Raw genomic sequence first — 72,089 nt, forward strand, 5'->3', positions numbered from 1 at the left:
GCTTGAGCACAGAGAAGGAAGGCATGAGAGCCCAGCCCTGACAGATGGATGCTGGAATCCCCCAAACATTTGAGGGCGCAAAAGTGAAAGTAAAATATATGAGGTTTTAAAATCAAGTATGTAAGCCAAGATGCTTGGATGTAGGGCTTGGAAATTTAAAGATTAATTCCTCGATTAATCGTTAATTTTTTTGATCGATCAAATTTTTTTTGATTGATCAAAATTCTGTACTCACCTCTCCGCTGGCTTCCGGGTCTTCAGGGAGTTCTGTCAGAGATCCGGTGACGTCACAGACATCAACGTCACCGGCCTCCTCCCCCCTTCCCCAAGTGCCTCTGTAACGACATATTCAGCGACCCATCGCAGTTTGCTACGGAAGTGACATTCCGTCGCCGCCATCTTGCTACACCCCACACTCGTCCACAGTAAGGATACACAAAGAAGGGGGAAAGCGGACATGTTGTTACACCCACCAGAGTTTTGCATTTTAGACGTATTTATAACAGTAAAGTCAGTTTTTATAGTGAAATACAGGACTTAGAACTCCGTCTGACTGCTTAGATGTTGAAATTTAAAAGCAGCGAACTTCTGTCAGATTAGCAAACCTGTGAGATGAGAAGGGTTGCCGCTGCTTTTAAAATTCAAGATCTAAGTAGTCAGATGTAGTTTTAAGTCCTGTATTTCACTATATAAACTGACTTTACTGTGCATTATAATTAATCGAAATTAGTCCATTAATCGATTTAGAAAAAAACAATTAATCGAACACGAAAATTTTAATCAGTAACAGCCCTACTTGGGTGCATAAGCAGAAAAAAAATGTAGTCAAAATAATACAGTGGGGGGATTGAGAAGAAGAGAGAAAGGAGCAGGGATCAGAAAGGGCACAGGGTGAAGGGAAGGGGCAAGAAGGGTGGTATGGGAGAGTTGAGGAATATGAGGACAATGCAGGAAGAGGCCCGTCACAGATGGTGTAAATGAGTCAAACACAGAAGGCAGGGAATTCTCAATGCAGGACTGACAGGTAATCAGATATTTAGTTATGGTATCAGAGAGTCTGGCCTCAGTCTTGGTAATCCTGGATCTGGTCTCCGCCAAGCTGTGAGAAGTGCTCTTCCAGGTCCTGGCTATTGTCTGTTTAGCAGCTGTATGAGTATAGCCCATTAGTCAAAACTGTGTTTGAGTGAAATGAGAGGTCTCACATTAAGAAGAGCATGTTTTGCTTGTGGGGATAGGGTCTGCTAATTTTGTAAACCCTTCAAACATAACCTGCAACTAGAACTGTAGCAAGCAGAAAGACCATCCCATTCAGCAGCACTCAGGAAATAAGTAAAATTCAGTCGTCAAGACAGTTTTCCTTTACTATATCAGGCCCTTGTTTGTGATCATCAGCCTTGTAGTATATTGATTGTAGCAGCTAGTTCCGGACAGTGGCACGGAATGCAAGGGCCCGATCGCAAGTGAGACCTTTGTGAACATGATAGCTCTGCCACTGTCGGGACCCCAGCGGGGTTTCTAGCCACAGGGCCCTGAGCTGAGAGCATCTCATGCAGCTCAGAACCTGCACCGAAAGTTCCCCTTCCTCCTCCCTTGCATGGATGGGAGGAGATAGTTGATCCGCTTGTTCTCCTCCTGTCCCTCCCCTCTCCTCGCGTGCAGCTGAGTGTGCTCTAAGCAGCTGAATTTGATCATTCAGCTCCTGTCTTTAACACTTCCCACCATGTACACACAGGAGGAGAAGGAGCAGATTGGTTCTCTCCTCTCCCATCCGTGCGAGGGAGGAGGTAGGGGGAACTGTCAGTGCAGGCTCTGAGCTCTGAGGCAGAGGTTCTCAATTCAGTGTCCTGCTGAGGAGGCACTGATAGGCAGCACTAATGGGCACTTATAGCTGGCATTAATGAGCACTGATAGGTGACACTGATACGCAGCACTGATAGGCGGCACTGATAGGCAGCATTAATGAGCACTGATAAGCATCACAGATAGGCATTGATGGGCACTGATAAGCGGCACTGATAAGCTGCATTAATGAGCACTGATAGGTGGCACTGATGAGCGCCATGGATGAGCACTGATAGGTGGCACTGATAGGCAGAATTCATGGGCTCTGATAGGCGGCATTGATGAGCACTGATATACAGCATTGATAGGTGGCACTAATAGGCAGCTTTGATGGGCACTGGTAGGCATCCATACCAGGAGCAGAGAATATAAGACAAGTATTCTAATGTTTTAATAGTTTAATTGCAGCCGCCCATAGCTTTCTAGTACATATCTAAATCCTTGTGGCAGACATATCTTTGTCTTATTGTTATTATCTCATATGCACAGAGCCAGATAGCTAGGTATCTGCCACTGTATGTGTGTAGTGACTAGATTCCAGTATTAGTAGGTACACCAGGTTTATTGCAATAGAGTTTATATGCAGCTCTTGTTATTTTAGATAACCCTGTTTTTTCTGGTCTGGGATTCTATAGCTAGTTTTAGCTCAGGGCTCAATAAGCAGCATAGGCTAGAGCAGTGATGGCGAACTTTGGCACCCCTGATGTTTTGGAACTACATTTCCCATGATGCTCATGCATTCTGCAGTGCAGTTGAGCATCATGGGAAATGTAGTTCCAAAACATCTGGAGCGCCAAGGTTCGCCACCACTGGGCTAGAGCCAGGTTAGGCATCTGGCATTCACTTCTGGTAGTTAGAAGTCAGGTTGCATGACATTAGAAGCTACTAGGGACTAAGACGCAGAGTAGATAGGCTGACTCTAAAGCCCCGTACACACGATGGGACTTTCCGCCAACGAAACTGGGGAATTTTGTCCAAAGGATGTTGGCTCAAACTTGTCTTGTCACACAAATGTTGGCCAACAATTACGAACATAGCGGCGTACTAGACATTCTACATGTTTTTTCAGCTCTTTAGGGCCACCCTTTGGGCTCCTTCTGCTAATTTTGTGTTAGTAGAATTTGTTGAGCGTTGATACGCGCTTTTCTTTTCAAGTTTTTCAATTAGTGCTTTTCAGTTCTTTTCCAAACGGCCGTTCGTCAACCAGACATGTTGTGGAATTGGAGGAGATAACGTGTTATTTATTGTTGGCCTTGGAGTTATTGCTTCGGCATTATTTTTTTGGTTGAATAATCCTTTGATTTGGTATATTTTTGGATGCATGGAATGCACTTTTTGGTTAAGTTCTATTGGCAGATAGCATGTCTATTTTTTTATTTTTTTATTTAATGCACAATAAAAACGGTGTTCAAACCACACGTGAGGTATTGATGCGATCGTTAGAGCGAGAGCAATAATTCTAGCCCTAGACTTCCTCTGTAACTCAAAACATGCAACCTGTAGAATTTTTTAAATATGGCCTATGGAGATTTTTAAGGGTAAAAGTTTGTCGCCATTCCACAAGCGGGCACAACTTTTAACCGTGACATGTTGGGTATCAATCAACTGTAACATTATCTTCCACAATATAAAAAAAATAAAAAAAATGGGCTAAATTTACTGTTGTCTTATTTTGTAATTCAAAAACAGTTTTTTTTTCAAAAAAAGTGCGCTTGTAAGACTGCTGTGCAAATACGGTGTGACAAAGTATTGCAACGGTCGCCATTTTAGTCTCTAGGGTGTTAGAACCCCAAAACATTATATATTTTTTTTCTAAGTAATTTTCTAGCAAAAAAAAAAACAGTTTTTATCTTGTAAACGCCAACTCTCAGAAAGAGGCTCGGTCCTTAATTGGTTAAACTGCATAATGTAACTTAGTGAAGGTTCTGGTTCTCTTGATTATATATATATATATATATATATATATATATATATATATATATATATATATATATATATATATATATATATATACACACACACATACATTTTATATATATATATATATATATATATATATATATATATATATATATATATATATGTGTGTGTGTGTGTGTGTGTGTGTGTGTGTGTATAGCACAATATCCTGTATGGGGCGGGACATTTCTCATAACTCCCTCCCCCACCAAAAGAGGGCTACACAGGATATATAATAGTGTGTTCAACAAGTTTGGTGCGTCAGAAGTGCACAAAGTAGAACGATCGAATAAAATACGTATGTCGTCACCAACACGTCACCCTTGGACTGACAAATAAAGACGTATTCATATTAGATAACTGTCAGCCAATAGACAGCCCCGTCCAATGTCCTTCTACTAATTGTCACATTTATGTGAATGATATAACTAAATAATGTGACTTTTCTTTACAGAAGTAAATATCCTTTTACATCCGAAAGTGTTTTTATTGGAAATGTCTGTCAAACTGCCTCCATATCTCACGCTGCTTTGTTATTGCTGCGCAGTCCTAATAACAAAAGCAAAACAACGCCTATGAAAGCCCGTCTCCTTCACTTTACATTACAACTGCTGTGTGCAAACACAGGCACGTCAGGAAACCAACCCCCCACCCCTTCTCCCTCCACTCCAACCCCGCCCCCGCCGCTACCTCACGCCCCCCCCCCCCAACTCCCCTCCCACTCCGCCGCAACCACACCAATCAGCCACGCCCAGCCCGATGAGGTCTCCGTGGTGCCACACTCCCCCTCTCCTCCCTCAGCCCATCTGTTGGCCGCGGCCCTGCCTCTGACCACGCCCACGTGCCCGCCCTCCGCTGTCCCCCTCTCTTCTTTCTTTCTCTATTTTTTCCTCCTCAGCTCTGCCTACCCACAATGCCCCGCGAAAACCCTACAATGAAATTTAAGAAGTTTTTTAGGTTTCGGCGCCATTTTCGATTGGACTGAGGTAAGGAGGGATTTTTTTTTCCCAGGGAATAACTCGGCGAGCGGTTCGTCGCTTCTCCTCCAGTTTCGCCTGCTCGGCGGCTCGTCTTCTCCGCTCGGAAAAATCGGGAAAAAATTCAGAAAAATCCCAGCCGGTGCCCGGTGTGTGTGGGCGGCCTCCGCCCGGCTCGGAGCGACCGTTACCCGCCGGGGGGAGAGGCCGGAGCCCGCCACACACTTCCCGCAGTGTTATGGTGTGTGCGCGCCGAGCTCATTCTCCGGAGCGACTCTCTCCACCCTGCCGGTTCCTGCGCCCCTCTCCTCGGCGCCGCCACAACGCCCGCCGGCCCGGGGAGGGGCGACACCTCCACATTTATTTGTCCTCTCTTCCAGGACATGAGGCGCCATAAAGTGGTGCTGAAGTGGGTCTGTTGCCCTTAGCAACCAGTCAGGCTTTAAGGGAGGGGCTGACAATACAGCGCAGCAGTGTTCCGGGGGGATCTGTTGCCTCTAGCAACCTTTAGGCACCCACTAAAAGGGGGACGGGCCGCTTTATAAAGTGTGGCTGTTGCCTCTGGCAACCGGGAACAAGAAAATGTCTGTGGCAACAGAGCTGTTGCCAGTAGCAACCAATCAGATGCTGCTTTTCAAATGCAACAAAGGCTCCTGTTGGCTGCTGTGCTTTTTAGCCCTCTTTTTCAGGCTGATTGCCTTTATTGGCAAACTTTAAGATTTGTAATTTTGTTCTTTCAGATGTTACACAATTTTGTACAAAGCTACAATGTCCGTACGCCAGTAATATCACTTACACTGCAGATTATCTGCGCTGATCGATGGCAGACACACAAAAAAAAAGATGCTGCTACTGCTGGCGTACGGTGTTCATAAACTCAGCCCAATCACGCTGCGTTTTGGAGGATAACCCCCCCCCCCCCTTCTATCTCTGGCAGTTATAGTGAAACAGCTACCACTTGAATCCTTTTTGTGTTGCTATGGGCAGCGACTGTACTTTCTCCTCCTTTAATAGGACATCAAATGGTTGGGTGAACCACAAGTCCCACACTGCACTATTGGGGAAACTGGTAGACTTACACAGGGGATGAGTTTACAGATCATTAAAATCTGTTTTGGTGTTTGTTTATTTTTTTTTTCAGCATTTCAAAAACAAAAAGCGCTCTAAATGCTTATTTGTGTCCTTTAATTTTTTTCTTTAATGCTTTCTGATAACCAAAGAATACGAAGGGCTCAACTATGGTGTCCCTAGGAAGAAATTTTAATACAAATGTATGTGGTTGACGGTTACCCCCCGTCCCCGTTTCATGCTCAACTGGTGAATTGCATTAAAAATATAGTTGCTCGTTTTGCAGGAACTGACAATCCAACCGTTGCCCACAGAGTTTTTCTAGTGCTTAGTTGTACCTAGAATGGCTCCTGTACTATATCTATTGCCTTTAAAGATATGTACTGACGCAAAAAAATAAAGACTTGCCAATGTCTATTATCTTTCCTGGTGGATTACAAAGTCGGTAGTTTTAGAACATGCTGGAATTTATAATGCATCAGCAGCTGTACAAGTTGCTGGTTCCTGAACCATTGAATTGCTTGTGGAAAAAAAAAAAAACTTTTTTTATTTATTGTCATCAAACTTGTGAAAAGCTAATAAAACCTTTTTTTTTTTCTTTCCCTTTTTTTTTATTTTTTTCATAGGGCTGAGTCTTGTGTATTTTAGCTGTCCTCAGGCTGTTGTTTTACTCAGAGGTTAAGAAGAGTCAACCGCAGATGGGGCAGGATGGGGGAGGGGGCAGGATGAGTGGGGGGGCAGCATTGGGTGGGGGTATTACTATACCGTGTAGATGTGTTTTAGGAAGGGGGATGCCAGGCTTTGCATTAAGGGGAGCAGCTTCAGGGCTCTGCACTTGAGAGAAAGGGGCTTGGTCTGGAGGGCGCTGCCTGCTACAGAGGGTCAAACAAAGGGGCTGTTTTTTTTTTTTTTTTTTTTTTCTCCGTATGTTTGTCAGTAAAGCATTGTAGCTTTTGTCCGACAAGCACGTCTTCAGAGTGGTCTGTACAATTTAGGGGATCTAAGATGCAGTGCTTTATTGTATGTTCAAGGTATTCTTTAAAGATTTAAGCACTCTGCTCAGGATGGACAGAGTTGTACATAGTACTCATTTAATAAATAAGTGTCTGGTAAGTATTTATGTAGTGGAGTAGCAATTGTACTTTTGTAGTCTTGCATATAGCAGGAAAGTTATTGAAGGGACTTAAGTGTTTATGAAGCAGGGTAAATTGTGGGGGAGATTATACTGTCAAATGCTTTAAAAAAATATCATCTACACATTGATTTTCACATCTTACTGCTTTATACCTGAGTAAAGTGTCCTTATCACATTAATGTCTTTGTAAATGGCCTTTCTTCCAATACCATATATTTCGAAGCTGTTAGTTCTCACAATGTGTTTTAATATATATTTTGTTTTTTTTACTACTGAAAACCTGTTTTCAGCACACTTATGTCTTAAATGTGTAGTAACAAACATAAGATATGTTGCAAGCTCCATGACCACAAAGCTACGTTTATTGATCAGTGTTTTGACACCATGAAAACAAGTTAAAGCACCTTCGCTGATTTAAAAAAAAAAAAAAACAGCCATTGCAAAATACAAACTGCTCTGCTTATTTTATAGTGTGCTACTTACACATTTGTTCAAGAAACCTTTTCAAAAATGTAAGTAATGTAGGCAAATAGGTTGGCTGCCCATTTTGTGCCATAGAAAAGCTCAGGTTCTTAAAAGCAGCTGGTCTGAGGTGTGGCATGTAAGTAAGAATTTATTCAGGCTGCAGATTTATAAGAATTTAAGTGCTAGTTCACACAAGATGCAGTTCTGTGCACTTATTTTCTGCACTAAAAATGCTTGCAGTGTTTTCCATGTATTCCAATGGCTCTAGTTCACACCAGTGCAGTAAAAAAAAATAGTGTGCTGCATTTGTTCTGCACAGAACTGTACTGGAACGTATGAGTACATTTTTGTTGTGTGAACTGGCCCTAAAGATGCATGCCCAGTGTTTTCCATGTATTCCAATGGCTCTAGTTCACACCAGTGCAGTCACTTCCAGTCAAGATTCAGGTGGAGAAACTGACTGCATTGGTGTGAACTAGAGCCACTGGAATACATGGAAAAACTGCATGCATTTATAGTGCAGAAAAAAAATGCACGGAAACTGCATCTGGCGAGTACTGGCCCTAAAAATATCTGAAGTACAATTCTATGTTTCATTTCACTCTGGCCTAAATGAACCATTTTCTTTACTAAACAATGCGGCTGCTGGGTGTGTGCTTTTGTGGACTGTAGTAGCATTAGCTACATAACAGTAAGTGGAGCTGTGTTCCGGTAGCAGTATGGGTGACTTGTTTGCTGCTGGAATTAGAGTTGGGGCTGATTGCTTCTCTGCCATTCAGGAGAAGCCTTTTTTTTTTTTTTTTTTTCTCAAGTCATCTTCCAGGACGGCACACCTGAGAGATGAGAGGCTCCTCCCTACAGGAAACACAATCAATCGACAGCTGTTTTAAGTCCCCACCCTTCCCCTTGATCCTCAGTTTTTGATTGTGTTTCTCCCTACACAGCGAAACTGTTTGTTTTTTTCCAAATGACCCGAAGCCTGGGGCTGGTGGTCTCCCCCTGGGAGCCAGACCACAAGCCTGGGAAGCCTCTGGGTCTGGTAGGATATTCTTGTCCTTCCTGGGGGGTTCCCCTATCTTTTCCTCAGGGCGGGCAGCAGAAATTGGAAGAGCCCCCCTGAGAGCTGAAGGACCCTGGGTACAGTGGTGTACCCAGAACTTCAGGGGCCATTATCCTGTCTCCCCCCTCCTTACCTGTACAGGTGGCTGTTCAGACGGGGGTGCTGGCCATCGGTTCTTTCCAGGGGGCTTGTCCCCGACTCCTGGGTCCCCGGTAGCTCGCGTGGGCTGCCGGAGAGGGCGTGGCAACAAGCACCCGCGTCATTTTCAAACTTCGGGAAAATGGCAGCGGCGTTCTTACCCAGGAGGGAAGGCTGAGAGTCAGTAGGAGCAGGCGCCCACATCCTCCTTTCTCTAGAGCGAGGAGGCACCAGTTTACTACGGTGGATGTCTGCCTTAACCACCTCAGATATGAAGATGGGAATGAGGAATGGAAGGCATTGCCCCCCCCCCCCCCCATGTATATAGACTTCCCTATGGGGACAGCAGTTGGGGGGGGGAGCACTTTGGCGGCTATCCTCCTTGCGTGTGGACCATAAGGATGGAAAAGCAAGCCCGCTGGCTGTGGCAAAAAGAGGAAGACGACAACGGTGAGTACTTTACTTTCCTTTTGCCGTGGGAATTTAGCTGCAAAATCCCCAATTCCAGCCAGAGGGTTCCTGGGCATTTGAGATCTCACCTGGGGTCTGGATTCAAATAGCCCTTAAGCTTCTGCTAAAAACACCAGCCGCAGCTCCCTCTTACATCAGAGAAGCTGTATGGTGGACAGGTGGTGCAGAGGAACGAGTGTGCCTAAACCACCTCAGATGAGAAAGAGGTAGGTAGGCCATTGCTCCCCCTTCCCCGTGTATATACTGACTGGTGCAGTGCAGAAACTGGGGTCGGGATACAAATAGCGCAGACGCCACTGCTAAAACCACCAGCCACAGCTCCCTCTTACAGCAGAGACACTGTGGTTATCGCAGCAGTAGGTTGCCAGCCTCTCCCTACATGCCCAGTTGTGGTACATTTAGTAGGGATGAATATAGCGTACAGAGGGGACCTGGTAGATACAAAGTTACTTACAGGCCAGGTATACCACTGAACAGGTTATTAATTGGGCAGTGGTTGGTGGATTCAGAAGCTCCCCTGGTCAGCAGGTGCACTAGGTTACCGGCCCTATTAGCCCAGCTGCTAGGAATCTGAAGTTGCTTCACAATGTTCAAAAGCTGACCTAACATTCAAGGATGGGCAGAGACCAAGCTACTGTGTGGCACAGTAGGGGTTCCCTTGTCACAGATCCTCCTTTTGGGGGTTGCCTGCTATAGTTAACTTTCATAAGCTCCAACCTCCCACTCCACCTTTACACTGTGTTTATATTATAGTGTAGGAGGTAAGAAGAAACTTTTTTTATTGGTTTGGGCTACAATCCACGCAGTGGCAGATCTAAAGGCGATTCACCATAGATCGCTCCCTACATCCTTTTAATTGAGGATTTTCTGTGCAAACCTATGCAAGAGCTACATAATTAATTATTTGAAGCCTGCAAATAGCTATTTACCTCCCAGGCTAAACTGGTAACCACCTCTTATAGAGAGGTCTTAAATTGGTCTCTAGGGCTGGGCTGATTGAGACTTTAGTTGCTAATCAGCACCACCTGGATATGTGCTGGCTAGCGTTTGCTCAGTCTATGGAGGTAAGGTAGGACAACAACTACTACTAATAGTAGGGTGTCCAACCATTTTAGGATCTGTTCCTTCTCTGGTGGTGAAGGTTTAGTATCTACAGCCCAGGCTATGCCTATGAAATAAATTGCCTGTTGGTTATTTCATAAAGGGATAGACCATGACTCCTCATTGGCTGCACACCAGTAGACCTCAGTAGTGAAGGTTTGTGCTTGCTGGGATGTTTTTGTGGCACAGCAGAAATACACATTGAGATTTGTGACATCTCTGCTTATAAGGTCTATATTGCTGTACATCAGAAGTGCACTGCACTGAAGCTTGTTTGCTGTCCTTTATATACTAAAGGTACTGCTTTGTTTGGCTACAGATCAGAAAAATACAACAGTGAAGGTGGTCTGTACTTTCTGGTTTTGTGTTGCACAGCAGAAATGCACATCATTGTGTCTGGTGACATCTCTGCTCATAATGGTTATATTGTTGCACATCAGACATACACAAGATTGAGGTCTGTCTGTGGGGCTTTGTGTCCTGTTTTACTGCCTTGTTGGTTACTTATCAGAAAGGCAGCAGTGAAGTCTGATGGTCCTGATTTGCGTGGCGCTGTGCTGATTCAGACAGTGCTATTAACAGCAATGGCTGCCGAGTTTAAACATGCGATTTGACATGTTGAGTCGCATGACAAATCATTTCAATATGGATGTGCTATCTCTATTCATAGTGTTTTATTGTTGCACATCAGATTTATACAGCATTAAGGTCTGTGAGGTTTTGTGTCCTGTATTACTGCCTTATCAGAAAGGCAGCAGTGAAAATTGATGGTTCGAATTTGTTGGGCTACATAGTAGAAATACAAATTGAACCCCTGCCAGGTGTAGTACATATACTGCCTTTGGTAATCCATGTAGCACCACAAAGTGGTGTTGTGCTGATTTTAGCCATGCGATTTGACATGTTGAGTCGCAAGGCCAAATCGCTTCAATATGCATGTGCTATCTCTATTCATAATTGTTATATTGTTGCACATCAGACATACACAGGATTGAAGGTTGTCTGTCCTCTATGCCTTGCATATACTGCCTTATTGGCTGCATATCAGAAAGGACACAGCAGTGAAGATTGCTTGTCTTTTTCTGATTTTGTTTTTGCTGCTCAGCTGAGAGACACATTGAGGATGGTGGCCTCTCTGCTCAGTATTGGTATATTGCTACACATCAGACATACACAAAGATTGAATGTTTGTGTCCTGTATGTCCTATATTTACTGCCTTATCGTTTGTATATCAGGCTAAGCAGTGTTTCTCATGGATCTACCTTTCTGCATCTTAGGGATACACAGCAGGGGTTTGTTGGCTGCAATCCTCCAGGGAGTCACAGCATTGGGGACCCCTTACTTGTTCGACCTGAAAATTGCTATTTGTTTTTTTTTTTTTTCCCTGCGACCTGTGTAATCTTGAGGTCTGTGGATCCAGCAATCAGGGACTGCTGGTGTCGCACAGACACAAATGGTACCCATTGGAAGCCATAGTATATGACTTCTCATGCGTCTTGCAGTCCCAAGTCGCAGGTTGGGTCGCACGGGTGTGGGAACCCTAAACTTATCTGTCCCTTCTGATTGAGGTTTTGCTACACAGCAGGAATACTCATCATGGCGTTATTGTTTTATTTTGCAGCAGACCAGAAAGATTGCAGCTGTAAAGGCTGTCTGTCTTTTTCCTCAGTGTCTGCTTTTATGTTGTTGCACAGCAGAAATACTCAAGATTGAAGCTTGTTGGTGCTTTCTGTTTCAGAAAAACACAATGCTGCAGGTTGCTTGTGTCCTTTCTCAGTGTTGGTTCTATCTGAACTACACTACAGAAGTGCATGACAGAAAGGATTGTCTTGTGTTCCATATTTTTCCCTGTGGCATAGCAGAAATGCACAACACGGGAGTTGGTGTTCATATTAAAATTATAACTGTGGTGGTTTGTCAGAAATACACAACATAGAAGTTTGGGTCTTTCTGTCTTTATAGCCTTGTTTTGCTGTACATAGGTAAAGCACAACAGTAAAGGGGGTTCCTGTCCTTTCCGTATTTATATATCAGTTATGACCTAGCTAGCTGCACTAAAGAAATACGCAGCATTTAGGGTTTGCTTGAGTCTTAATGTTTTTACGTCTTGGCAGCACATCAGAAAACCAGACTATGAGGACTGTTTGTCTACGTTGAGGTTCAGATTTGGGTCTCTTCCCATATTTGATATATTGGTTTAGCTAGTCACACTCAGGCACACAACATTGTTGTCTATGCTTGTGTCCTTTCTGTCTAAATCTATTGTGCCGTGCCCACAATCTATGATCATTTTATTTGTGATATTATTAATGCATGTATCACCTTTTTGTATTTCAGCCTTCTTTTCCATGGAGGGGCCAGGAGTTCGGGCTGCAGCTGCCACATGTCAGAAAACCTTGACCACTTGCATTCAGGGATGCCAGAACCATTTCCTAGGGTTGAAGCCCTGTAGGGTTATGGGACACTGGAGGAAGGGGATAATGAATCGCCCTGTTTAGTAAGAACTTGGAGAGCTCTGTTCAGAGGAGTATTAGGGCCTGAGGATGAAGTATAAAGATGTATACCCGATCGAATAGGTTTCGGCTCGGTGCATGGCCTTCATTTTGCCCTTTTAGCAAAACTAGACATAGCAATATGGGTAGTCTACTCCTGCTAGGGACTTTAATCTCCTGAAGAAGGCTCTCAGGCGTAAGTAAGGACATAGATTGGGCGTGCCTTAAACCCAGGGTTCAAGCTTCTGTTAATCTATTTCCCTTAAGTAGGCTTCCCTTTAGTCTTTTGCTGACATAAAGATAAAAAGGAAGCAGTTTTATTTCCCTCAACAGGATAGTGTTAAGACAGGCCCTCTTATTGATTAATGTAGTGTCCTTGTCTTACACAGGTCTCTTATTTATCTTTTTAGTGGTTCTAAGTAGCACCTACAGGCATAATAGGCCATGGTTGTTAGATGTGGAGATAGGCAACATTGCTAACCTACAAGTTTAACATGTTTTCTGATTCCATTTTTAAGAGCCCATTTCACCTAGATACTGCATCTGAAGCGGAAAAGGCAGGAACATCTGTGGAGCAGACCTGCAGATCAGCCGCATGATCCAGCTAAGATGCCTTCATCAAGCATATGAGCGTATGGAGTGGAGGTAAAGCTCACTGCAGAGCCAAGGTTCGCCAAGAGGGTTTTGCAGTGGCCCCACCCTAAGGTAGGCCTGAGGTACTTGTTTATCCTCTCAGGTGTGCCGTCCTGGAAGATGACTTGAGAAAAGTACCAGTTACTTACCGGTAACTGTCTTTCTGGGAAATCTTCCAGGACGGCAGGCCTACTTCCCGCCCGTTGGAGGAGGGAAAATTCTAGAACACTAGAAGGTGAGTACCTATGAGGAATGATTTCCCTTGTGAACCTGGTTCAGGAGTTACTTCTCTACAAACTGAGGATCAAGGGGAAGGGTGGGGACTTAAAACAGCTGTCGATTGATTGTGTTTCCTGTAGGGAGGAGCCTCTCATCTCTCAGGTGTGCCGTCCTGGAAGATTTCCCAGAAAGACAGTTACCGGTAAGTAACTGGTACTTTTTTTTTTTTTTATTGTATATCTGAGTGCAAGGCTTCCTCTGATTGGCTTAAGTGGAAGTCTTGACATCATCGGCCCAACTCTTCACTTCAGAAAATTGGAGGACACATTGTACTTTTTGATAAGATACAAGGCTTCTGTTAAATAGAGGAGAAGCAGTCAGCCCTGTACAGACTATCTGATTATCGGACGAATTGTCGTTTTCTTTTTCTTTTTTTTCATGCTAATCTCACGTTGAATCTGAGTTTACTAAATTCACGAAAATTCTTGTATGACAGAATAAAAATTCAGAAGTGATGTCATGTGTTGTAATGCATTTGTCTTGCATTTTCGAACGACCGCTGTACTGCTTAACCACTTGGGATCCGCGCTATTGCAAAATGACGGCAATAGCGCGGACCCACATTTTCGGGACTACGTCTATTGACGTAGTCCCGGTTACGAGCGGCCTGCGCGCCCCCTGAGGGGCGCGCGCGGCGCGCTCTGTGATCGGCGAGTCCGTGAGACTCGCCTGATCACCGATCCGTGTAAGGGGTCGATCCCGACCCCTTATCACGTGATCAGCTGTCAGCCAATGACAGCTGATCATGTGATAAAACGGAGCCGGTAATCGGCTAGTATTCCTCCTCGCGCTGACAGCGCGAGGAGAAAAAAAAAAAGCCGATCGCCGGCGGCCGTGTTCGGGACATCAGTCCCGATCACGGCCAGCAATTTAAAAGGACACCTGCCCCCTGCCAGTGCCCACCTGCCACCCGCAGTGCCATCCTGAAATAAAGTAAGTGCCCCCCTGTCAGTGCCACCCAGCAGTGCCCATAGTGCCCACAGTGCCACCCAGCAGTGCCCACAGTGCCACCCAACAGTGCCCACAGTGCCACCCACAGTGCCACCCAGCAGTGCCACCCACAGTGCCACCCAAAATCTGCCTCAGGTGCTGCACCCCAGTGCCGCCCATCAGTGCCCAGCAGTGCCGCCCATCAGTGCCCAGCAGTGCCACCTATCAGAGCCACCTATCAGTGCCACCTATCAGTGCCCATCAGTCCCATCTATCTGTGGTACCTATCAGTGCCCATCCGTGCCACCCATCCGTGCCACTTATCCGTGCCACCCATCCGTGCCATCTTATCTGTGCCCATCTTTGCCCATCAGTGCCGCCTTATCTGTGCCTATTAGTGCCGCCTTAACTATGCCTATCAGTGCCCACCAGTGCAGCCCATCAGTGCCCACCAGTGCAGCCCATCAGTGCCCACCAGTGCAGCCCATCAGTGCCCACCAGTGCAGCCCATCAGTGCCCACCAGTGCAGCCCATCAGTGCCCACCAGTGCAGCCCATCAGTGCCCACCAGTGCAGCCCATCAGTGCCCACCAGTGCAGCCCATCAGTGCCCACCAGTGCAGCCCATCAGTGCCCACCAATGCAGCCCATCAGTGCCGCCTAATCAGCGCACTTCAATGAAGGAGAAAAATGACCCGTTTGCAAAATTTTATAACAAACTATTAAAACATGATTTTTTTTTTTTTTGCATCTTTTTTTGTTTGTTTAGCAAAAAATAAAACTCCGAGCTGTAACTAAATACCACCAAAAGAAAGCTCTATTTGTGGGAAAAAAATGATAAAAAATTCATTTGGGTACAGTGTTGTATGCCCGCGCAATTGTCATTCAAAGTGCATCAGCGCTGAAAGCTGAAAATTGGTCTGGGACTGAGGGGGGTTTAAGTGCCCAGTAAGCAAGTGGTTAAACGAAAATTGTACAATCTGGCATTGTACGAAAAAAAAAATTCCGTGCATGTCCGATAGAATAATATCGGAAGAACTGTCCTGATCAGCTCTCGAAAGCTCTGTACTGATTGATTTAAATGCGGCATTTTTCATACGATTTTCGGATCGTGTGTACGGGGCATAACTCCTTTTATTCTGGTGGCAGATAAGTTGCCTGTAATGCTGTCAAAACACAGCACCACTGTATGTCGCTAATGCTATGACAATATATTACAGCACACCCAGCGGCCACGTCATTTAGCAATGGAAATAGTTTTTTGGACCAGCTTGGCGGAATTTTTTATTTATTTTTAAAGTGGTTGTATATCCACCCATTTATAAAAAAGGGGAAAAACCCCTGTAAGGCAGAACTAGCTAGTATGCAATTGCACCACATACTAACTCATGCAATACCTTAGGACCAGGTCCCTGTATCGCATCCCAGTCCACGCCAAGGAAGCTGACATTTTGCCCTCAGCGTTTCGTCCAGGTTTGTGGCTCACTCGTGCGCATGCGTGCGGGAGTCTTCTGGCAAGGTCCGGCAACGTCAGCCGGGCATTCACAGCGCATGAGCCGCTGATGTCAGCGGCTGCATGCAAAGTGAATGTCTCCTAAACCATACAGATTTAGGAGATAGTTGTGTTGCCTACAGGTAAGCCTTATTATAGGCTTACCTGTAGGTAAAAATAAGGTTATACAACTACTTTGAAATTAAACCTGAATTCTACTCTAAAGGTAGGCATACACATTGATTTGTGGTTGCTCTATAAATGGGCAAATGCCAACAAGCAACTTGTTGATGACAGTATTGGACAGTGCGACACAGAATATTGACTGACAATATGATCAATCGGACTAGTGAACACCATAATTTAGTCAATAAGTCGTGCCACATATGCAGATATTTGATTAGTCAGAAATGATTGATAAAATGCCACCCACCATGGCCAATTGACTTGCCAATGTCAAAATCAATTGAAAGCTTACTAAAACATTTTGACGGAGGCTCTGTGAATTACAATTCTGTTTGCTTTGAATATTAATACATCTGTGGCCACCTTTAGGACACAAGTCGGATTGAGAACAGTAATTTATAAAATGTCATCCCAACTAATTTTAAGATCAAATATAAAAAGCATAAGCAAATCTGCTTAGGCATTAACAAAATTCTTTTTGTTTACTTGTAGGCTTTTCACACCTGCACATTTTTACTCTGATTTCGCTGTTTTTGCTGCAATTTTTGTTTAGGTCACCAACGTAAAAGGCAGAATCTGCCGCAAAGAAGCTCATGTTTTTTTGAGCTTGGGGTCTTTCAGGCGTTTTGCTTCAGGTGACAAAACGTTCAGATGTGAACAGTTGCCACTGAAATGAATGGGGTTTTGCTTGTTAGGTGTTTTTCAGGCATTTTATTCGTGTTTTATGAGCTGAAAACACTTGGATGTGAATGCAGCCAGTCCAAACAGGTCTTGCACCAGCAGGAATATTAACAATGTTCTGGCTTTCACATATGAAACCAATTAGTTTTGTTACTTTAGCCTTGTACTGTCCTATATTAACCCATTAAAACACTTAACAAAAACAAAAAAGGTGTGTGTGTATGTGTGTATATATATATATATATATATATATATCTATATATATATATATATATATATATATCTCTCATTTTCACATGAATTTGGGAATTTTTTTCTTCTCAACTCCCCCCCCCCCCCCCCAGCCTACTGATTACATTAAAAAAATGCTTACGGACTGATTTCAAACAAGCATGCTGCCAGTGAAGACAGAACATGATATCTGCATGCTGTGGGTGAAGCCAGAATTTTTGTGATCTGCATGCTTCTTCCAGGTCACAGAATCAAATTATTGAAGCAACTTTTACAGTGTGATATTCATGCAAAATCACTTAGAATTAGGTCAGCATTAGCAACCAATACATTTTCTACACAGGTTTTAATGCTTCTCTTCCCCTCTCCAACTGTTTTTGAGTTTTATTAAACAACTTTTTAATTTTTGTCTCTATTTAATTTGAAGTGTGCACCTATTTACCTTTTTTTTTTTTTTTTTTTTTTTTTTTTTTTTTTTTTTTTTTTTGCCCCCTGCTGATGTTATGACCTCAGACTAACCTTACATTACTAATTTTTTTGCAGAGTCTAAACAGAAGCTGAAGCAAATGTGACATTACAGGCTCTTATGATTTCAGTAAGTCTATTTCATAATCCTGCATGGTTTACAATGTAGTTCGACTGCAGTGTAAATTTCTCCTGTCAATAAAAGTTCAGCTCTGAATAATAGTCATAAATAAACCATTTTAGAGCTACCGTTATTGGATTGTCAAAGCAACCAAGTGGAGCAAGCAGCATGACTCTGAAGGGCATATTTATAGAGCAGTGAATGTGACACTCCCCAAACACTTACAGATAATGTGAATGTCCCATTCACTGCTTTGTAAACATGGCCCTGTATGATTGCACTCATTGTTACCCCAATTGAGGTTTGTCACGGTTTTATGCATTAAAGATTATACCTAATGCTTAACTCTGGGCAAAGAAGGACCATCCTTCCTCCCACCCCTTCTTGCTGAAACAAAGTGCCCCACTTGCTTACCTAAAGCGCCTGTCAGGACAATTTGGGTACACGGCCTCCACTCCTCTTATAGAAGAAAGACCCACCAGATGTAAATGTGTCCACATCACTGCTTGCATAATGTGGACTTTTCCCATTGGTGGAGGGGTCAGTTGCAAAGGCTTTGGAGGTAGCAATGTACAAGGGGTGGCGAGGGGCCTAGGAGAATGAGCTGTCAAAACAATCCAGTGCCTGGGGCAGGAAGCAAGATTTTTAGAGCAAGAAAGAGCTAAGTACTAAAGAATCAATCTTGTTCTTTCCAGGATGAGGTGTTTGCAGAATCCTCATATGAGGAAAAGTACAAATTCTTAACTTTTTTGCTTCCTCAGCGGCCATCGCTTTCCTTTGCTGTCTGAAGCTCAAAAATGTAGACAGACCCTTGCCGTTTACCTATACAATGCAGGACCAGCTAGGCACAGAGATAAAGCGCCTTTGGGGGAAACAGTCACACGAAGAGGAGGAAGCCTGCGGGAGCAACAAATAAGGAAAGTATTTCACAATATTCAAATACCACCCAGTCAAACAATCATTTAAGATTGGGTGGTTGGAGGCCATGCTGCATGTATAGATTTAATATCTGCCCAGAGTAGGGCTTCCAAGTGACCCCTGTGTGTTAAGAGGCCTGCTTGGTACCTTTCTAGTGGCTCGCTTATTGAAAAGCCACTGCTCTCCCAGCCTTTGCATCTATTCACAAACTTCAGGGGCGTGAGAACCTACTCCCCACTGTTTGTTGTGCTTTCTCCCATTGCCTTGTACTTCAGGAAGGAGGAACCCCAGCAGGAGAAACAGGAATTTGACAAACTGTCCCACACTTGAAGCAGGCAATGAGCAGTGAAGTATCAGATTTTCTAGAATCTGACTCTTGTAGGTATATGCAGGCTTCATCAGGTATATTTTGCCTACCAGTGACTGCGGGCAGGACCAATTGCCAGTCCAAAACTGTAGCTGAGTAGTACTTTAAAGGTGTCAAAGCTTGCCAAAGGCTCTTAAAACAAACTGAATCCAGTGTAAACAGGGCCTAAAAGATACCAGTTGCCTACAAAAGAGTACTTGAACATATCATTCTACTTTAAGATCAAATATTTCTAAGCATGCTAGTTATTTTATTATTGTAATGCTTTGACTACCTGTTCTCTCTGCAGTGATTGATATCCGATTTAAAGAAAAGTCAAGGGTTACATTTTCCAGTGTTAAATACTCTAAATGGCAGTATAAATGTGAAATTAAAGATTCCTGCAGTGTCTACCTGCCCTACAGTATGTTGAGAACACATGTAATGAGTTTGCATCTTTTAGCATGCCTATTTAAACAGGTATCGAGTTCGGGGAATCCAACAAACAAATCCTGCCAGGCTGTAAAATGCTGTTGTAATCATAACTAAATGTGAATATACACAACCTGTTGTAGTGAAAACTTTGATTTTTTTTTTTTATCAATTCGTGGAGGGGTATAGGTGTAGTTTTACACAAACCTCAAAGGATTGAAATGAAATGAGAAGGTGGTGATGAAACTTATAATTGGTAGGGTTGAATAAAGACACCAGTCCATCCAATCCAATTCAACGTTTGTAGTAGGATCGTTTTATAAAATCTTAATACATTGGCCTTCCTTTTTATTTTTTTTTATTTTTTTCTTCAGGGAAATGTGCTGCTTAGACTTTGGGAATCCTGCGTTTCCAGTTAATACCTACATAATAAAATCGCAGGAATGGGAAATGCCAGTTAGTGGTTAAGGCCCCTTTCAGACCTGTGGATCCATATTTAGCCATCCACTTGCTCAACGGGGAACGTTCTGTTGACCCCCCTCTGAGCTGGTGGATGACAAGTCCATCTCTGCACACTGTAGAGGGGCGGACCTGTCAGAGACCGCTCTCCTCTATTTGGGGGGGGGGGGGCGCGATCAGATGATTATGGGCCGCATGTCTGGTTTCCACCAGACGGATAGAAAATAGGACATCCATATGGATTTTGCGGATCGGATGTCAGTGGACGTCACCGCTGACATCCATCGATCCATAGAGCTGTATGGAGCGATTGTTCAGATCCACCTGAAAAAACTGACAGGCGGATCTGAACGGTCCGCACATGTGAAAGGGGCCTAAGAGTGAAGGTTTTTTTTTTTATTTATTTATTTTATCCCCCCCCCCCCCTTCATGCATTCTAAAACTCCTGTCCTGTTTAATAATTTGTGTTCCATTGGGGAGATTTCCCCACCCTTCCTGTCCCATAGCCATAACAAGAAGTGAGAAAATTCCTCCAAATTGAGGGAATCCTAGGGAGTCGCCAGATTTGTGTCCCCATTAGAAGCGTTCTCCTTCTATTACGGTTTCAGTGTCAACCCAAAATTTGGTGTTTTTCTCTTACGTTAACTTTTGAAATCTCCTAATGGGCACAGACGGCAATAACAATTGGTGTGCTTTATGTTCTCTGCTCTATCCAAAACAAAAAGTTTTTCCCTTTTAGTTGCACTTTAAGATCCTAGCGCAATAGCCAAAAAAAAGCAGGTTTTCACGCCTTCTCCAGCAGAGGCACCATGGGAATTCCCACTGAAGGTTGACTTGGTGAACAGTTACTTGATGATCAGTCTCCTATCTGCTGCCCACTCTATGGCAGCAAATGGGGAGAACTAGGTTTGACTACCATTGGCCAAATGTCTGCAGGCAATGCTGCTTGGTGGCAGTGGATCAGTGTTTAGTATAGGAATAGTCATTGGGGGTGTGGTCTGTTGAAAGCATACATGCTTGTTTTGCAGACACAAACAGCATATGGGGAAAACTGTGTCTCTAGGACACAGTGTTGCGAGGAGTCTTTAATACCATGTGATTTTTGGTCGACAGCTTTTAAATTTTTTTATTTAATTTTTCTTACTGCAGAAGTTGAATTAAGGTAAAAAAATTGCCTTTATAACCACTTTAAGGAAGCCTGTGGGAATGAGGTCTAATGCTAGTGGACTGGCTGTCTCCTACTTCAGTGCTTTTTCAGTCCTGCAAAATGCATATAGATTAGAAAGTTGTAGTAAGCCCAGGTTCACATTGGTACGATTCGACATGATTTGAAGTTGGCGGCAATGACACTGTCCTAATTGGTGCTGCACCAGTTAAAAATAAAATAAAAAATCTACTACTTTTTTGCACAGATGTTTCTGAAATCGTGGCCAAAATCGGGACTGACATGCGGGAGTGAAATCAGGCAAGTTCAGGTGAACTTGCACAGTTTCATTCCTGCAGCTCAGTGTGAACCTGGGCTAAAGGCAAGCAAAAAATCCTGATATTTTTCCAGCTCTGTGACAGAGTAAGTAAACCTTTGGATCCAAATGGCACCTAGCAAGACATGGAAATACTAAACATTGCTATTTCTTTATAATGACAGTTTGTCTGATTCATTCTTGGATTATACCCTGGATACAGCTGCAGATGAGAATATTTTGAAAAGGAAATACAAATTAGGTTTATTACCAACAAAATCATGATTACAGTCCTAAAATGATGGCAGGCATCTTGTGATGGTTTCCTTTCCAATTTGTTGAAAAAGATATCCAGAAGGATTGAGTATTAAGTTTATTGTGAATGAAACTTATCTACTAATTCAGCTATCTTCTCCACAATTTGCTGCCTAGCAAAAAAAAAAAAAAAAAACAGTTCAAAAGAGCAATGAGGCAAGCTTTTCTGAAAATTTTAATTTAACCCTTTTATGACTAAGCCTATTCTGACATTTTGTTGCTTACAAGTAAAATCAGTTTTTGTTTTTTTCTTTTTGCTAGAAAGTTACTTAGAACCCCCTAATGTGTATAGCAGAGAATCTATAGAATAAAATTGCAATATTTTATGTTACACTGTATTTGCGCATCAGACTTTCAAATGCTTTTTTGTCTTTTTTTCCAAAAAAAACAAAACTTTCATGAACTAAATACTAAACAATAAAGTCGGCCCAATTATTATTTTTTTTATAATGTGAAAGATGTTACACTGAGTAACTGCATACCTAACATGTCATGCTTTGAAATTGCGCACACTCGTGGAATGGTGACAAACTACGGTACCTAAAAATCTCTAGGTGGAGCTTTAAAAGGAAGAAAAATAACGGTTACCAGGTTAGTTGCAAAGGAGTTCTAGAATTATTATATAATAATTATATTATAATTTATTCCTTGTTTGTTTTACATGGTCACTTTAAAAAATAAAAAAAAATAAAATTACTTTTATTGCTGTCACAAGGGATGTATTCGGCTTCCTTCCAATCTCGCTCTAGACAGTGGAAGTGGCATGGGAGGCGTGGGAAGAGTGGCGGGACATCCAGTCAGCAGGAAGGGGTTAAAATGTCCTTTTTCCACTTCTATAACATGTGACTGGCAATGTTTCTGTAAAACCAAATCCCACTGTAAAACTGGGCTATTCAGAATGGCCATAGAGCACTTGATCAACAATGGCTTTTGTTGAGTTATCAAAAAGCAATCCGAATTTTTCTTTCTCCCTTTAATTTTTAGTGGGAGGGGGGGGGGGGGGAAGTTGTGTTGAAGGTAGTTGCTACTGTCAGAAGATTTAATAAGTTATCACTTGGACAGTTTACTTATTGCCAAAGTTTCTTTCTCCAACCTAAGTTTAGAGCCTGATTTAGGAAACACTCGGGTCCCTATTAACACTAGATGGGTCCATTGTGCTTTGCGTGTGTAACATTAAGCAAACGCATTCATTTGACTTTGGCTATCTCATTTAAGGTGACCATACATCTCGTCTAGAGCTACCATTAACTATGTACTGCAGGAGCCTCCCTAAATTTTAATACATTGCAGTAAATTGTTTAGGTTTTTTTCCTCCTATTGCATAGCTTTGGTAAGTCTAAAAGATTGTACAATCAGATTGTAAACATCTGAAGGCAGGGATTGATATGAAAGTACAATATGTAAAATCCTACATAAATGAAGGTTTGCCGTATATATGCCTGTACTAATACTTTTTAAAATGCTTCATTGCTATTGTTTTTACAGCAACTACTGGCATCCACAATTTGATTTCTTTTCAGCTGGTATTCTGGCAGCGAGTTGAATAGAAGCTAACTCAAGGTGTCTGCAAGATTTTGTCTTCCGTGTTTGATGCCGAAAAAAATCCTCAGGTAGTTGTCATACCTAGAACAACAACGGTATGGTAGATTGAAGGTGGCGTAAAACATAAATACTGAATTCTGTTGATCCTAGTAAGATTGAAAGTAATATTACAGAGATCAGTTTATCGAGGGCAGGTGGCCAGAATGGATGCCCATTTGCTCCTATATTGAGTATTAGGGCAGGTAGAGGAATCTACAATATTTGGCAGCTCGTGGTTCATAGACATAAAACACCCTACAGGGTATACAAGCTGGCAGGAGGAACCACTGCGTGTGGCAGGAAGCAGGTATCCCATCCACCCAAAAGCATCTAATGCCTCCAGCAGCCAGAGGGCAGTAAAATGTTAGTATTTCAAGAAACGGGCAGCTGGAAAAGCAGCTTTTGGATCCTGTGCGTAGGGGAAACCTTTAGTCCAGCAACATATCTCCCGTAGTTGCTTTTGGGTATTGTGGGCTCAGGCGCTGTGATTGGCCAGAACCGCAATGACGTCGCTCCCACGCAAGGGATCCGCTGGTAACGTCACGAACGAGCCGTTGCTTCAGTGTGCATATGCCGATGACGTTGGCACATGCTGATACAGGGGATATCTCCTAAACCGTGTAGGTGTAGGAGATGTCCATGGTAGTACAGGTAAGCCTTTATTATAGGCTTACCTGTAGTAAAAAGGGTTTACAACCACTTTAATGCATTGCAATGCCATTCGTTCGTTCTTTAATGGTACTCCAACTTAAATGAATGGTAAGCTACTGCTCACACATTAAATCTGGGGTATGTAAATATTGTCTCATCACAACAGGTGTGTACATTCTTGTTTGAATTTTGGTGTGCTTTGTGCATTTCTTGCATATCTGTGCAGTAAGCCAGTGTGAAACCTTGCCTTTGTGTAGGACCTTCCTACCGTAAAGACCAGTCATTGCCGTGCCCCCTCTTTGGCAAGGGGGACTGGCCTTGTCACTGACCCTTCCTGTAATTTTCTGCAGGCAGCCTGTAGTGGGTTGGGCCTCCTGCAGCTGTTTTGTTTGTTTTGTTTTTTTGCACAGGCTGTGTACAGCACTACTTTTACAAGGTATTATCTGGTATTGCGAAGGCATTTGGTGCACATGAAGTGGATTTATCGCCTCTTGCTGTTGGACTATTGAGGTTTTTTTCTTTTTCTTTTTTTTGCCATAGCTTTTCTAGCATAGATGTGCAATAGAACGATTGTAGGCGCCCTGTCCTCAGGGCCCACTAACAGACCAGGTTTTATGTATTACCTTTGGTAGATGCAGACTAGAATACTGCAATCACTGAGCAGCAAATGATATCACCTGTGATGTATTTCAGTTATCTTGCAAACCTGGCCTGTCAGGGGGCCCCGAGGACAGGGTTGGTTACCACTGCTCTACTAGACCCAATAAGCAGGCTTTTTGTGTAAGGTTTAAGTGTGCTATTGTGACAAATTTTGTGCACTCCACTGCAGGGATAATTTATGACAGGTCCCAGAATACAAGAAACTATTTCTGCTAAGCTATTCACATCAACAGGCTGGAATTAATCTCTGTAGCCTATAGGGTGTGTAATGTGCTCTCTGAGCATTTTTAATTGTACCAGCCTGTCTCTGACAGATACCAACGGTCCCTTACCTCAATTCAATGTTTATCCAAATCTGATAAATTAGTCTGCAAGGGAGAGTAAATGTTTAATGTCTGTTCTACACGGTTGGACATCAAAGCAATTGATTCTATGAACAGGTCACCTCTGATAGTGTTGGGAAGAGGAAGAGGGTGAGGGCAACATTGTGTGCTGGCCCTTAAATCAGATTGAGTTTTGGTTTAAATGTCTTTTTCCTTTGCAGTTTGTGATGCCTTTGGACTGTCGTGGTTGAGAATACTTTAAGGTGAAGTAGCAGCACATCATGGTTTGTAGAAACAAGGAGATACAGACCATTCTGAGCTGCCTCTTTGTCTTGAAGAGTAACCCAAATTTTCTTGAAATTCTGATCTTCATGGCCTAACTATAGACCCTATCACTATATGGTTCAAATTTAGTTGACGCTTTTTATATCCATTTGTTTTTGGTCAGTTTTCTTTATTTTTCACTTTGTCTTTCTTTTTACTTTCTGGAGAAACAAGGCAAGTAATTTCATTTTTAAAGCAGTTTTGAAACTCTTTTTTTTAACAAAATAACACTACTAATCAGCAATATCTTTGGAAGCCAAAAGCCTCTCAAGGCCACTGCAATGTTGGAAGTTGCACAGCCATTGTTGGCACAGTGAGTATTGTGAAATCTGCTGATTTTAGGACTCTTGCTCATGGATGTAAGTCTATGGATGTTTATATCTTGCTGACAGAAAGATCCTGTGTAAAGAAAATACAATTGTGGCTCTGAACGCATAGCTGGGGGGGGGGGGTGTGTAATAGTGTGGTCACTATGGAGATTCATCCTCTGTTCTTGGTGACCATCTTCTTCATTACAGAAAGAAATGGGATATACCAAATTTAAAGTTGCCACCGGAGCAGGAAGTGAGGAGCAATCTTTCAGTGAAGACACCCATTCTAGTGACAATTTACCCTAAGATTTGTTTACCAGCAATGAAATATGTTCCAGCAGCTGCTGTTTACAGTAGAAATTCCGTTCTTCCAGATACTCCCACTGCAGTGCTTTTCCATTGCTGCAGGCATTACTATCGGTGTCTGCACCTGTGACGGGCATTTGTCAAAAGTGCAGGCTATGGACTCCATTTCTGCACCTGTACTATAAGTTCCCACAATGCAGAGCGTTGCATAATTTGGCAGTTGAATGAAAGGTTTGCCTCCAATTGTGGAATTCTTTGCACTGTGGCATCCTATGGTACAAATGTTATGAATGGAGCACAGGGTAGAAAAGGTGGTCATAGTTGGCACTTTTGATGAGTGCCTTTCACATGTCCCGTGGTACTTTAAAAAAATAAAATAAAAAAATCTCTATAGAAGATGGCTGGTGATGTGCTTTTAGACAAAGGTTAATTTAAAACAACCTGAACCTCCATATAAAATGTTGGAAGCAATAATGCTAAAGGTAATGGTATAAGCACAAAACTAATATTAGTCTCAGATGTATAAAAACACCTAATAGTGTGTATGCTCTTCAAATGAGTGTAATGATGTAGTGACTTGTCCTTAAAGTGCAAAATAATGCAACATTAAAAAGTACCAAAGTGATAATCCTCTTCCATAAAAGGAACAACGTGCAAAATGCCAAAAAATTGTCCAAAAGAAATGGTAATATCTCTTCTTCTGTGCAACAACTCAGTGCCAGAGTAGAGTAACCTAAATTTGCTGGAAAGCCTGATCTTCATGGAGGTTTTTTTTTTCTGTGTAAAAACACTAGTGGACATGGCCTCTTACCTTGCGGTTATGAAGCAACCACTTGTGTATAAAATAGGAATCAGTGTTCACATTGCTTGATTCTCCATAGTATACTCCCCAGCCAATGGTGTGGATCTATTAATAAAAATTTATAGAAATTATTGATGTGTCAAAAACTACCCACATTCAAAAACAGATTTCCCAGCAGCAGGTGCAGCTGCTGCTTCCTTCTTTTTCTCTTTTTCAAGTCTTCCTGCTCTCCCCGGATCGCACACAACTTCCCGTGTTGCCTTACGACAGTCACGTGATGCTGAAACGTCAAGAAGATCTACAATGACATGTCCAGGACAGTCTTCCTCAATGGTTGAGGGGGAATGTCCCAGACGTGTCTCCATAGATCTTGACGTTTCAGCGTCATGTGACCGGCGTAGGGCAACACGGGAAGTTGTGTGCGATTTGGGGAGAGCAGGAAGAAGCTGCACCTGCTTCTGGGAAATCTGTTTTTGAATGTGGATTGTTTTTGACGCATAATAAAGATTGATAGAAATTGATAACAATAGATCCACGCCATTGGCCGGAGAGTATACTCTGGAGAAGCAAGCAATGTGAACACTGATTCATATTTTATACACAAGTGGTTGCCTCATAACTGCATCTCTGGCACATTGCAGTTGTACAGAAGAAGAGATATTACCATTTCTTTTTCACATAGTCCTCTTCCATATAAAAATAAAAAATCACTTTTACATAATGTTGTATTATTGCACATCTACTTTTGCACTTTAACCGGTTCCCGACTGGCTCCTGTATTTGTCGGCAGAATGGCACGGCTGGACAAAGTAATGTACCCATACGTTACTGTGAATTTCCCGCTGTGCCCGTGGCGCTTGCTGCGAGCTCCGTGACCGTGCACGCAGGTCCCGGGGATACCTGCGATCATTTCACGGAGATCAAGAACGGGGGAGATGCTGATGTAAACAGCATCTCCCCGTTCTGCCTAATGACAGCACACTGATTGCTCCCTGTCATCGGGAGCAGCGATCAGTGTGATGTCACACACAGCCATGCCCTCAGACAGTTGGAAACACACCCCTAGGATACACTTAACCCCCCCCCCCCCTTCACTGCCAGTGACATTTTTACAGTAATCAATGCAATTTTATAGCATCGATCGCTGTATTAATGCCAATGGTCCCAAAAATGTGTCAAAATTGTCCGATGTGTCTACCATAATGTCACAGTCACAATAAAAATTGCTTATCGACACCATTACTAGTAAAAAAAATAAATAAAAAAAAAAAATAATTTTGCAGACGCTATAACTTCTGTGCAAACCAATCAAAGGCTTATTGCGTGTTTTGGTAAAAAAAAAAAAAAAAGTGTAGAAGAATATGTATCGGCCTAAACCGAGGGAAAAAATGTTTTTATATCTTTTTGGCGGATATTTATTATAGCAAAAAGTTAAAAAAAAAAAAATTTTTCCCCCAAATTGTTGCGCATTTTTTCTTTATAGCACAAAAAATAAAAAACGCAGAGGTGATCAAATACCACCAAAAGAACGCTCTATTTGTGGGGAAAAAAGGATGTCAATTTTGTTTGTGACCCACGTTGTTCAATTGGCAGTTAAAGCCATGCAGTGCGGAATCGCAAAAAACACTCTTGTCAGGAAGGCGGTAAATACTTCAGGGGCTGAAGTGGTTAAGGACAAGTCCCTACATTACACACTCATTTGGAGAGTGTACACACTATTATGTGTTGTATACATCTATGAGACTAATTATTTGTTTTGCACTTATACTATTCCCTTTAGCCATATTGCATCCAAACTTTTTTTGAGGTATAGGTTGTTTTAATTAAACCTTTATCTAACAGCGCAGCACCAGCCATCTTCTATATCATTTTTTTATGTATGGGTATGGATTGACCCAAATTTGGTGTTTGCAGCAGTTAAATTATCTACATAATAGCGTGGACATATACACATTTTATTCCCTACTTCTGTCTAAAACAAAGTTTCTTTATCGTTTTGAGGAATACAGGAATTCTGAAACGGTTGCTATACTGCCATCTTTAGGGAGTCGGAACACAAAAGTTGTAAGGCCCCTTTCACACAAGGTGAGCAGGCGGGTGGCTAGTCCATGTCTGATTTTGGGGGGGGGGGCTTAAAAATAAATAAATTAATATACATAAAAGGTAAATTTTGTTCTTTAAAAAGGGAAAAGTATAGACTGTTTACTATGAGCACATTAAGTGCTTAAAGTGAGGTAATTTTATTGTGACTTTCACATGCCTGTTCTTCCATATTTTATTACAGTAAAGATTTGCAAATAAACTACAGTGGTGCCTTGGATTACAAGCATAATTAATTCCAGGAATGCTTGTAATCCAAAGCACTCATATCAAAGCGAGTTTCCCCATAGGAGTCAATGGAAACTCACATTATTCCTTCCATAGTGACTGCTATTGTATGCAGTACTGCATGTGGCCAAAAGTGTGTGTGTGTGTGTGTGTGTGTGTGTGTGTGTGTGTGGGGGACACGCGTATTGTGAAACGCTTGTAAACTGCATTACTTGCAATCTGAGGTATTATTGTATTTTACTTTAGAGAGCACTGACCAGCTGTGGAGTTAAAATATTGACCCACAGGATAAGTTGTTTCCATATGTCAACTGACAGGCTTACATCATGAGAAGACAGCAAATCACAGCCATTATTTATGGCAGTGCTTTAAAATGTGCAAAAATAGTATTTTAAACTATTTAAGCATGTTTTGCTAAGATAACCTTTTACATTTTTTGAAAAGAATAAATCATACCTTGCTGTTAGTGGAGGTAAGACAGGTGAAAGGCTTTTGGTTTCTAGGGGTTATTGTACAGTATGTCTGGCTTAGAAGCTAATGTATACCTTGTGTAAATGTTTTAGAACCCAATATATAAATGCATGTTCTAGTAAACCCAAGTACAACCAGACTATTCTGTTTAATTTTTTCTACCTACTAGTAAATGTGAAATTGTTCAGGATGTGGACAACTTGAAGTGGTGTTTTAGCAGCACGTAAATACTGGAGTATAACTATTCATGTACTCTCCAGTATTACTCTGCTGCTCTAGCAATGCTGCTGCTCTCGCCTAAATATGTTTATTTTGCGCATAAACTCGAGTTTCCTGCACAGTATTGATTGTGAGCAGGGATAAGAATTACAAAAAAAAAACTATCGGAAAAACAACTGTCTTGTGTCGAATACAATTACCTATGCAATACAGTGAGCATCACGTCAACCTACATTTTGGGCTGATGGAATTGAAACTGTAAATAAAGGCTTTGCCCTGCTTTACAATTTTTTCGTGTATGTTTGTTTTTTTTTTTTTTTTTCTTTTTTTCTACAACATATAAAGAAGGGTACTTTTCAACCATTTTAGCGCTAAACATACCGCCTCTTGTGCCTCACCAGTGTGAAAGCTTGAGTGCTTTCAACTGGGAAAAGACCTGCAAACAGCATCTTTGGGGCACTGTATACACCACTCCTAAAACGCCCTGCCCATTGAAATGAATGGGCAGCGCTGCAACACTGGCACATTTAACAGTTTCTTTGGCTGCTGGCGGGGTGAAAAGCGCCACTAAAACTAGCAGCACTTTACTGCTAATGCCGGCACCGCCCCAGGGTGAAAGTACCCTAAAATTACAATGAGCAATTTATCTAATAGTTTAGTCTGTCAGATTCTAAAAAAAAATTCTAAATATCAGTATTGACCTTTTTACAGTCACTGTTTTTTCTTTTCAGATCTCGCCAACTTCGGAAAGGTGTGTGTTGTGCCCCCCCCCCCCCCCTTTCTTCCTGTACCAGAACAAAACTCAATCCTTTTTAGACAGTTCTCACTGGAATAATGTACCCATTAAAATATTTTAGCACCCCCCCACCTATTTCTGTGGCCACTTTTAAATTATGTATTTTCCATCACTTTCTGTACTGAGACAGTACTCACCAAAACAAAGAGCATGAACATTTTACGGGGATACCATAATCAAGATCTGACAGGCTTTCTTTACTTAATCCAAAGTTAAGAGTTTCTTAATTGCCCTTCCTTATACATTTGCGTTACACTGCTACTTTTGGGGGTTTGGCAACCAAAAAAAAATTAGGCTAGCTTTAATTTAACACATTCAACTATTCCTCGGTTGTTGTTAGTATTCTAGGAGGAAGAAGTAGCATAACTAAACAAAACGTATCTAAAATTAAGAATGTTTATTCATATCTATTGAAATATCTCAGTACAGCACAAAGGTTATGCTGTTATTAAATCTCCTTAAGGCCCCTTTAACACTGCCCTGACTTGAAAGTCACTCAATTTCAGGCTATGCCTGGTGTAAACTTGAGGTCTATGGGACTCAACTCACATCAAAGTTGAACCAAAGTAGTACAGAGACTACTTTTGAAGTTACACAGATATGAATGGTTATCATGGGGTACAACTTGCCCTGTGACTCTGATTTTCAAAGTCTCACAAGTGTGAAAGGGGCCTTAAGCATTTGATAGTTTACCATGGGACTATCTTCAATATATTGCAGACTATGGGGTTTGGTACTTTTTTTTTGTCCTTTATCATACCCTTTCTGCACAAATATCTAAAGGCTGAAGCTTTTTCTTTTGTATTCATGCATTCTATTCATAAAGGGGAAAAAACCTTGAGTGTACAACCACCTAATACTCACCTGATCCAGCGATGTGCAGAAGCTCTCCTGCCTGTATATCTGCCTCCACATTGGCTAAAGCCCTGTACAAATGGGCCAAATTTTGGGTGACCTTGACTGGTTCAATGGAAACCGACCAACATTTGGCTAGTGTGCATGGTGGGTCATCTGCTGACCGGAGTGTTCTGGTGGGGAGTCGCGCCCCCCCCCCCCCGGTCAGAATGCTAGCACAGTAGGGGAGATCACTGTACTAATTTTTGTTAGTATAGCACTATATAAATTTTTTATCTTTCAGCTGCCTGGGTTGAATGAAAAAATAAAATGTATAGTGTGTACTAGGCTTTAGAGAATAACTAAGAGTCTTTTGTCTGTTCAAGGCAGTGGATTCTATTGCAGATACATCAGATTCAGTGAAGATGTCACGCAGCTCTTATAAATTCTGCCTACTAAGCTCTGTGGCTGAAAACCTGGGCAGGAGCCTTGGCTTCTAAATTATGTGAATGTATTTTACTGTTTTCAGTAGCCTTACACTTTGGGCCAGAGCCTAACTCTGCTCTACTTAAGTGTACCACAGACAAAAAGGCTTTCCAGATAAAAAGAAACCAGTAAATAGAAGGTTTTTTTTTTTTTGGGTGGCCAAGAGAGCCAAAGAAGCAGTGTACAGGCCGTAACAGGATAGGAAAATTGAGAATACTATTCAATCACCCTGGGCAGCTCTTGAAAAATCACATTGATGCAGTATGCGCAGGGGGCAGAACAATAGGGTTACCTTCTACAGTGGGAACCAATCATTTCCAAAAAGTTGACTTCTGGGATAGCCAAAGGGGGATACATCTTGGAATAGTACACTGCTTTCTAGTGACAGACTTGCCCAAAGATCCTGAAAAAGGCAGTTCTTTGCCTATTGATAGGGGACTTGGTAGACCTCCATGCTGCTTTTGCAGACCCTTTGCGCTGTTGTCATCAGTGGAAAGATTTCTCTTATATTCACCAACACAGCTCCTCTGTAACTAAATGGGTTTTTTAGCCTGCCATTAGGAGAACTTGGCAGAATTGTTACACAGAACTTTCAGTCCTGCCCCAGGGGGCGGACCCTGTGCTAAGCAACCCTCCCCACTGCTCCCAGCAGACTCGGTTTTTATTTTGCCTAGTAAGGAGAATGACCTAGGAACCCTATGGGCCCTTGTGGTCCATTCTTTTGATGCAGGTTTGATTTTTTTTTTTTTTTTTATTTTTTTTTTGCGTGAGATGAATGATCCTGAGCTCTTCTATCAACTGCCGGCTGGGTGACAGGCTGGTTAATGATATCCTTGTAGTCTCCCCAGTCCGGCCACCAAGTGTGTGCAGGCCGCAACATGCCTCGGCTCCAGAGGTGGTCGGTGAGCTTCAATGCTCCGGGGGTATACATACGACCGGGCTACTGCTGTCTGTATACTGTATACAGTATACTGGGCCAGCAGCTACCCTGTAACTGCGCAGGAGTAGGTCTGTGATAGAAGGTCTCCCAGCTCTTCAGGACTGGTAAGTACGGCTCTCCCTGCTTCGGTGGGGTGAGCAGCTGGGGGGTTGTTTCAGGGGCCACCTTACCACCCTATCTTCTCTCCCAAATCCCTACCTCCCCTCCTTCCCCCCCTCTGAGGGGGGTGGCTGCGGGCGGTGTGTGTGTGGGTTCACTGGATTCTCAGCTGTGGGGCTCTGCGGCTGGCGTTGGTCCTGGTCTGGGGGGGGGTCCCCAAAAAGGGTCTGTGGAGGTTGTGCTGGCTGTAGGCGGGCAGCACTGTAATAGATTTGTTCTGTCACTGCATGGCGCCGTGCGGTGGCCATCTTGGATGTGGGAAAGGCTGTATTCCCCTTGTGAGCTTCAGTAGCCGTCTTCTTTAGGTTCTCCTATTAGTTACATTGGCGTCCATTTTCTTGAAGCCTGATCGCTCTTTTCGCCACAGTTAGCAAGTGAGAGCACATGTAATGCTGCCACAAGAGGTTTCCTGTGTCCACTGTGTGTACAGGACCCTGGATGGCTCCTTGCTAACGCTAGCTCTGCAGAACGTTTCACCACCGTTATAAGCAGCTGCTGCTGATAGTTTTCTCCTCAGCAACTGGGAACCTCCTTTGGACTACAGGCACTGCTAGTGGCATTCACAGAGGGCCCAGGATGCTGAGTCTAGCGCTAAGTACCTCCCCACCCGGCAGCAGCAGGAGGGTGGGACCTTCACTGTCCTAAGTCCCCTTGCAGGTGGCAGACAGGCTAGGGTGAGCATGGCTTCAGAAACTGGTGTTTCTTCCCCTGAAATCCAGGCTCGTGCACATGGGTACCCTGACGGTGGTCCTTGACGATTTTGTTGCAAAGATGGGGGCGGTGCGTGGTAGGAAGGGTGCACGTAAGAGGTCCCTGCCCCCTCGTTCTCTGGGGAGCGCTCTGATGCAGACTCTGGCCCTGCTGCGGCTGGTGACCCCTGCTCTGACCTCTGATCAGAGGAGGCTGACCAGGACAGTGAGGATGAGTCACTGTCCGGGTTCGTGCGCGATAAAGCACTAGTTGGAGCACTTATCACAGCTGTGCGTGATACCCTGAAGATCCAGAAGCCAGCGGATCCCTCTGCTGATGTACCGGTCCCTTTGGGGTCCAGCAAGCCAGCACGTTCACCTATGGTGTTCCCGTATTTGACTGACAAATTCATCTACAGGGAATAGGGTCGGCCGCAACGGACCTTTTTCGGTCTCCAAAAATTACGTTACCCCATTGAAGAAAGCCTTCTCAAAAAGTGGTCGGCTCCTCCGGTCGTGGACCCCCCTGTATCTAGGTTAAATAAAGTAACCACGATCCCGGTTGAGGGGACTCCTGCTTGCAAGGATCCCGCGGACAGGAAGGCCGAGGCTGTGGCTCGTTCCTTGTTTACGGTTGTGGGGTCAGCCGTGCAACCTGTACTGGCATCTGCACTGGTGTCAGACACTGACTGAGTGGGCAAAACTTTTGCACCGCGAATTGGGAGAACAGAACGCCTCCCCTATCTGCGTGGAGCTAGCAGACCAACTAGTGCAAGGCCTTAAGTACGTTTGTGACACGGCCCTGGATACTCTCCCTCTGTTATCCGAGGCTTCAGTGTCAGCTGTGGTGCTGAGGCGCCTAATTTGGCTAAAATGCTGGTCCAGGCATCCAAGAAAGCCCTGACAGATCTTCCCTTCCTTGGCGATTGGCTCTTTGGAGCCTCGGATGACATTTATTAAAAATGCCACTGCTGGCAAGAGTACCCTACTCCCACAGGCCAGGAAGGCTAAGGAGCTACGCCACAAGCAAGGGCCCTCTTTCCGCTCACAAGCGGCTTTTTCATCTGCCCGGTGCTTTGGCAAAACGCCCCCAGCCCGACAGGACGCCTATGGACGTTCAGAAGCGTCCCTGGAACTGCAAGCCTGCGACCAAAAGTGTTACTGCATGAAGGTTTGCCCCCACCCACTTATCGGGTGGGGGGGGTCGTCTTTAGGAGTTTGCAGCCCGGTGAACTTCCTGGTTATCCGACCAATGGGTCTGTGATCTGATTTCCACTGGCTATAAGAGTTTCTCTCTTTGCCGCCAAACAGATTCTTCCCCCTCCAGGATACCCGTGTCCCCGATACGCCGGGAGGCCCTGTTAGGGGCGGTAAGGGACTTGCTGAATCAGGGGGGTGATTGTACCGGTTCCGGAATCGGAACACTTCCAGGGGTTCTACTCAAATCTGTTTGTGGTTCCCAAGAAGGAAGGGGTACGTCCAGTCTTGGACTTAAAAGCCCTCGATCACTTTGTAAAAGTGCAGAGGTTCAGAATGGAATCAGTTTCGCTCAGTAGTCGCTGCACTCCATCAAGGGGACTTCCTAGCGTCCTTGGACATCCAGGATGCGTACCTGCACATATCCATATGCCTTCGGCTTCAAAAGTTTCTGCGTTTGGCAGTCGGGGAAGCCCACTACCAATTTGTGGCTCTTCCTTTTGCCCTGTCGTCAGCCCCCCAATTCTTTACCAAAGTTCTGGATCCAGTATTGGTGTTGCTGAGGCAACGTGGGATCGCGATCGTGGGTTACCTGGACGATCTCCTCCTGAGAGAGCATCTTCCGCCTCAGAATTAGAGGATGCGGCGATCACCATGCAGACACTGCGGGAATTTTGGATGGCTGTTGAACCTAAAGAAGTCTGATTGTGCCGACTCAGCGTCTGGAGTACCTAGGCTTGCTATTGGACTCCAGGGTAGCGAGGGTCTTTCTTCTCTCGGACAAGTTGCAAACTCAGATCTGCGGTCAAGCTGCTAATGAACCGTAAGTGTTTGTCGCTCCGCTTTTGCATGCGAGTATTGGGGCTAATGGTAGCCTCTTTTGAGGCTGTACCTTATGCCCAGTTCCACACCAGAGTCCTGCAGAAGGAGATCTTGACAAAATGGGACAAATCTCCATTGTCCCTGGATCGGCAGATCCAGGTGAGCCAGCCAGTGACTCTCTCTGACCTGGTGGTTGAGGTCCAAGGTGATTCAGTCTGGAAAATCGTTCCTTCCTCTAAAATGGACAGTGATCACTTCAGACGCCAGTCTATCAGACTGGAGTGGAGTGATGGGGATTCAGTCGGCTCAGGGCCTCTGGTTGATGGACAAATCCAAGTTGCCAGTCAACCTGCTAGAATTGAGGGCGATCAGGCTGTGCCTCCACACATGGTCAACGTGGCTTCAAGGCCGTCCAACCAGGATACAGTCAGACAATGCCACGGCTGTGGCATACATAAATCACCAAGGGGGAACAAGAAGCTCAGCCGCTGCTCGGGAGGTCGCTCACATACTTCGGTGGGCAGAGCGACACATTCCGGCCCTGTCGGCCATTTACATCCCGGGGGTGGAAAATTGGCAGGTGGACTATCTGAGTGGGCAGATGCTGGACCCAGGAGAGTGGGTGTTGCATCCAGAGATATTCAGGCTGCTTTGTCTGAAATGGGGCACACCAGATGTGGATCTATTGCTGAGGGCGCAGAAATCTTCACAAAAGATATACCATCGTACCTGTAAGGCCTACATCTCCATGTGTGAGGAGAAAGGGTGGGATCCACGCTCCTTTTCTATATCCAGGATCCTGCTGTTTCTTCAGCAAGGAGTAGACCAGAAATTGGCGTTGAGCACCATTAAAGAGCAAAATTCAGCCCTGGCTGTTTTTTTTTTTTTCTTCCATGCGACCCCTGGCGTCTCGCTCATTAGTGAGTACCTTTGTTCAGAGGGCACGACATGCCTCTCCGGTGCGTCCACCGTTACCTCCGTGGGATTGGAACCTGGTGTCGGCGTGTCAGAAGCTGCCGTTTGAGAATATCAGGGAAATTCCCCTGTTGACCCTTTCACAGAAAGTGTTTTTTTCTAGTGGCCATCACGTCGGCCAGGAGGGTTTCAGAATTGGCAGCCTTGTCCTGCAAGTCGCCTTTTCTGGTCATCCACAGGGATAAGGTGGTGTTGCGTCTGCAACCCTCTTTTCTACAAAAGGTGGTCTCGGCCTTTCATATCAATGAGGACATTGTATTACCATCGTTGTGTCCTAAGCCAAAGCACCCCAAAGAGGTGGCCCTTCACACTCTTGATGTGGTTAGAGCTCTGAAGGTGTACTTGTCTGCCACGGCTCCCTTTCGGAAGTCTGACTCACTGCGTGGGTTTCCTCCGGGTACTCCGGTTTCCTCACACAATCCAAAGACATGCAGGTAGGTTAATTGGTTTTTGTCCAAAATTGGCCCTAGTATATGAATGGGGACCTTGGATTGGGGGCTCCTTGAGAGTAGGAATGGATGTGAGTGTGCAATGTACAGGGATAGGAGGGACCATTGTAGACACTCTCTCAGGTTGAACTGGATGGACTGGTGTCTTTATTCAACCTTACTAACTATGAAACTGTTTGTTTCGGGGGCTGGTCCAAAGAAAGGCATGGCGGTCTCGTCGGCCACCTTTTCCAGGTGGATCAGACAGATTGTAGTCCAAGCCTACACCTTAAAGGGGCAGGTGCCCCCCTTTCCAGTCACGGCCCACTCTACAAGAGCAATCAGAACGTCTTGGGCCTTTCGACACCAAGCATTTGTGGCTCAGGTGTGTAAGGCGGCTGTCTATACGTTTACCAAGTTCTACAAGGTAGACGTCTGTGCTTCGGCTGATGTCTGTTTTAGCTGCAAAGTTTTGCAGGTGGCCGTGTAGTTGCAGTTGAGATTTTTTTTTCCTGATTTTTCGATAAAAACGCAGTAATGTTTTGTTAATGCACTGTTGCATTACTTCCGCATAAAGTTTGCGGTGTTGGGGATCTCTCCTGTTGAGGATACCCGGTTATATGGTGGTGTTTTTCCACACACTGCTGTGGGTTTTTTTTTTTTTGTGGGTTTAGTTTCACTAGTTCCCACTTGCCATGGTGGATGAATTGAGTTTGCTGGGAGCAGTGGGGAGGGTTGCTTAGCAGAGGGACTGAAAGTTCTGTGTATTGTGTAACAACTTTTGCCTAGTTCTCCTAATGGCAGGCTAAACAACCCATTTAGTTACAGAGAGGAGCTGTGTCGGGTGGTGAATTACAGAGAAAGGGATTTTTTTTTACAGTGAGTACAAAAATCCTATTTTTCAGGGTTTAAATGCTAACCATTTCACTATATCAAAACCAGAATGGGGCATTCACCCCATATTGCATCTGAAAGCCTTAAATATCTTTATGTTCAGAAGTAATTCATGGAATCCACCAAATCTGTCATAGTCTCCTTCCACCAGGGAGATTTTCTAGCCTTCAACATCAAGGATGCATACTTGTATGTCCCAGTGTTTTCAGCACATCAGTTCTATGCTCCCAGGCTCAAATTCTACAGCTCAGAAGCCATCCAACCATGTGGTTCTGCACAAAAATTCTAGACTTGATGGTACCCTCCTTTAAAGGCAATCACAATTGACCAGTTCCACCCTGGAGCCCTTCAATATAAAATTGTCATCATAGGGCAAATTGCCCCATCTCCAGATAATGACGCCCCAAATACCGCAGACCAGGTTGTCTCTGGCTTTGTGGCTCAGGAATTCAACCTTCCACTCTCTTGGATAATCCCCACAACAGAAGCCAGTCCAAATGCCTAAAGAGTCCTATACACTCGTTGGTGCAAGGGACGCAAAAGGAATCCCATTCAAGTTTTCTTATTTATAGTTGGCATAAAAAAAAAGCCATATGGCAACAATATCACATTAAGAGTAACACATATGCCGCGTACACACGAGCGGACTGTATGGCGTACTTAGTCCGTCATACTTTCCACTGAACAGACTTGACCACACACGGATACCCAAACAGTCCGACGAAAGCTTGCGCGATGACGTGTAAAGCACGTACGACGGGACTAGAAATAGGAAGTCCAATACACAGCAAAGCACCCTTCCGCCGTGTAAATCCTTTCTGGGCATGCGCCATTCTTAGTCCGTCGAACTAGCATACTGATGAGCGGATTGTCCGCTGAAACCAAAGTACGACGGACAGAATTTTGAAAAATCCGGAATTCTTAGTACGCCAGACTGCACGCTGAAAAAGTCAGCTGAAGCCCACACACGAGCGGACTGTCCGCTGAAATGTGTTTCGACGGACTAAGTACGCCATACAGTCCGCCCGTGTGTACGCGGCAATAGTATATTTCCAGCACAAAAGATAACAACAATGCAGGCATACGAGAGATGGACTAATCTCAATACCAAGAGCCATTAACTGGAACCCAAAAATGCATGGCATCGCAGACTGTGGCTCTCAGTATCGCTAAACATAACTGCTGTTACATAACAAATCATTTGTAAGGTATTCCTGATTGGTACAGTATACCATAGGTTACCATTTATATCTCAGCATCGAAGACTGTATCATGAGTGTCGAAAGGGGGCATAAGAGGTCCACTGAAAAAGAAGGGAAAGAGAAAGGATGGAAAAAGCCAATCAGAAGAAATAAGAATCCAGAGAGCACAAGGCGACCTAGGTTGGAGAGGGAGTGGGTCCTGCCTTTGTACCATCGCAGGAGTCATGGACAAAGGTACATGTATATAGGTATAGGTTGCCCAAGGTTCCCAGGTCTGATCAAACCGCTTACTGCGATCGTTAATCCCTGAAATCTTTTCATTTATCATAATCCAAGAGATTTTGTTTCAATCGCCAAAATAATACTGAGGGTGTCTTCCATGCTCCTATCTGAGTCGCTAGCAAAATAAAGAAAATGAGGCGTTTCAGTGGATGTGGCCAGCCCGAAGGTAAGTCATTAAGCAAGGCTAGATAAGGTTGTTGCTCAATAGAGTCCTGTTATTTTACAGAGCATCAAACAACCTGTTCCAGAAGGTCCTAATTTTTGGACACTCCCACCGAATGTGAAGCATGGAGCCTTGCAAATTGCAGCCCCTGAAGCATTCTGTGGTGGCCAGGGACTAAATCCCATCCAGTCAATACTTTCAGATGCTTCTGTCAGACATTCAGGATGCCATTGTAGGAAATTTGAAGTTTAGAACACCAAGATTCCAGGTCCTCAGCACGGTCAAGGTCCCTTTCCCAGGCCAGCATGTATGGTTGTTTCTGAGGCTGAGTGAGCAGCGACTCATAACATAGAAATACCCCCTCTAGAACCCTGATCTTTAGTGCACCTTTGCGCATATGCAGGCTTCCCTGATGGCCACATTGACCGCAAAAAAATTAGCTATTTGATAAAAACTGAACCGTTCTGTCATAGGCATCTCCAGGACAGAGGAGCAATGTGAAATTGTAAGGGGCCCGCGGTGAGTGAAAAAGTGACTGATGCAACATAGGCCCATGTCGGTCCACCACCTGAATGCCCTAATGTCCATACCAGAGGGAAAATCAGGGTTATGAAAAATATGAGCCAGCGATGTATATGTGGAGATCAGCAAGGGGTTAGAACGCACTTGATCCCACATGGTAAACAAGTAGGATAGTGTGGGGGACTGTATTAAGGGTCTTTCTTTGAGGGGGTGCCATAGGAGGAAATAAATCATGAAGGATGAAATAGCCTAACGTTCCATTGGAACCCAGTCAGGTCTCCCGTGGTGAGAGTAGATGGCAGACAGTTGCATTATTTGCGCTTCCTTATAGTAGGCATAGAGATTGGGTGACACCAAGACGCCCCTGGGAGCAAAGTGGAGCGAGCCAATCTATGACCTTTAGTGCCCCATATAAACGTTATCACTTTAGCCTGAAAGCGGAAAAGGTCCAGCCTAGAGATCTTTACTGGTAAAGCACGGAATAAATATAAAAGTTTAGGCAAAAGGGTAATTTTGATTGCATGAATTCTACCAAGCCACGAGAGAGCACACAGGGCCCAACTAGAAAGTAGTTGTTCCAGGCGTCTAAACCAGGAAAGGGAATTAACCTCATATAATGACGAGTATGCGGTGGAGAGATCAATCCCTAAATATGGAAGGGCTACCTTGTGCCATTGAAATGGGAAGGATTCCCTCATACATGAGAGCAGTGAGGCAGGAACAATAATATTCATAGCAAAAGATTTTGTCTCGTTCACTCTGAGCCCAAAGATCTTGCCAAAGTTACGCAAAGTCTGAAGAATGTTCAGGAGTGAGGTAAGGGGAGAGGTCACAAATAATAGCATATCATCTGTGAAGGAATCACATCTTTTAAACAACATGCAGGGGGTCCAAGTGGTTTGGCTACCCTACCTCACCTGACACCCTGTCTACAGGCCATCCAAATCATGATTCAGTCAGCCAGTGCCACAGCAGTGGTGTACATGAGTGATCGGGGAAGACTGGGACGAAAGAGGTAGGAAAGATTCTAGTGTGGGGCAGAACACCACATTCCAGCTCTGGAAAATAGGCAGGCAGCATACATCTGCTGGATAGGACCCTGGGAAATGGTTCTTACAAGAATTGTAATAGGTGGGAAATATTAGATGGGGCCCACCTGCCTTCAAAAGATCAAGCGGGACAGGTTTGTCTTCAGGTCCACAGATTCTGATGGCTTTGTTTGGAAGTATCAAAATGGAGAACATTCCAGTGATTCTTTTAGCACGCAGCTGGCACAGTGTGGTCCTTCCCGAGTGCCTGTCCCAAGGACCTCTTTGCCACCCTTCCTCATGGTCACTAGTTATAACAGCATGGCTGTTGAAGCCCAGGTCTTGAGGGAAGAGTTTCTCCAATGCAGTATTGGCCACATTATTAAAAGAAACAATGTCTACCTCTTGTAAGGTCTACCATCATGCATGGAAGGCTTACTTTACTTCTATCAACTCTTACAAAAAAAAACTGAGACTCTCTCATTCCTGATGGTCCCTGGTAGATCTTTCACAGTGCCGGGCTCCGTTCCCTGCAAGCGTAACGCCGCACGAGGACAGAGCCCAGCGCCGAATTAAAAAAGTGAAAAAATAGGATTTTTATACTCACCGTAAAATTCTTTTCTCTGATGTTCGACAGACACAGCACTTAAATCTTGACCTTAGGGTTATATCGCCACCTTCAGGAGAGGACTAGGCAAAACATAGCACCGCCCAGGGGCGGTCCTACTGGCTATAACCCCTCACTCTGCTTCCAGCAGCTCAGTTTGTCAAAAAGCAGTAAAAACATAAATAGGAGGGGTGGGTGCTGTGTCCGTCAACAAACATCAGAGAAAGGGATTTTACAGTTAGTACAAAAAACAATTTTCTCTTTCGTTCATTGACGGACACAGCACTTAAATATTGACCTTAGGGACATCCCCAAGCACGCATCCGAAGATGCACCCACATCAACCTTGTAAAATTCGGTGAAAGTGTGAACGGATGACCAGGTTGCCGCCTTATACACCTGGGAAACGGACGCTTGATGTTGGAAAGCCCAAGAGGCATCAATTGCCCTGGTAGAATGTGCCGTGACAGGAAAGGGGGACACCTGCCCCTTTATGGTATAAGCCTGAACCACGATCGGTTTGATCCACAAGAAATGGTGGCTGACGAGACCGCTAGGCCCTTCTATAGACCAGCCACTGAAACAAAACAGAGTCTGACCTCTGGAAAGGAGCCGTAGCAGACATTTACCTGCAGAGCCCGGACCACATCCAAAGAATGTAAAGCAACCTCCTTCGGATGCGACGGCCGAGAACATAAAGAGGAGCATAATGTCCTCTGTACCTTCCGATTGTTCCAAGAGGTTAAGAAATCCACATCCAGCATGCCCCACCTTAGACAAATGAGTCAAAACACTTCCGGATGCAGTGACCATTCCCGCTGGTCCAGCAGCTGAGGACTGAGGTAGTCTGCCTGCCAGTTTTCTACGCCCGGAATGTATACGGCTGACAGAATGGGCACACGCCGCTGTGCCGACTGTAGGATGTGAGAGACCTCCAGCTGACCTCTTTGTCCCTCGATAATTGACATACGCCACCTCCATGGCGTTGTCCAACTGGATCCTGACCGGATACCCCTGCAGCCTCTGCAACCATGTGGATAGGCAACACTTAATCGCCCGCAGCTCCAGCACATTGATCGGCAAGCGGGATTCTTCCTGTGTCCAGCGACCCTGGGCCAACTGGATGCCCCAAACTCCCCCCCAGCCGGTCAGGCTGGTGTCCGTCGTGATCACTGTCCAATAAACAGGAAGGAACAACTTCCCGGACCAAAGGGCCGGAGACCTCAGCCACCAGAGAAGCGAAGCCCTGACTAGCTGGCTCACCAAATTTGACAATCCAGGGATGTCAGAGATTTGTCCCATTTGGACAGAATCTCTTTCTGCAAGACTCGAGTGTGGAATTGAGCATACAGTACCGCCTCGAAAGTGGCTACTATGAGACCCAGAACTCGCATGCAAAAACGCAGCGACGACCACCTGTGGGACATCAATAACTGCATCGCAGATTGAAGAGTCTGCAGCTTGTCCGAAGGATGAAAGACTCTTGCCTCTGAGGAGTTGGCACCAACACCGACTTCTGGAGGTTCAACACCCAACCAATCTCCCTGAGAGTTTGTATGGTGATCGCCACATCCTCCCTTAATTCTGAGGCAGAAGCTGCTCTAAGGTGGAGGTTGTCCAGGTAACCCACCATTGCAATCCCTTGTCTCAGCAATGCCAGAATTGGGGCCAGCAACTTGGTGAAGACCCTTGGCGCCGTCGCTAGAAGAGCTACAAATTGGTAGTGTTCGTCCCGACCACAAATCGCAGAAACCTCTGGTGTCTGACGCATAAGGGGACATGCAAGTATGAGTCCTTGATGTCTAAAGACACCAAGAAATCCCCTTGATAAAGTGCAGCGACAACGGAACGAACTGATTGCATCCTGAATCTTCGCACCTTCACAAAGCAATTGAGGGACTTGAGATCCAGGACTGGACAGACCCCTTCCTTCCTTCAGGACTACAAACAGATTGGAGTAGAATCCCTGAAAACTTTCCAATGTCGGTACAGGTACTATCACCCCACACAGTAGTAAGTCCTGTACTGCCCCAAACAGAGCCTCCCGACGAGCCGGAAGAAGATGAAGATTGGAGGGAAAAATTCTGTTTAGCGGATAAGACAGAAACAATATTGTAGCCTGACAAAACCAGTTTGCAGACCCACTGGTCGGAAAGGAGAGAGGTCCACCGGACTGCAAACTCCCAAAGGCGACCCCCCCCCCCACCCGAGAGTCGTGTGGGGGCGCATCTTCATGCGGCAACAGATTTGCTCACAGGTTTGTTCGGCTTGCGAAACCAGGAACGCTTTTGTCCCTCAGCGGGCACCTTGTCGGACTGGGAATGCTTACTGCTGACCCCGGCAGAAAAAGGCGCTTCTGAGCGGAAAAATAGGGCCCTTGCGTGGCTCCTTCCCTTTTCTGGACTGTGGGAGTAACGTACTCTTACCCCCAGTAACATTCTTAATAATGTCATCCAACGAGGCTCCAAATAGCCTCTCACCTTGAAAAGGCAAATCCGCCAGCGCTTTCTTAGATGCCTGGTCCGCGGACCAGCATTTAAACCAAATCAAGCGATGCAGCACCACCGCTGATACTGAGGCTCTAGAAAGCAAAGGGCCTGTATCACAGACATACTTAAGGCTGTGCACCAACTGGTCTGCCAGTTCCATGCAGACTGGGGAAGCCTGTTCCTTCCAACTCATGGTGCAACAACTTAGCCCATTCAGTAAGCGTTTGTGACACCAGGGCTGTGGCTAACACCGGCTGCAATGCTGACCCCACCACCGTAAACATGGACCGAGCAACCGCCTCGCCCCTTCTTTCGGCAGGGTCCTTGAAAGCAGGGGATCCTTCCACTGGAATCGTGGTTACCTTATTTAACCTAGATACCGGGGGGGTCAACAACTGGAGATCTCCATTTTTTTCAGGAAACTCTCCTCAAAGGGGTAACTCACCGCCATTCATCTCGGGACTGAAAAGGCCCGCTGCGGGCTTCCCCACTCCTTGTAAATAAACGTATCAAAATAAGTTAAATACAGAAACACCTTAGCTGTGCGGGCCAGCTTGTGGAACCCAAAGGGAACCGAAACCTACGCAGATGCCCCCGCCGTATCATCTATCTTTAAGGTATCCTGCACCGCTGTGATAAGTGCTCCTCTACTAGCGCTTTCTCCTGTGCTAAACCGGAAGCGGATTCTTCCTCACTGTCCGAATGGTTCTGGTCCGCGTCCTCTGGACAGGGGCCGCCTGCCACAGCGGACCTGAGTCTGAATCAGAGCTCTCCCCAGAAGATGGGGCGTTTTTTTTTTTTACGCCCCTTGTGCCCGCACGTCGCTTCCACCCTGGCAACAAATTATTCCAAGACTGCAGACAGAGCGTCCATAGGCACCACAGGTGCAGGGGATCCGGTTGCTAAAACGGGTGCCTAGTGAAGAAGTGCCAGCTTCTGACGCCATACTGAACCACGCTCGCCTGTCACCCTCCTGTCAAGCAATAGCAAACGTCCACCCTCCTAGCTGCCACAGACTGAGGCCGCCCGCCCCCCCCCCCCACAGGACTCACCACCCTGACCCAGGTGCTGCCGCTGTCCCCTCTATCTGCCACGAGGTGTCCTGTGTACGTTTTTCGCGATGTACCAGTCGCCCAGCGCTAGAGCACAACAGACCTGAGGCTACCAGAAAATGGCCGCCTCAGCAAAAAGCATCTGAAAACGCCGGGAAAATAGCCGGACTCCAGGAAAATGGGCACGGCGACCAGTCCCCCACATGGCGGCACACAGACACACAAAAACGGGGGGAAAAAAAATGAGCGGACCACCAACCGCCCAGCACAACCCCCTGCCAGGACCCAGAGACCACCCAGAGGACCCCCGGCCAGGTACGTGCTCCGCACCCCCTAAGCCCAGTCACACAGCAGCCCCTTAGCATGGGGAGAAGGGGAGGAGAAAGGGAGAGCAAGAGACGCCCTAATCGACCTCCCCAGGAAATGCCCAGCTGCTCCATCCTGCCTAAACAGGTGGAGCCAAACGTACCCCTCCTGCAGGGACTGCTGGACGCACACTCCACAGACAGACCCATCACCCGAGCAGTATGGGGTGGCTGTAGGCCACGGCAGACTGACTCGGACAGCAGTCACCAGCCACCAGTAGGTAAGAAGGGAAAAAAACTGGACAGCCGCACTCTGGATGGAAGCTGTAGTAACTTGTGCCTTTATTTTCAAGTAACAATTACATCACAGCAAAAGGTAACAGAACAAAAAACACTGATGCGTTTCGCACTGAAATCAGTGCTTACTCATAGCTAGTGATCAATCCAAATATATACTCTATAAGTGGCATCATGTGACTTTGATAATCAATAGTGAAAATCCATAGCAGCTGCTAGACCATTATCTTGAAATCTCCACACACGATTCCTATAATTAGTCCCTAATCTAAACCAGTGATCATGTATTCTAAACCAAATGAAAAAAAAAAAATATGAAAAGAACCCCAGGCAAAACAAATTGTTCAAAAATACATATGTGAATTTTTATATATATATATATATATATAAATATATATGTGTGTGTGTGTGTGTGTGTGTGTGTATGCAAAGTTAATCATGATCTGTTCTATGTGCAAAAAGATATGTATGATATGTGCAATGGTGAAAAAGCAGTGTGTGAAAAGAAAGAAAAAAAAAAAGATGCAAAATAGTGAATGATTACAAAAAGAAATATATGAAAGAATTATAAAGTGAATGAAAATTGTATCAACATGATACTATTTAATGTTGCACCAATATGTGCATAAAAACCATGTGTCCACATACTATGTATAGTGAAAAGTGCTGGTTGTATGTGTGATGTGAAATAAGGTCTCTAATATAGTGCATTAAAAATAAAAGTAAATCCCAACAAGATACTATGTGTATATATGCGTGTAAATAAGGAAAGGAGAAAAGAAAACAAGAACAAAAGAAAAGAGGGAGAAGGAGAAAAAAAATAAAGAAAAATAAAATCCTAAAATTGAGTGTCATAAAGTAAATATTTGTTTAAACCTTCATAATAATAATGTCACGACAATAGCCGATTTATTGTCACAGTGCCCACGTAGGCTCATGTGTAGATGATGGTACAGTTATGAGTGAAACAGAGGAATATGTAACAAAATATGCTGGGGGGGTGTCTCTTAGAGCTAGCCCCGTGAAGATGTCCAACATACCCTTCATTTAATCCCATTAAAAAGTTTTTTATTATTTATATTAGCTATTATGTAGTCATAAGTTGTGTATCGGCATCTAATCAGAGTGAAACATCATAAAAGCAAACAGCTCACATGTCTGGAGAGCTCAATACGCTTAATAAACGGTGATCGCTAACACCTATCCATATATCCCTACATACATGGGCCGACTCTAAATCATTTTATATAGTAGGCACATCCAAACTTGACCGTGCATTTAGCACGATCGGAGTGGGCATGAAAAATATTAAAAGAACATTTAATAACAAGTGACTTGATAATAAATAACTCAATATTGCACATAAAACAAAAAAAAAAAATCCAAAGTTCAATGAAAATTGAATGTAAAACAACTTGATTTGCACAGATTTGAAGTGATATCGCCTCAACAGATACTTGTAAAAAAAGGTAAGGGGGGGTGAGGGTACCATCATACCATAATAGCATAGGGAAAGAAAAAAGCTCATAGAAGGGTTACTCCAGAAGGTACCTTTGAGCACAGACAATGGAGGGGACTATTACGGTACCCAGATATATTGATCACAAGTAGTAAAATGTAATTTATATAGAAAAGACACTAACAAACATATATAGGTCAAAAAAGACGACAACATTCAAAATCAATCTATACAAAATAATTGGGTTTACAATGGTTACAGGGGACCTCACAAATAGGTGGGGACATGTTGATGTAGGATAGACGTGTTTCTCGACCGGTTTTACGGCTGTGCCTTTTCCTCAGGAGGCGTCACATACAGTAACTAACACAGTTTTCTTGATCATACATTGATCATACATCACGGGAAACAGGAGCTTCATTACATAGTGGGTTATATAGGCATCTCTGGTGATTGGACACTGGTTAACCCCCAATTAAGGAGAATTCCTCCCCTATATAACCCCTCCCATATCGGAGGCACCTCAGTTTTTTCGCCAGTGTCTATGGTGGTTGGTCACGTAAAACATGTGCTATGAAGAAAGCTCTGTGCAGGTCCCTGCGGGGGCCTAAGGGCTACAACAAACCGGATCCATATCTCGGGCTGATATTTGACTCCCAAGATGGTATGGTACCTAGGCCTCGTCATCCGAAGAAACGAGGTTTGGCCTGTAAGTCCTCTCCTATTGGAAGACTGGGCTCTGAGAAAACCAGACTTGGTGTACTGTTTACACATGTGGCACGAAAGTTTCTGGCAGAGTCTTTTACAAGGTCCAGGTAGGAGGTTCTTCTGAGAAAGAACCCCAGAGAAACCTGGCTAACTCTGCCCGCCGTGATGGGTGAAGGCTGGAATCTGTCTGTTTTCAGCAATTCCTGCGGCGAGGACAGGTAAGGGAAGTTAATCCTATATATAATTGTATGATGTATTTCTTCATTTGAGTAGTTGTATGTCTTACCTGGTTTCCACAACTAGAGGGAGTAAGAGCAGCCTGATGCATACTTACATGCCTTTCAGATACACACGCTCAGTGAAGCCTGGTTCTCCCAGATGACTCGCGTCTCCACTGTAATCCCTGCCACAATAAAGGTAATACAGGGGTCCCACGTAGTCTGGTGGTCCCGCGCTGCTCCGATGGTGGTCTCCTTACTGTCCGGTGGTCCTCGTGCACACGCGCTAAGCGCGCTCCCGTGCTAATGGAGGGGGGAGTGTGGTTGCGAGCCGTGCACGTTGGTGTGCACGGCGCTGTTCTGCGCAGGCGGCAATTTTAAAAAAGCCCAGAGCGCCAGGGGGCTGTAAGTGTTTGACACAGGAGCTGTGGGCAGTAAGCATCCCGGGGGATTGGATCCAGGCATCGCAGCCGTGGGGTTGTGTCAGTTCCTCAAGGAACAAGTTAAGCAGATGCTTGGCCTCCTTCCCAGTGAGGAAGTGGAGAATTATGCAGAAATACCTCAAATTCTGTGTTTTATGATTGATGCGATTTTGGATTCTGTCCAACAAGCATCTCGTTGGTCTCTCCTTTTGGTACACATGCGAAGGGCCCTATGGCTAAAAAATGGGCAGCTGAGCTATCATGCAAGAAGCATTTGATTGGGTTCCCGTTTAAAGGGGAACGTTTATTTTAGACAAGTTCGACCAAAGAATTTCAGGGGGTAAATCTACTCTCCTTCCAATCAAAAGGAGCAAATGTCCATCATTAAGGCGTTCTCTCTCTCCCGGAGCATCAAGCTCTAAGCAGTGGTGACGGCCTTCCCAACCTCCCCCTACAGGAAAGGCTCAATGCCGGGCCCAGGGGCGAAAGCCTGCCAAGCAGAGCGCAAAAGCTTCCTTGTGAAGGGGCGCCCCCGCTCAGCCGAGTGGGGGGAAGGCTCCTGCAGTTTGCAGAAGCCTGGCGGGAAGAGATCCGGGACAAGTGGGTAGTCTCCTCGGTATCTCTGGGCTACAAGCTAGAGTTTCAGGATATTCCACCTTCTCGCTTTCTAAGGTCAAGAATCCCCAGGGATCCAGTAAAGCAAAGACCGCTATTCCTGGCCTTAGATCACTTACTATCCCAGGGGGTGATAGTGGAAGTGGACCCAAAAGAACAGGGTTCAGGCTTTTACTCGAATCTCTTCACCGTTCCAAAGCCAAATGGAGGTGTCAGACCTATCCTGGATCTGAACCGGTTTTTACGCATCTGGTCCTTCCGAATGCAGTCAATACACGCTGTGGTCTCCTCCCTGTAAGGGGGAGAGTTTATGGCATCAATAGATATCAAGGATGCATATCTTCATGTGCCAATTTTTTCACACCAAAAGTATCTAAGGTTCACGGTAGAGCAGCGCCATTTTCAATTTGTGGCTTTGCCGTTCGGGCTCGCTACGGCTTCTCGAGTCTATACAAAGATTCTAGACCCTCTTTTGGCAAACCTAAGAGCTCAGGGTATAGCCGTCATGGCTTATGTAGATGACTTGCTTCTCAGAGAAAACAGTAGCGCTCCTGAACCACAGTGTTACCAGAACACTAGAACACCTGAAATGCCTAGGTTGGATTATAAACCTAGAAAAGTCGTCCCTACAGCCTGCTACCAGGTTGGAATACCTGGGTATGGTCATCGACACCGCTCAAGGCGGGGTGTTTCTACCAAGGCCAAAGGCCTTGGCCATTGGGGGTCTGGTGCGCCTAATTCTGGGCAGAAGATCTTCCCCATTCGGTTGTGCATGAGACTGTTAGGGGAAAATGGTCGCCTCCTTCGAGGCTGTTCCATTCACCCAGTTCCACTCGAGGCCTCTGCAAAGATGCATCCTTGCGGCTTGGAAAGGAAGCCCCAGTCCTTGGATCTTCCTATGTGTCTGTCCCCAGGGACACGCAAGAGTCTCGTTTGGTGGTTACAAACCGAGAATTTGCTGAAAGGCAAAACTTTTCTTCCTCTTCCATGGAAGATTATTACGACCGATGCCAGCCTGACGGGCTGGGGAGCAGTGTTGGAGGAGACGTGCTCGCAGGGGAAATGGTCTGCGATTGAGAAGCTATTGCCCATAAATGTCTTGGAAATCCGGGCAGTTTATATGGCTCTCATAAAGTGGTCTTAAAGACTACGGGGTCTCCCTGTTCGGGTTCACTCCAACAATGCCACAGCAGTGGCCTATATCAATCACCAGGGTGGTACCAAGAGGCTGGTTACACAAAAAGAGGTGAATCGCATACTTGCCTGGGCAGAAAGGCATGTTCCATCCCTTTCTGCAATCCTCATTCCAGGAGTGGAAAATTGGCAGGCGGATTTTCTGAGCCGCCAGCAGTTGTGCCCAGGAGAATGGGCTCTGCACCCCAACGTGTTTTCAGAACATATGTCGCAGGTGGGGTACTTCACACATAGATCTGTTTGCGTCCAGATTCAACAGAAAGCTGGACAAATTTGTGTCAAGGACAAGAGATGTTCTTGCTCAGGGGTCGGATGCTCTGACAGTTCCCTGGGATCAGTACAATCTAATTTATGCCTTCCCCCCGTGCCCGCTTCTGTCACGGTTCCTGGGAAGAATCAAGAGGGAAACAAAGTCGGTGCTTTTGGTAGCCCCGGCGACCTTGGTACGCAGAGATCATTAAGTTGGCAGTAGGCAGGCCATGGATCCTTCCTCTCCGGCCAGATCTGCTCTCACAGGGTCCAATTTACCATCCTGCTTTACGCAGTCTGAATTTGACAGTTTGGCTGCTGAGACCCACATTCTGAGGGATCGTGGGCTTTTGGGGCCAGTCCTTTCTACTCTGGTCATTGCCAGAAAGCCGGCCTCCAGGCTTATTTACTACAAGATCTGGAAGGCATATGTTTCCTGGTGTAAACTCAGGGAATGGCATCCTAGAAAGTATGTCATTAGCAGGATCTTGGTCTTTCTCCAGTCAAGCCTAGAAATGAATTTGGCCGTAAGCACTATCAAGGTGCAGATTTCGGCCTTGTCAGTGTTTTTTTTCCAGAAGCCACTTGCATCACATTCCCTTGTGCAGGCTTTCATCCAGGGGGCTATGCGGATAAGGCCGCCAGTCAAACCTCTGGTATGCCCAAGGGATCTGAATTTGGTTCTCTCAGCTTTGCAGGGGCAACCATTTGAACCTTTGCATCTGGCTTCATTAGTCCTTTTTGACTATAAAAAAAAAAAAGTGTTGTTTTCTTGGTAGCCATTTCCTCGGCTAGGAGAGTGTCAGAGCTAGCAGCTCTCTCCAGCAAGGAACCGTATCTAATTATTCATAAGGACCGGGTGGTAATGCGTCCCAACAGGTCCTTTCTGCCTAAGGTGGTTTCGGGATTCCATTTGAATCAAGATGTAATCCTACCATCCTTTTTCCGGACCCACAGTCCACAGTAGAAGAGTCTTTGCACACTTTGGATGTGGTAAGGGCAATCAGTATCTATCTTCAGGCAACTGCTCAGATAAGGAAAGCTGATTGCTTATTTATTTTGCCGGAAGGCCCTAGAAAGGGCCAGGCGGCATCAAAATCCACTCTCTCAAGGTGGATTAGACAGATTATTTCTCAGGCCTATAGTGTTAAAGGGAAGATCCCTCCTTTTCAAGTGAAAGCGCACTCAACTAGGGCTGTAAGTGCTTCTTGGGCAGTGCATCACCAGGCCTCCCTGGCTCAGATCTGTAAGGCTGCAACTTGGTCATCAGTCCACACATTCACCAGATTCTATCAGGTGGATGTCAGAGGGCAAGAGGATATCGCCTTTGGGCGCAGTGTACTGCAGGCTGCAGTTTAGGTCCTCCGGTCCATTGCGGTCTATTATTATGATCCGTGTCTTCCTCCCCTCAATCTGAGCATTGCTATGGGACATCCCACTATGTAATAAAGCTCCTGTGTCCCGTGATGTATGATCAAGAAAATAGGATTTTTATATACAGCTTACCTGTAAAATCCTTTTCTTGAGAGTACATCATGGGACACAGGGCTCCCGCTTCTCTTATGTAATGAAGCTCCTGTGTCCCGTGATGTATTCTCAAGAAAAGGATTTTACAGGTAAGCTGTATATAAAAATCCTATTTTTATGCATATGTACACCTTAAAGACAATACAGCATATTTTACATAAAGCATTAACTGATAAAGCAAAAGTTATTTATTTACATCTGGAGTATTAAAAGAATCGCAGTGACTCACCCAAAATGTTCAACCCTTGACAATAGAGGCTGTGAAATTTGAGACACCCTCCACTGGAGTGACCCCCTGGGGGCGGACATGGGGGGCAAAGCACAGTGAAGCAGAGGTCAGCCAAGGACAGGGGATAATAATAAGGCCAAGGCCAGCTTACAATGGTTATCAATCCCTATTAGAATGGCCATGGACAAAGTCAGTTTAGATGGAAAAGTAGTTTAACAGTTAATAGATACACCCACAAACCATGCAAGACACCAGTGTGATCCATGGGCCACAATAACTAGTGATTTAAGATGAAAATCAAAAAGTACTGCTAACATACCAATGCAAAGTTCTGAACTCAGGCCTTTCTGCTATCTGCCGCCATCATGGTGTTCAAACGCTATGTGCAAATAGGCCGTGTTGCCTATGTCTCTTTTGGTCCCCATGCTGGTAAACTTGTGGCAATTGTCGATGTCATTGACCAAAATAGAGCTCTTATCGATGGTCCCTGCAGTGGTGTAAGAAGGCAAGCCATGCCATTCAAGTGCATGCAGCTTACTGACTTTGTTCTGAAGTTCCCTCACAGTGCCCGTCAGAAATATGTCCGTAAAGCCTGGGAGAAGGAGAAGATCGATGAGAAATGGACTGCTACTAACTGGGCAAAGAGGATTGATACTAGGGAGAGGAAAGCAAAGATGACAGATTTTGACCGTTACAAAGTCATGAAAGCAAAGAAAATGAGGAACAAGATAATCCGTCATGAAATGAAGAAACTCCAGAAAGAGGCTACCAAGCCAGCAGCATACATTTCTCTTAACAGATATTAAATCCTGGTTTATACGTAAAAAAAAAAAAAAAAAAAAAAAGTTCTGAACTCAGGTAACAGCCAGAATAAACAAGGTCCTGTGGCGATAGGGGTCCCCGGTAATTATCCGGGGGTACCCAACAAGAGAGATCTAAATAGGAGAACCATAAACATGGCAACTATTAGAATTGGCTGACATGAATCCACACAGTGAACTATTCAGCATGTTTAACATTTACAATAAGCAAAAGATCCATAGGCAGCAATGAAGCCATCACAACACCACTCCATGGGAATACACTAAGGGTTGGCACAAAATAAGCATAGTGATAGAGATAGGCAGTCCAAACTTCCCATCAGATTTACCTGTCATGAGGCCTATAGCACCTGCTTCTGGCTGGCGCTGCTTTGATTGCCACAATCGGACAGGTGCCTTAAGTGCCCCCAACCCAGAAGCAAAAGGAACGTCACTGACATTCCCTGTCATCCGCATTGTGCATAGTCACTGGGATTCTTTTAATACTCCAGATGTATATAAATACATTTTGCTTTGTCAATCAGTTTGATAATGCTTTATGTAAAATTTGTTATATTGTCTTTAAGGTGTACATATGCATAAAAACTCTGTTTTAGATACTGTAGGTGATGCCTTCTGAGGAAGCGGCACAGCCGCGAAACCAGTCGAGAAACACATCTATCCTACATCAACGTGTACCCACCTATTTCTGGAGTCCCTTGTAACCATTGTAAACCCGATTATTTTGTATAGATTGATTGTGAATTTTGTCGTCTTTTTTGACCTATATATGTATATACGTCTTTCCTAATGTATTCAATAAATATAAATTAAATTTTACTACTTGTGATTGCTATATCTGGGTACCGCAATAGTCACCTCCATTGTCTGTGCTCAAGGGTACCTTCTGGAGTAACCCTTCTATGAGCTTTTTTCTTCCCCTTGATTTGCACACAGATCTTGGGCTGTGCTTGTTCCTCAGCTGTAGACTCTAATCCTCCTTAGAATGTATAGTATGGCGCATTGACATATGTAAAGTGATGGAATCCCATGTATAAATGCATTTTCGTATAGTAAACCATTATAGACCATATAGCAATACTTATAAGGAAAATTGATGTATAAATAATCGGATGAGAGAAACAGTCGTATAGAAAAAATAGCCGTATAAAAAAAGCAGAACCCTTAGCCCTTGTACACACGGTCGGACATTCCGACAACAAAATCCGTCGGATTTTGTCCGAAACTGGTGTTGCATACACACGGTCAGACAAAGTTGTCGGAAAATCCGATCGTTCGGAACGTGATCACTTTATTTCGTTATGACGGGACTACTTTTAGGCCAGTAGCCAATAGCTTTGGTCTAGGAATTTGATCTGAGCATGCGTGGCACTTTGTCCGATCGGAATTCTCTACAAACGATCGGACAAAGTCCGATCGGATCATGTTGTCGGAAAATTTTATAGCCCAACTCTAAAAACTTTGTCGGTCGAATATTCCGACGGGAACAGTCCGATGGAGCCCACACACGGTCGGATTATCCGACAACATGGTCCAATCGGACATTTTCCGTCGGAATGTCCGACCGTGTGTACAAGGGCTTACAGGCAGTAAAATCAAGACAAATGCAGACAATCAAAGACAAAAAATAAAATCAAGACAAATGCAGACAGTCAAAGACAAAACATGAAATGTCTTATATATATTTGTTCAATTCAGATGATGAGAAAAGTTAAAAAGATGACTTGGTATACAGCACTAGTTATAAAGCCGATCCTGGAATGAGTGTCTGGACGTGAGGGGGGCATGAAAGACATGGTAAAAATAAAAATAAGGGGCTGATGACAAACACGTATAAACATGTATGTTGACCTCCATGTTAATGTGACATATGGAATAACCATGATCCATGTAAATGCATGCATATAAACATATTTTGTTGTTTGATGCGTACGTGCATGGACAATAGTCTGCACAGTAACATTCATGCATGTAGTAGCAATGGGTCATTTAGACCCAAGCCATATGTAAACCCATGTTGATGCATGTGTGTGTATATATATATATATATATATATATATATATACCGTATATATATATATATATATATATATATATACACACACACACACATACTTAAATAATTGATGTGTACCTGTATGGACAAATCCACACAACAACAAAACACAAGACGACGTCGGGTCCCTCAAATTCAAGCCACACGAGACCAAACTGATATCTTTAGAGTATTCCGAATAAAATAGACACATACACCTCTATGTTGATGTAGCATGTGGCATATGTCAAAATATAAAAATAAAAAATACCTGTGGCCAATTTTAAAGTACATATGTGAACGTACACGAGTAACCGATAAACCGGTGCATGAGTGGTGATCTGCACCATAACTGCATCAGTACACATAACGACATTGGGTCAAATCAGAACCGATGTCGTTATGTCAGACAAGACCAAACTGATATCTCTCAGTGATGCTAAAATTCTAACTAAAAGATGTATGTGTGAAACATGAAACTCTAGGAACCTTGGGGGCCATGCATGAAAGTATATATATAATGCTCACGGGACCGTGCCTAGATGCAATAGAGGGCAAATACGGCCGACATAGAGACTATTATGCTCACATGACGGTGTCCCCATAGGCATCCGTCCTGTGGCAGCCTGTATGAATGAGTATTATGATGGTGTAAATATAGGAACGCAAAAATGCGCACCAATATTTCATAAATACTTGCAACTGTATCTGGCCGCATAAAACCAAGCCAATCCAGACCATTTAAATTCCTACTGGTGCCCTGATTTAACTGCAAAGCTTGGACAACATGTATATGCGAAAAGCCCAAAACCCACTCTATTTAAACGCTTACAGAAATGTAATATAATGTGGGGTATAGGGAATAGTAAAATATAACATAACTGGCACGCTGCTAGTCCGATGCTAGAATTCATATCACATGAACACGGTCCTGGAACCCCAGAGAAAAAAAAAAGTGTATTCCATTGTCAAAATGAAGAACATGTATGATGTTATATAAACCGAGATGGTAATCGATCATAATAATGGGAAACATCCCTTTCGAAATTCAACCGTGACGAAATTCTGGTTTCTAAAAAGAATATCCAGTAAACCTCACGTTTACAGAGCATTTGAAAAACTTGTCAGCCCCTTGTTTGGGGGGGGGGGGGGGAGACAATATTTTCAATGCCCTGTATGAACAGGCTTGAAACATCTTTGAGATGCACAGTGTTCCAGTGTTTGGCCACATTGGTTGACCTATTAAATACATATATATTAAATACACACCACACTAACCCAATGTTAGCAGCCAGCACAAAAAGGTGTAAGTAAAACGCATATATAAAAGGGAAAAAGTGCAGCGCTAAATAAATAATCCAGTAACTCATACAAAAATGGTGACATAAATAATACAGTCCTATGTGAATCACCAGCTAAAATAAGAAATATTCTAAACCCGTGAAAAAAAAAGTCCAGAACCAATAAACATTGTTCCAAAAAGTGTCCAAATGAATATGACATCAAATTATAAGTGACTATAAAACACAATAGTGGTTCCCTGAGAGTCCAACCCAGTAAGTGTCAAACGTGATCCACCACTGACAGCACGAAACGCTTACCAGGGGACGTGGACACACACAGGCATATACTTGGTGGGTCTAACAGGCAATCGACAATTCAGCGGTAACGAGCAGGTCTGCATACTGTCCCAACGCATTTCTGGGGTTAAGCATCATCTGGGGTGCTGATCCCCCTCAGTACCGTATATATATATATATATATATATATATATATATATATATATATATAAGCAGGAGAGGCCCCCCTCATGGCAAACAGCTTTGACACCGGTATGTGACGCGATAGCGATCCACTTCTGCAAGATTTATGCTATGTTCCTCCCTTTTTTCTTCTTCTTTGCTTCTCTGATGGGGTTGATCCTTACATTATTTGGTATACCCCATATCTATGAGAACGATTTTCTGGAGGTTTGATCTGCATAAAAGAACGTTGGACCACTGGGATTATACTATTAAGCCTGTTAGACCAGGGGTTGACAAATTTGCTATGAATTTAGGAGCCAGTTGAAAAAGTTAGGAGCCAGTTTTTTTTTTTTTTTTTAAGAATGGTATGGATTGTCAGCTCCGGGGATAAGGCCAGTCATTTTCACCCCCTATCCCTAACTCACAACGGAGCACCCAGTCAATAACTCCAATGTAACGCTGTTACATCAGGGTTATGGGCTGACCAGAGAGAGTAAGGCTGGCAACAGATGGAACTGGTTGGCTTAGGCAGGCATGTGGAACTACCAGATGGCACTGGCAGGTGACACTGGCTGGCACTGACTGGCGGTGGCGCTGGCACGTAGCACTGATTGGCACTGGCAGGTGGCACTGATTGGCAAGTGGCACTGGCAGGAGATTGGCAGGTGGCAGTTTGGAACTGGCAGGTGGCCCTGGTTGGCAATTGCAGGTGGCCATGGTTGGCGATGGCACTAGTTGTCACTGGCAGGTGGCACTGATTGTCATTAGCGGGTGGCACTGGTTGGTGTTGGCAGGTGGCACTGGTTGGCGGTGGCACTAGTTGGCACTGATTGGCGATGGGCACTAGTAGGTGGTGGCAGGTGGCACTGATTGGCGGTGGCACTGGTTGTCCATGGCAGGTGGCACTGGTTGGCGGTGACACTGGATGGCACTGGCAGGTGGCACTGATTGGCGGTGGCACTGGTTGGTGGCTGCAGGTGGCATTGATTGGTGGGGGCACTGGTTGGTGGTGGCAGTGGCACTGGTTGGCACTGGCAGGTGCCACTGGTTGGTGGTGGCAGGTGGCACTGATTGGTATAGACATTCGGCACTGGCAGGTGGCACTGGTTGGCGGTGGCACTGGCAGGTGGTAGCAGGTGGCACGGATTGGCTGTGACACTGGTTGGCACTGATTGGCGGTGGCAGGTGGCACTGGCAGGTGGCACTGGTTGGCGGTGGCACCGATTGTCACTGGCAGGTGGCACTGGTAGGCGGTGGCACTGATTGGTGGTTGCAGGTGGCATTGATTGGTGGTGGCAGGTGGCACTGGTTGGCGGTGGCAGGTGGCACTGATTGGTGGTGGCACTGGTTGGTGGTTGCAGGTGGCATTGATTGGCGGTGGCACTGGCAGGTGGCATTGATTGGCGATGGCACTGGTTGGTGGTGGCGCTGATTGGCGGTGACACTCGGCAGTGGCACTGATTGTCACTGGCAGGTGGCACTGGTAGGTGGTACTGATTGGCGGTGGCACTGGTTGGTGGTTGCAGGTGGCATTGATTGGCAGTGGCACTGGTTGGCACTAGCAGGTGGCACTGATTGGCGGTGGCAGGTGGCACTGGTTGGTGGTGGCAGGTGGCACTGATTGTCCATGGCAGGTGGCACTGGTTGGCGGTGGCACTCGGCACTGGCACCGATTGGCGGTGACACTGGCTGGCACTGATTGGCGGTGGCACTGGTTAGTGGTAGCAGGTGGCACTGGTTGGCGGTGGCATTGATTGGCGGTGGCACTGGTTGCAGGTGGCATTGATTGGCGGTGGCAGGTGGCACTGGTTGGCGGTGGCACTGATTGTCACTGGCAGGTGGCTGCAGGTGGCATTGATTGGCGGTGGCACTGGTTGGTGGTGACACTCGGCACTGGCAGGTGGTACTGATTGGGGGTGGCACTGGTTGGAGGTTGCAGGTGGCACTGGCAGGTGGCACTGGTTGGCGGTGGCATTGATTGGCGGTGGCACTGGTTGCAGGTGGCATTGATTGGCGGTGGCAGGTGGCACTGGTTGGCGGTGGCACTGATTGGCACTGGCAGGTGGCTGCAGGTGGCATTGATTGGCGGTGGCACTGGTTGGTGGTGACACTCGGCACTGGCAGGTGGTACTGATTGGCGGTGGCATTGGTTGGAGGTTGCAGGTGGCATTGATTGGTGGTGGCACTGGTTGGCACTAGCAGGTGGCACTGATTGGCAGTGGCACTCGGCACTGGCAGGTGGCACTGATTGGTAGTGGCAGGTGGCATTGTTACTGGTAGGTGGCACTGATTGGTGGTTGCAGGTGGCATTGATTGGCAGTGGCACTGGCAGGTGGCACACTGAGCACTCTGTTACTGAAAAGTAACAGAGGAGCTGCCAGAATTGAGCTTAATGTCGGGGGTGGGCGGGTGGGACACAGCTGGGGTGTGAAACTGACAAGTGACAGAGAGGCAGATCTGTCAGATTTGAGCTTGATGTCAGGGGTGGGCGGGACCCGGCCAGGGTGGGCGGGACTCAGCAGCTATCAAACATCAGCCAACTATTGGGCTGCTTAAGAAAAGGGGTGGGGCCACCTACAAGTAGCGGCCCGCCCAGATCCCATTGGCTGGTGTTTGATAGCTGCTTGGTCCCGCCCACCCCGGCCGCGTCCCGCCCACCCCCAACATCAAGCTGAAATCTGACAGATCCTCCTCTCTCCTTCACACACTTAGCACAGCGCTTGATGCTTGCCAGAGCCGCTGAGTGTGGAGGAGGGCAGTCAGTGTTAATGCTCTGCATGACTGGGGCATCAATAGTGAGTGGGCTGGTGGCAGCTTAGGCGCCAGGTTGCAATTTTTGGTCGCATTGGCGACCTGGGGTTTGTGGCGCCTGGGGCTCTGTGTTAGACTCACCAAGTATATGCTTGTGTGTCCACGTCCTCTGGTAAGCGATTTGTGCTGTCGGTGGTGGATCACGTTTGTCACTTACTGGGTTGGACTCTCACGGAACCTTTATTGTGTTTTATAGTCACACTTTTTGGAACAACGTTTATTGGTTCTGGACTTTTTTTCACGAGTTTAGAATATGTCTTATTTTAGTTGGTGATTCACATTGGACTGCATTATTTATGTCGCTATTTTTGTATGAGTTACTGGATTACTGGATTATTTATTATTGATTTATTTAGAGCTGCACTTTTTCCCTTTTATATATCAGTTCAAAGCTGTAGCTGTCCCCCACTGACTCTAAGACTGAGATCACATGCTCATTTCTTGGTTTTCACTGCAGAGACAGCAGTGACTGTTAGTAACCAGTTCTCAGCTATGCTCCTCCAGCGCTTACTGGAGCACCAGGCTGTAGAGGGCCAGGACAGCTGCCTTAGACTCTCACTTAGCAACACACAAAGACTGAGCCAGCTGCCAGTCAGGCATCTATGTGAACCCTCAAATCTGAAAAAAGAAAGCCTCTTTACAATGGAGGTCAGCCCACATGTCAGGGTGGGGAGAGGACATCTGTTTGCCTTGGTGGCCCCTGGTAATTTTTGGCATATGGGACCAGAACATTGAATCTCGAGCTTGTAGTCTCTGCCTCCACCCCGATTCATGTAATTAACTTGCCAGTATTCCCACAAAGATTGGCAAACCCACTTGCCTAGCTCAGATCCTCTCTCAAGGGTACATTACCATTGTCCTGAAAAGGGAAATGCTCCATGTTTCTATTGAAAACGGTTTACCATTCACCAAGGCCAAAGGGGGCATCTGCCCCATACTCAGGTTTCCAAGCCCTTTCTCTAAATACAAAAATTCAATATGGATTTTGCCAGGTCACTCATTGTTTTCCTTCATCCAGGAGGTCTTATGATCAACAAGGATACCTCTTTGTAAATCCCCCATCTTCTGCAGCATCAAGGATACCTGTATAGTCCAGTGGGTGCACAAAGCTACTTTGTGTTGCTCTTTCCTTTAGCCTGGTTACTTACTGCACATCATGTGTTTCCCAAGGTACTATCCCCTGTTCCTGGGCTACATCACTCCTAGGAATCCCAATAGTGGAACACAACTATTTAACCAAAATGAATCTGTGCTAATGCAACACAGACCCTGTGAAAAAACAATGGAAGCAGCTAACAGAAAAGACCTGTATATAAAGTCTGTAAATGTCTGCAATAACTACAGTGCTATGAAATTAATAATATGAAAACACAGTGTGTTATATTAACCACTTTCAGACCGGACCATGTTGCTGGCTTAAAAGGGATTGTAAAGGTATTTTTTAAAAAAAAAATAACAAACCTGTTATACTTACGTCCACTGTGCAGCTCGTTTTGCACAGAGTGGCCCCGAACCTGCTCTTCTGGGGTCCCTCGGCGCCTGTCTCTGCTTCCTCCCGCAGGTACTTCTCGCGTTCATGCGAGCTCCCTCGCATGGTGAGAAGTACTTGCGGGCACGTTCCCGTGATACAGCTGGCTGCTAGAGCCGCTCTCTGTATCACACGGCCCTGCCCCCAGCACGCCGCGTCATTGGATGTGATTGACAGCAGCGTGAGCCAATGGCTGCGCTGCTTTCAATCCACCCACTCCAGCCAATTAACGGCCAGGCTGAGTGGCGAAGAGGACGTCCGGGGCGAGCGTGGGACTTTTGAGGGGTCAGGTAAGTAAAACGGGAGGGGGGGGGAGCTGGGGACACCGGCACTGTGAGATATTTTTTCACCTTAATGCATAGAATGCATTAAGGTGAAAAAACATTTACCTTTACAACCCCTTTAAGATCAGACCACTTTTTCCGATTAGGCACTGCGTCGCTTTAACTGACAATTGTGCGGTTGTGCGACGTGGCTCCCAAACAAAATTAACATCCTTTTTTTCCCACAAATAGAGCTTTCTTTTGGTGGTATTTGAACACCCCTGCGGCTTTTATTTTTTGCGCTATAAAACAAAAATAGAGTGACAATTTTGGAAAAAAAGTATTATTTTTTACTTTTTGTTATAATAAATATCCCCCAAAAATATATAAAAAAAACTGTTTTTTCCCTCAGTTTAGGCTGATATGAAGACTACGTATTTTTGGTAAAAAAAAAAAAAAAAAAAAAAAAAAAAAAAAATCGCAATAAGCCATTGGTTGGTTTGCGCAAAAGTTATAGCGTTTACAAAATAGGGGATAGTTTTATGGTATTTTTACTAATATATATATTTTTTTTTTTTACTAGTAATAGCGGCGATCATCGATTTTTATTGGGACTGCGACATTATGGTGGACACATCAGACATTTTTGACACATTTTTGGGACCATTGTCATTTATATAGCAATCAGTGTTACACAAATGCACTGATTCCTGTGTAAATGACACTGGCAGTGAAGGGGTTAACCAGGGGGTGGCAGTATAGGGGTTAAGTGTTCCTAAGGGCGTGTTACTAACTGTGGGGGGCTGGGCTTTGTGTTAGGGAACATTGATGTGATTGGAGCAGAGATCAGCGTCACTTGTTGCTAGGCAGAACAGGGAGATGCTGTTTACAACGGCATCTCCCCGTTCAGCCTCCCCACAAGACGAACAGGAGTATCCCCGCATCGATCGAGTCTGCAGAACCCGCGACTGGACTCACGGGGTCCCGACCACCACGCGAGCGCGCCAGCGCGTGCAATGGCAGGGCGGCATATAGAAATGTACGCCAATATGCCTGCCCGTGCCATTCTGCCGACGTACATCGTCGTGCGTCGGTCGGGAACTGGTTAAACACATCTGGTAAATTCAGTCCTGTGAATAAGGTTGATAAATTTTATATTCTGTGACTTCCACAATATGTACAAAATGAACAGACTTCAAATAAAATTGATAGTGACAAAATCATATAGTACAGCAAGATAAGTGAGGCTTCTTCTTAAAGTGAGTAATAACCACCAAATATGAGCTCATCAGATAGGGTGGTCCGAATGCACTTAGTGTGGTATAATCCCCATATTAAAAAAAAATAGAAGTCACCTGCTGATCACATCAGATGGTGCTCAAAATACGGTGTAGATCATTTAAAACTTTACAATAAAACAATGACAAACCACCAAAAATCATATCACGTGCACCACTCTTACATTTACATGTATGTAGTGCGATAGCACAATAACGTCAGAGTCCACAAGTTTCAAAACGATATATCTGCATCTGCGCGAAAATAGATACGACTTGAGGGTATAAAAATTTGGTGTAACTAACGTGATTAATAAATAAAAACTGGCTCACGCTAATAGACAGCGGCAGAATGAAATCGGTGTACCGGTACTGCAGTTCCTTTAAGAGCCATAGCAGACACGCCGCTGCAAGTGGGGGACCCAATATCCGCTGGCCACCTGCGATTACGGGCATGAGACCCAGAACAGGGAATAATGTGTGTAAACACACAAATCCCTGTTCTGACGGGGAGGAGAGACTGATTGTCTGTTCCTACTAAGTAAGAACAGCGATCTGGCTCCTTCTCTAGTCAGTCCCCATGCCCTCACAGTTAGAAACACCTAGGGAACACATTTAACCCCTTGCTAGGCCCCTAGTGTTAACCCCTTCCCGTGACATTTATACAGTAAGCAGTGCATTTTTATAGCACTGATCGCTGTATAAAAAGGTCAGTGTTCGCAAAAAAGTGTCAAGTGCCCGATCTGTCCGCCGCAATGTCGCAGTCCCACTAAAAATCACAGATCACTGCCATTACTAGTAAAAATAAAAATAAAAGATAAAAACTACATAAATCTATTACGTATTTTGTAGACGCTATAACTTTTGTGCAAACCAATCAATATATGCTTATTGTGTTTTTTTTACCATAAATATGTAGAATACATATCGGCCTAAACTGATGAAGAAGTTCGTTTTTTTTACTTTTTTTGGAGATATTTATTATAGCAAAAAGTAAAAAATTGTTTGTTTTTTTCAAAATTTACGCTTTTTGTTTATAGCGCAAAAAAACAAAAAGAAAAAAAAAACGCAGAGATTAGCAAATACCACCAAAAGAAAGCTCTATTTGTGGGGGAAAAAGGACGTCAATTTCCTTTGGGTACAACGGCGCAATTATCAGTTAAAATTACGCAGTGTTGTATTGCAAAAAATGACCTGGTCATTAAGGGGGCAAATCCTTCCGGGGCTAAAGTGGTTAAAGTGCTCAGTGCCAAAAAATGCATTCAAAACATAAAGGAAAGTGACACCTAGGAGAATCATGTGCTTACCAGAAATGTATGACTTCTATTTTCAAAGACTGTCAAAACTCGCTTCGACTTCAACACATATTAAAGTGCCTACCGCTTCAACATGCTTTTTTGATGCTTCAGTTGTGCTTTTTTGAAGCTTGGCAGATGCCCTGTGTGTGTGTTAATATCTCATACCCGCAATACCTCCAAAACAAAGCGAAGCAAAGCTAAAGCTGAATAAAAGCCTCTCAAGGTGCTTCAAGCGAGCTTTTTCAGACTTCTATGGAGGCTTTGAAGCAAAACACGTGTAAACAGGACTGTAAGCTAACCATTTAGTGATAGGTACTTTGGTGTTTAGATTGCTTTAAAAAGTCGTGTCCATTCATGGACCATAGGATTCCTGACAATCCGGCTTTCTTTTTACTCCATGTTACCACAATCCCATCGAAACAATACCAAAAATCAATTGTATGATATTTATTGAATACTGCCAAATTCTGCATTCCACTACTTTGGAAGAAACAAACGCCTCCCTCTATTGGGACTTGGTTGCACAAAGTAGAAGACATACAGTATCTCACAAAAGTGAGTACTCCCCTCACATTTTTGTAAATAATTTCATTATATCTTTTCTTGTGACAACACTAAAGAAATTACACTTTTTACAAAGTAAAGTAGTGAGTGTACAGCTTGAATAACAGTGAAAATTTGCTGTTCCCTCAAAACACATTTCTAAACCGCTGGCAACAAAAGTGAGTACACTCCTTAGTGAAAATGTTTTTCCCTCCCCAGTGGCATGCGATTCATTAGTGTTACAAGTCTTAGGTGTGAATGGGGACCAGGTGTGTTAAATTTGATAGTGAAATAGATATTTTATAGATAGGCAACTCCTATCCTCATATTGATTAGTGGTTCTACATTAATAATAACTACTGCAGTAGGGAACAGACACAAAACATACGCTCAGCATCTTTCCAAATAACTGTTCTCCCTTATTATGACGCATTTGAAGGTTTTTATGAACATGATTACATAGGTATCACATTAATATTACAATTGTACATTTATGGTAACAAAGGGCGTTACATAGGCAGGCTAGTTCTAATCAGGACTCGAAAGAATGCAAAACATGTACTGAAAACATTATTAGTGCCGTGTGCACAGTAAGGGCATTGTGTAATACATATAAAATAGAATACAATTATATACAGAACTTACAAATTTCCATTACAGTCTCCTCTCTTTTGATCACTAACCGTACCTGCTATCACCTTTAACCTGGAACCCCCACAAGCTTAGGTGGAGGTAGTCCTGGCCAAAGAGGCAAAAACTCCATTGTGGAGAGAATAATAGCTGAGCAGCTTTTTTCATTACAAAATGACTTTTCATTGTGAAAAACAAATGATTGATAAGACATATTTACAGAGTACTAGCTGTACACTCCTGTGGCCAGAATGGCCTTCTAGCTTAATTGTTGGTATGCTGACTTATCAGCATTTGTAAACACAGACAATTCTACATAAAATGGAAGAGGTACAAAAGACAAAAATGACTTCAACATGGCTAAACTACTTTTCAAATATGGTATATATATATATATATATATATATCCCTTACAGTTAAAGTAATTGAATCATAAAGTACCCTAGACTGTTATCACAAGAGGGAAATGGGAAACAAACCAAACACCGAGATTTCTTTAATTTAGTCATGTTTGCAGTGTCTGGTGTAGATCCAGGTGACTGTATAGAGTCTCCAAACATTTCCTTATAAATATCTCTTAACAATCCACAAGTCACCTGGCTATAGTTTTAGATCCTTCCAAACTTTTAGGATCTGGAATTGGGGAGAAAAAACATGAGTTTGTCAAAAACCTTAAAAGATCAGCAACATTCTCTGTGAGATCAGAATGGAGGACTTCAGCTGCTGAGACAAAATATAAGCAAGTGAGTAACACACTCCCAAACCAAATCCCATAGGGAGAGAGTCCAACATCCCCTTGGGGGCTTGTTAAAATATATTAAAACATTCAGGCAAAAGTTTTCTAGTTTCTTACTCTACTTTTTCCGCTACATTGTATATAGTAGGGGGTGTAAAAATAAAACCTCAAAACTTCTAATAAGGACTCTCCTATAAAAAATGATTTCCTCTGTTACTCTCTGCACTTTCTACACTCTGTACTTACAAACTACTTCTGATAACACTTTTTACTGTGGCCTCTGCGGTAGCATTTGCCACTGGACATCCAGAAAACATGTCCATACAGACAAAATACATACTCGTAAGATCCTGACATGGGCATCTGGATATATCGGGCATCTGGATTTTGGTAACACCTTTGGTAACAGGTAAAACAAGAAGTGGTATGTTATAAAAACAACTGTGTTGAACCCTGGCTCTATCCCACGCTCATTTACTAAGGCAGCCATAACTGCTTGTGACTGATGACACGGTGCATGTGTCAAGCTGGAGCGAAAAGAGAGGCTGGCAGACATAAATGATCACCTTTTCCAAAGTCTTGTTTCGTAAGAAGTTGTCCTCTGTGGACCACTTGTGCTTCTCGTTCTGGGGTCCTTAACCCCTTCCTGCCGAGCGTACGCAGATGTGCGTACTCTGCTTCCGGGGGGTATACCGGGATGATGCCCGCACCTGCAGGCATCATCCTGGTACCGTTCTTTTCAGCAGGCGATTGGCTATCCAGGCATAACAACCGATGCGGCTAAAAGCCGCTTGGCTGTTATGCCGGAGGAGCGGGAGGGGACGTCGCTGTTACCTGTTACGTCGCTGTTACCGGTGCTCCCGCTCGATCGGGAGCACCGATTCAAGTCCCGCTGCCTCCGGCTGCTGGGGAGGAACTGGAACGAAGCCGTAATCGGCTTCGTTCCAGTCTCCTCATAGTAAACACGGAAGCGACGTCATGACGTCACTTCCCGTTTACTCGGCTGCCAATGGCGTCGGTTTTAAAAAGATATACGGTATTCAGAATCGCCGTTTTCGGCGATCTGAATACATTGAAGTGTAAATGAGGGGTGGGGGGTCTTTTAGACCCCCGATCCCTCCATAAAGAGTACCTGTCACCACCTATTACTGTCAGAAGGGATGTTTACATTCCTTGTGACAGCAATAAAAGTGATCAATTTTTTTTTTTTTTAAACAATTTAGTCATTTTAAAATAAATAGAAAAATAATTTTTAAAGCGCCCGCCGTCCCCGTGAGCTCGCGAAGCAAAGAAAACGCATACGGAAGTCGCGCTCCCGTATGTAAACGGTGTTAAAATCACACATGTGAGGTATCGCCGCGATCAGAGTGAGAGCAATAATTCTAGCACTAGACCTCCTCTGTAACGCTAACCTGGTAACCGTAATTTTTTTTAAAGCGTCGCCTATTGAGATTTTTAGGTACCGTACTTTGTCGTCAAACCACAAGTGCGTGCAATTATAAAGTGTGACATGTTTGGTATCTATTTACTCGGCGTAACATTATCTTTTACATTATGCAAAAAAATTGGGCTAATTTTACTGTTTTTTTTTTTTATTCATGAAATTGTCCCTTTTCCCCAAAACTTGCGTTTAAAACATCGCTGCGCAAATACCGCGTGACATAAAATATTGCAACAATCGCCGTTTTATTCTCTAGAGTCTCTGCTAAAAAATATATATAATGTTTGGGGGCTCCGAGTAATTTTCAAGCAAAAAATATGGATTTTAACTTGTAAACACCAAATGCCAAAAATAGGCTTAGTCATGAAAGGGTTAAAGTTGAATTATTAATCCCAGCTATACTGGGCCAGAACTAGGGTGGAATCTGAGTTGCACAGACCCAGCAAGTGTCCAGGGCTGTAAATGCAGCATCCTTAGAGTCCCTGGTCTGCTTCCACGTGTGAGTTTTACTGTTAGTATGGCTACCTCAGCAAGAACCTGGAAGGCTGAAAACAGCCAATCGAATTAACTTAGCATGCTTGATTGGTTTACCTGCCGAAGTAAAAGCAAACTTCTAGCCCTTCAAATGGAACCAAAAGCTCTGTATATCTCGACTATCTATATAAATATATAGTCTTTTTATAGCTCACAGGCTTTGCTAAAAAAATGGAGCTCTGCTTCTTGAACTGGGGGAAAAGGATCCAATGACTGAATACAGAGTATCCTTCTGGGTGATAAACTGCATCCTCAGTATAAAACCGGGAATAACACTACAAAAAAGTAAATACTCGGGTCTCCAGGGAGTGTGTCCTGCACTGGGCTCACAGCAGCTGATTCCTACACCATCAATTTAACACGTGATTTTTCTTTGTCTCCAGCCTCCTCCAATAGAGGCAATAAGGTGGCTGGTTTCAAATGTACGCATTTTTCATTGTTAGATTTGTACTTAAACAAAACAAATTCATAGTTTGAACCTTTCAAATAATGTCTATAACTTTGTCTAATAACACCTTTGCATAAAAGCTACAGCGCTGATATATCGGGGTGAACCCTTCATTACCGGGTAAAGCTTGCATAAATATAACAATGACTTGTTTTCTATCATGCTGTTTGTGTAAGAACTCCAGTTTCACATTTCAAAAAGACAACTTTTTCCTGGCAATATTATAATAAATGATAACAATACCCTGTGGTCATGCAGAGATGCCCATAAATCCAAAATATTCTTCTGCTTATACCCACTGCACTTACAAGGAAAAGGAGCACATCATTTCACAATCCACACATTCTGCTTTGGATTTCAAAAATAAAAATACATAAAAACAAAAAGGACCAACAATATGTATGATGGACCAGAAAGCACCCGGCCATCAAAAACTATAAAACAACTGGCTGCAGGTGGCATATATCCTAACAGGGTGTGTGGACTTGATGTGATGTTATATTTAAATTGTATTTATTATTACTCTCACATCATGAACCGCACATCAAGTTATTATCAGACTTTAAGATTTAATTTCTGTAGAAAAACTTTTTATGTATCCCATCCATCTTGGCTTTGTTAAACATTATGGCAGTTGTATTCAAATGAACAACCTCATCTTAATCTTTTTTTTCTTTCCACTCAATAAATGTAAAATTACAAAATTGTTATCTTAATCTAAACTCGTCCCATGTTTTACCAATTTCTCCATTAACCTGGATTTCATTTCCAACCAAAGGTTGTCTAAATCAGTTTCAATATATCTATATTTATTAATAAAATTGTTAAACTCCTATTAAAAATTAATACTCATATGATAATTTCAATATCACACACTAATATATATGCACAGATAAATGTCCTTAAAGGGGGACATATTACTTAATTTTACTTAATTTACCTTTTTTAAATGCACTGTTTCCACTATCGAAGGATATTCAATTTGTGTAAGACATGGTAACCTTCATTTTACCATGTTTGGAAAACAGATTCAAAAATAATTGTGATCACATTGTTTATCATTAGATTCGTTAACCCGGCACGTTTTGTTATAAATGTTTTGTCTAAAAAACTGAAATTGGCATGGTGTCCTTCCAGCTTATCACGACCTCTCATCCCAGCCACATTCTTTCACGAGAGCGCAAAGGAGGGGGTCAAATCTGCATACATGACACACACAAGCGATAGAACTAAAGGTTCCAGCATTCACAATCATGCACAAATATCTCTCTAAAATCGCTTACATTACTCCCATTTGTACACAACACATGCATATCATTCTCTCACTTCCTTTTAACTTTTTTTAATACTTCCTTGCTTAAACTTCTGCTTCCTTTATTTTGCTCTGATATTGTTTACATCTAATGTATAGTAATACCATACTTCACATACTGTACCTTCTATGATCAGACGGGTAGCCATAGTGCTCATCCCATCTTCCCTCTCTGACAACATATAAAGCATTCTGTTTTAACTCTCCTTACTGTTTCTTGACTTTACTAGTTGTAGTGCCTGGTCCCAAATTCATTCCACAACTTAACATCAAAATGTCCCTTTCTGTCCAGTGTTAATTGTTACCCTTGATCCATTCTGCTCACATAAATAGCTGTTTCTCTAGCTGTATACTCTGGATGATTCTTAGTCCCTATGGACTTTGGTGGTAACCCAGTTATCCATTGTGGATCCCTGTCCACTTTAACCATTAATCTAGGGGCTCAGTATAGGCGGAACAGCACCTTCGGTTCATATATAGCGCTCCTCTTACGCTGGGCATTTTTGAGGGTCTCTTACCCTTCATTCCTTTGCTTAATTTAATGCCCATAATGACTGGCCAGTCTTCTCTACGTGTGCCTATACCTTTTTGCCTCTAAACTACTTTATCTAGCAGATGTACTACATATACCCATTCTTCCCTTTCTTATCTCTAACACTCCAATGGACAGAAGCCAGTGACAACATAACATATAACCACCAATCAACACAGTTAGATTAAGGGGAGTAAAATAGGTACCCTGTGTCCCAAAAATGCCTTACCGATCAAGGAAGTCTGATAACTCAAATGTAAGCAAATGGCTTACCTCAGCCGGCTGATTATCAGAAATTCCCAGATCGTCTCCAGCTCCTCATTTTGGATACTCACGGTCACCTGGAAACCCCTCCTAGCTGGCTCGCCACCTGAAATAGATATTTTATAGATAGGCAACTCCTATCCTCATATTGATTAGTGGTTCCAAATTAATAGTAGCTACTGCAGTAGGGAACAGACACAAAAGATACGCTCAACATCTTTCCAAATAACTGTTCTCCCTTATTATGATGCATTTGAAGGTTTTTATACACATGCTCACTCTCTCGTAGTCACTGTAAGTTCAACAAGGCACCTCATGGCAAAGAACTTGGAAGACCTAAAAAAAGAATTGTTACTCTACATAAAGATGGCCAAGACCCTGAAATGGAGTTGCAGCACTGCGGCCAAGACCATACAGCGCTAACAGGGTAATTTCCACTCAGAACAGGCCTCGCCATGGTCGACCAAAGAAGATGAGTACACATGCTCAGCGTCATATCCAGAGGTGGTCTTAGGGAAATAGTACGAGTGCTACCTGCATTGCTGCAGAGGTTGAAGGAGTAGGGGGTCAGCCTGTCAGTGCTCAGACCACGCTGCACACTGCATCAAATTGGTCTGCATGGCTGTCTTCCAGAAGGAAGCCTCTTCTAAAGATTATGCACAAGAAAGCCTGCAAACAGTTTGCTGAAGACAAGCAGACTAAGGGCATGGATTGCTTGAGCCATGTCCTGTGGTCTGATGAGATCAAGATAAACTTATTTGGTGCAGATGGTGCCAAGTGTGTGTGGCGGCAACCAAGTGAGGAGTACAAAGACCAAGTGTGTCTTGCCTACAGTCAAGCATTGTGGTAGGAGTGTCATGGTTTGGGGCTGCATGAGTGCTGCCAGCACTAGGGAGCTACAGTTCATTGAGGGAACCATGAATGCCAACATGTACTGCGACATACTGAAGCAGAGCATGATCCACTCCCGAGACTGGGACGCAGGGCAGTATTCCAACATAATCCCAAACACAGCTCCAAGATGACCACTGTCTCTCTAAAGAAGCTGAGGGTAAAGGTGATGAACTGGCCAAGCATGTCTCCAGCCCTAAACCCTATTGAGCATCTGTGGGGCATCCTCAAATGAAAGGTGAAGGAGCGCAAGGTCTCTAACATCCACCAGCTTCGTCATGGAGGAGTGGAAGAGGACCCCAGTGGCAACCTGTGAAGCTCTGGTGAAGCTCTGGTGAACTCCATGCCCAAGAGGGTTAAGGCAGTGCTGGAAAAGAATGGTGGCCACACAAAATATTGACACTTTGGGCCAAATTAGGACATTTTCACTTAGGGGTGTACTCACTTTTGTTGCCAGCAGTTTAGACATTAATGGCTGTGTGTTGAGTTATATTGAGGGGACAGCAAATCCACACTGTTATACAAGCTGTAATTTCTTCAGTATTGTCACATGAAATGTAT

General features: G+C 44.2%; 1 long non-coding RNA gene and 1 pseudogene across 1 annotated transcript; both read left to right on the forward strand.

Annotated features, from left to right (window-relative positions):
- Positions 1-6,782: 6,782 nt before the first annotated feature.
- LOC143997041 (uncharacterized) lies at positions 6,783-30,403 on the forward strand. Its single transcript, XR_013277643.1, has 4 exons — positions 6,783-7,493; positions 17,683-17,734; positions 23,176-23,265; positions 30,363-30,403. It is a non-coding gene; the product is annotated as an uncharacterized LOC143997041 (long non-coding RNA).
- Positions 30,404-52,784: 22,381 nt separating this feature from the next.
- Positions 52,785-53,225, forward strand: LOC143987153 (large ribosomal subunit protein eL14 pseudogene; annotated as a pseudogene).
- The last annotated feature ends 18,864 nt before the right edge of the window (positions 53,226-72,089 follow it).

This window comes from Lithobates pipiens, unplaced genomic scaffold (assembly GCF_037356315.1).
Source record: "Lithobates pipiens isolate NorthernLeopardFrog02 unplaced genomic scaffold, aLitPip1_a1.2 Scaffold_1, whole genome shotgun sequence".
NCBI lineage: Eukaryota > Metazoa > Chordata > Amphibia > Anura > Ranidae > Lithobates > Lithobates pipiens.